The sequence below is a fragment of the Lathyrus oleraceus genome, chromosome 1, assembly GCF_024323335.1.
Source record: "Lathyrus oleraceus cultivar Zhongwan6 chromosome 1, CAAS_Psat_ZW6_1.0, whole genome shotgun sequence".
Classification (NCBI taxonomy): Eukaryota; Viridiplantae; Streptophyta; class Magnoliopsida; order Fabales; family Fabaceae; genus Lathyrus; species Lathyrus oleraceus.
Genome location: NC_066579.1, coordinates 284,066,653 through 284,138,741, shown reverse-complemented (window position 1 = coordinate 284,138,741; position 72,089 = coordinate 284,066,653). Strand labels below are relative to the sequence as shown.

Genomic DNA, 72,089 nt, shown 5'->3' with positions numbered 1-72,089 from the left:
GTTCATCTTAACCGATGACAGGTTTCCTTCTCTTCTCGGTCTTCTGCCCAGTAACCGATAGTTGTAAATCATGCTTTTCTCCCCTTGCAAGGTTTATCCTTGATATGTTCACTTTAACCGGTGACGAATATCCTCCTTTGTGGTCTTTTATCCAGTAACTGATAGATGTAATCCCTATTTTTTCCCTCGGAGTCTATACATGATATGTTCATCTTAACCGGTGATGGATATTTCTCTTTGATGGTATTTTATCCAGCATTCGATAGATATAATCCCTACCTTTTGTTCAGGTGGTTTATCCTTGATATGTTCTTCTTAACCGATGACGGGTATCCTCCTTAACATCCCCCTGGAAAGTCTATCCTTGATATGTTCATACTAACCGGTGACGGATTTTCTTTCCTTTGAGTCTATCCTTTATATGTTGACTTTAATCAGTAACGGATATTATCTTCTTTGTGGTCTTCTGCCCAGTAACTGGTAGTTGTAAATCCTATTTCCAGCCTTTCCCCAGCAAGTCTATTCTTACTCAGTAACCGGTAATGAATATGTCTCCTGGCGGACCTCAGTGAGTCGTCCTTGATATGTTTACCCTAACCGGTGACGGATGTCCTCTCTGTAGGATTTTTATTATCCCCGTACCAGTAACCGGTAGTGGATAATAGATTTCTCCTCCTCTTGTGTTGAAGTTTATTTCTTCCCTAGTTGAGTTGAGTGTGTATTTCCTTAGTGAAATCTCTTTTCCTGCATGAGTCGAGTATTTCAATTTTATGTTGATCTACCTGTTTCCCCTGCAGGCATCCTTTGTTTCCCCGGCTGAGTCTTTCCATTTTCATGGAATTCCTCTAGTCCCCCAGTTGTTTTAAGTCATAGCTTGGCCTGTGCACAACCCTTTTCCCCCAGAGTCTCTGTCTCCCCAGTGAATTTTCCTTAGGGAATTGCATTATACTCCTGTGGACTTTCAGTCTCTCCGGATTACTTTCCTTTGTGGCAACATTTCCCCACAAAGATTTATTTTAACATTCATATCACAAGCATCATGAGGTCTCTTAGGGACCAAAATTTGTTTCTATATGTTGTTATTTAAGCTCATTCTACTGAGTCGATACGAAGATTTTAACCTTCACCTCCTCAGTTAGAATGTCCTTAAATAGGGGCAGCTGTAAGACCCTAATTTTGACCCTAAGATCCCTCATGCTACCTCATCATATGCATTAGCATTGGGATCATACCTTGGCATCCTCCTTACCCCTCTTTCATTGGGATTGTTTTGGGAGAGATCACCAAGCACCATGTGATTGTATCATACTTGTTTTTTTGTCCTTTACTAACCAAAATACCAAATATATGTCTTTGCATTTTCCTAAATCTTTTGTAGGTAGGGCATGATCACCTTGATCTATCAAGTTCACATCTAAGGTTTAAGACCCTCATTGCTAAGAGCACAACCAAGGAATGATCCACAAAGGTTCTAGGCATCATATATGAATCCCCATGATCTCTACATGTTATTTTGATCAAGCATTCTTGAAGAGTTTAGAGTTGATTTGTCTTGGAAACCCTAGTTCATCTGGATATCTTGAGTAACTTCTTCAACAAGCTTCTTCACTAATTGATCAAATTCCTCAAGGGATACTTCAAAATTCATCACCTTATGCATATATGATCTACCATGAGCCTAAAATGGCAAGAGGATTGCAAGTTAGCAAGTGGATGGATGGTGGTTGACCAGATGAATTCATCTAATCAAAACCGGGCCCCCCTAGACCCTATCTCCTACAACTTTCATCATATGAAAATTATTCGAAGAGAAATGTTACTCTAAATTACATTCCAAACAAATTTCATGTTTGAGTCTAGAGCTAATTTTGCTTGGAAAGTCATTTTTTATGTTGAAAGATTATATGTCATTTTGTCTAAACCCTAATTTGAAAGTCAACTTCCCAATACCATAACTTGCTCAATTTTTATGAGATGAAAGATTTCCAAGTTGCACAATCAAATTCGAGATGTCTACTTCAACTTTTATGTTTGAGTGAGAGCTAAATAAACGTTTATGAGCATTTGATATGAGGATACATTATAGGTCATTTTGGACCAATACCATTGAACAAGTGATTTTCCTCAACTTCAAAAATGCATAACTCACTCACTCTAAATTCAAATGATGCCAAATTGGTGACCATTTTGAAGGCCTTGGAAAGAGATACAACTTTGATGAAGACACTTTTCTCATTTGGAGCTCACATAAGAAGTTAAGCAAGGTGGAATAATTGAATATGTGACTTGACACTTTGAAAAATTTTCAGCATGTTGAAATTTCCAAACTTCCACCTCAAAATTAACCATGATACAAGTTCCAAATGGAAAAGTGTTCAACGTAAGAGTTGTTCCTATTGATCTAATCTTTCTAAAGAGTCCTAATTCATTCATTTTGGGATAAGTTTGATAGGTCTGCGCATGGTATACAAAGACCTGTATCAGTTGGCAAGATCAATACTTCAGATGTCCAAATGACTTTGCCTTGCCATTCAAGCTTCATGCAGACCTCATTTCAGTTGATTTTGGACCTAATTGGATTGCTTCATGAGACTGTACATGCCCATGCAAGCATGTGCATTGCATTACCAAATTTGGACAATTTTTCAAGTGTGCAAATAACACTTCCTTTGGCTATAAATAGAGGTCCCCTGCATCAATTCAGAGGACCCTTGTGCGCCACCTTTGACCCCAATCTTCCAAACCCTCTCAATTCAAATGAAAACCTGAGAAATTTCATTTAAAATTTGAGTTTGAATCTCAATATTTGGAGATTAAAAAACTCCAGGATCCAAAGCTTTGCATTGTTCTTAAGCCACTTCCACAAGCTCCATAAGCAAGATCACGCACGAATTGAAGCAAGAGAGATCCATTTCTGCATAGCATTGAAGGTAATTTTCTAGATTTTTCTTCTCTTCGATTCTCTCTTAATACTCATCAATTCTCTTGGATCCTTGGTTGTCTGAAGTCCTACCAATGTAGACAAGAAGATTGAGTTACTTTGAGGTCAAATCGAAGCAACTCAGTTGACACACCTCAAAATTCAACTCCACGTATCTCTCTATATATTTGGAGTTAGTTAAAATTGAGGCGATATTCGTGATCTACACCATTTTATATTTAAGATCTTGTCCTTTGATTTTCATTAATTCATATTAATTTTAATATTGATCCAAAAAATATGAGAGTTTCACCAAAAAAAATTCAAATAAAATCCTCTTTCATTTTCTGAATTAAATTATTTTTTGGATCATTATTAATATTTTTCATGATTTAATTGATTTTGTGAATATTCTTAATTGTTTAAAAATACTTTTAAGTCTCCAAAAATTCTGAATTTTTTTCTTCAAGGTCCTTTGACCTTGTTTGACCTATGATAAATCTCATGGCCATTTCTTTGGTATTTTGATGAGGTTTTAGGAAATTGACCAACCATATTTAATTTAATGTATTTTTAATATTTTTAATTGTTTAAATGCCAAATTAATTGTGTAGAGCCATTTCAATTGACTTTGTGAGTTTAACTTGTGTTGTTGGGCCTTGGTCGAGGTTGATTTGACTTTGTTAGGTTAAGATCATTGGATTTAGGGGATTGATGGAATGCACATTCCATCTCCCAAAATGAATGAAGGATCTTAACTTGGTAAAAGTCTTCCTTTGTCCAATTTGAGTTTGATCCATTTCCCTTCCCTCTTCATCTCATTCCCCTTCTTTATGCATTCATGTCATGGACCTATAATATCTCAATATCCTAAGGCTAGTTGATTGCAAAATCAACATAAGTATGGATGAGATTAGGTTCCCTACTTTGCATATTCTTTTTGTGTGTGGTATATTTCATGAGCATAGTTCACCATGTTATTTCTCTAACGTGCATTAACACCAAATTCTATTGCCAGACCTCAAATAGTTGTGACTTCTATATAAGTCCAATTATGATTGCTTAACATAGCGCTAAATTTTGATCCAAAAGGCATAGCATTCTAGTTAGTGAGATTGTAAGTCTCCACTCTTTCATTGTATTGTGTGGAAACTTGGCCCTTTTTCCTTCCTTTGGAAGATGTCTTGGATCAAGGATTCATGCTTGTGATAAGTGGGTTGAGTGTTCTCCAAAGAATGACTTAAACAAATGCAAAGCAAAAGCAATACTAACTTCTAACTCATTAGAAACTAACATTTATTTCCAAGTTCTTTACTTTCAATGCAATTTAATTTTTTAAGCCTTATTCATTTGCCATTATTCATACCATTCTTATTGTTTATGTTAATGTCATTTTCACTTTGTCAACTTGGACCATTTTGTGTGATATATTCTGATTGTGTATATTGTGTTTGTTTGTGTGGTCTTTGACCGTTAATGTACATAATAAGAACAAAAAACCCTAAAAAATATCTTGTGTGGACTGTTGGTTTGATCTGAGACAATTGGACTTAGAATTTAGGCAACACTCCCTATGAAAAGGACTTGGCCAATGCCAACTTCCATGTAACCAAGTGCTTGTTATTTGAAACTTCATCTGATACATCATTGAAGATCCATTTAAGTTCATCTGCAACATGATCATTATGAAGCTATTATTTTGAACCTGTGATTTGTGCCATCTTGGAATTCATCTGATGCATGGGAAACTTTGAGGAAGATCATGAAGTTTCTAAGCTCGGATGTGGCTATCTTTATTTGATGCCTTGCTATTCAAGTTGACATTTTGTGCATTGTTTGTTTCTTGATTCTAAAAGTCCAAGGGAATTTGGGTTTCTATATGACATTCTTGTCTATTGGATTGCAACACATTGGTCAGACTTTTCAACTCTTAACTTTTAATTTTTACTTAGGATTAGTCTCTTCGTCTCCTCCCCACTTATTTAATTTCAAAATCTCTCCCTCCTTTAAAAAATATTCTTTGCTTGTGTTTGTAGATTTTCAAACTTTGACCACTTTTGCAAACTAGAAACTTTGGCCTTAAGCCATTGCACTTTAAAACTTCTTTTCTTAATCAAACTTATAAATAGACTTAAATATACTTGACTTAAAAATTTCAAAAGCCAAAAAGAACTAACTCATTTAAACCATTTTTAGGCCTTTGTGCCTTTCAAACTTAATTTTTTGTTAAAACCCAATGTACCCACTTTGAAATTGATACCACGAACTACGAGGTTTTGATCCCTCATTTTTATGTTGATATGTAGGCACAAGCCTGAAGGTCTTGTTAAACCCAAAAATATAATTAACAAGTTCTTTTCTCATCCCCACATTCTATTTGTGTGCAAACATCATTTGTACAAAAACACTTATGCACGCAAAGAAGGGCTCCCAAGGAGTACCTAGGACACTTTGGGTGCTAACACATTCCCTCTGTGTAACCAACCCCCTTACCTATAATCTCTGGCACTTTATTAGTTTTGATTTGAAAACTTCTTGTTTTTTTGGGTTTTGTTTGTAGTTTTCCCTTTTCCCTTGGAAACAATAAAAGCGTGATGGCGACTCTTGTTATTTGATGTCTTGCTTATCCATAGCTTGATGATCATGAATTTACCGCTACATATTGGCTTGGGATGCTAAGCGTCTGCGTCAGTATATGTTGAATCATACCACTTGTTTGATATCCAAAATGGATCCAATCAAGTATATATTTGAGAAGCCTGCTTTAACTGGGAGGATTTCCCGTTGGCAGATGTTGTTATCAGAGTATGATATTGAATACCGATCTCAAAAAGCGATCAAAGGTAGTGTCTGGCTGACCATTTGGCTCACCAACCAATTGAAGATTACCAGTCAATGAAGTATGACTTTCCTGATGAAGAGATCTTGTACTTGAAAATGAAAGATTGTGATGAACCATTGCTTGAAGAAGGGCCAGAACCCGGTTCTCGTAGGGGCATGGCATTTGATGGAGCTTTTAATTAGTACAGTAATGGCATTGGGGTAGTGATTATTACTCCTCAAGGCACGCATTTTCCATTTACATCTAGGTTTCAATTTCAAGTGTACAAACAATATGGCAGAGTATGAAGCTTGCATTATGGGGCTTGAAGAGGCCATTGATCTCAGAATCAAGTATTTGGACGTCTATGGAGATTCAACTTTGGTCGTGAATCAGATCAAAGGTGAATGGGAGACGAATCAACCCGGTTTAATACCATATAGAGACTATGCGAGGAGGATTTCAACTTTCTTTACAAAGGTTGAATTTCATCATATCCCTCGAGATGAAAACCGGATGGCAGATGCTCTTGCAACATTGGCGTCAATGATTATAGTGAAGTATTGGAATGAAGTTTCCAATTTAATTGTGATGCGTCTTAATAGGCCAGCTCATGTGTTTGTTGTTGAAGGAGTCAAGGATGAGAAGTCGTGGTATTACGACATCAAGTGTTTTCTCCAAAGTCAGATTTACCCGTCTGGGGCATCTTTGAAAGATAAGAAGACTTTGAGAAGATTAGCTGGCAAATTCTACCTAAATGGTGATGTGTTATATAAGAGAAACTTCGATATGGTTTTACGCAAATGCATGGATAGACACGAAGCAGACCTATTGATGACTGAAGTCCATGAAGGTTCCTTTGGTACTCATTCCAATGGACATGCAATGGCAAAGAAGATGTTGCGAGCAGGTTACTATTGGTTGACAATGAAATCTGACTGTTGCAAGTTTGTGAAGAAGTTCCACAAGTGTCAAATATATGCAGATAGGATTCATGTTCCTCCAACACTATTGAACCTCATTTCCTCTCTGTGGCCTTTCTCCATGCGGGGAATTGATATGATTGGCATGATTGAGCCTAAAGCCTCAAATGGACATCGTTTCATTTTGGTGGCAATTGACTACTTCACAAAATGGGTTGAAGCGACGTCGTATGAAAATGTAACCAAACAAGTTGTTGTTAGGTTTATCAAGAATCAGATTATATGTCGTTATGGTGTGCCAGTAAGATCATTACTGATAATGGATCGAACTTGAATAATAATATGGTGGAAGCTCTTTGCAAAGACTTCAAGATAGCACATCATATTCTTCTCCCTATAGACCTAAGATGAATGGGGTTGTTGAAGCTGCAAATAAGAACATCAAGAAGATTACTCATAAGATGGTTGTAACATATAAGGATTGGCATGAGATGCTCCCATTTTCTTTGCACGGGTATCGTACATCCATTCGCACTTCAACAGGGGAAACCCCTTTATCTCTGGTATATGGTATGGAAGTTGTGCTCCCGGTAGAGGTTGAGATCCCTTCATTGCATGTGCTCATGGAAGCCAAGCTTACTGAGGCTGAATGGTGTCAGACCAGGTATGATCAGCTGAATTTGATTGAAGAGAAAAGATTAACTGCCATGTGTCATGGTCAGTTATATCAGCAGAGGATGAAGAAGGCATTTGATAAGAAGGTCAGACCTCGTGTGTTCAGAGAAGTTGACCTTGTGCTCAAGAAGATTTTATCTTTCAAACCAGATTCTAGGGGAAAATGGAGTCCTAATTATGAAGGCTCATATGTTATTAAGAGAGGCTTTTCAGGTGGTGCTTTGATCCTTACAACTATGGATGGTGAAGAGTTCACTCGTCCTGTGAACGCAGATGCAGTCAAGAAATACTTCGCCTAAAAAAGAAAAGAACAGCTTGCTAAGTTGAAAACCCGAAAGGGCGGCTTAGGCAAAAATGAGCATCTCGGTGGATCGAAAACCTGAAAGGGCGATCCAGGCAAAATTTAGAAACATAAAACAGAAAGAATTATCCCGATAAATTGAGTACCCCACCTTGGGGAAATTTATGCAAAAATTAGGGAATATAGCAAGTAACTGCATCCTGCTGATCTTCAGTTTTAAAGGCGTTCTTGAGCACAATGGTCGGTTTTGATTCTGATCCCCGATAGCAGTCAAGAGCACAACAGATATCAAGAGTTGGTAGAAGGATTAGTGATCATTGTATTCAATGTAACCCTTTTCCATGTAAATTACCATTTTCAACTTTGTAAAGATCTATGGAGTCTTGTCTTTTACGGACTGCCATTCCATTAAATAAAGTTGATCTTTTATCCAATTGTTTCTACTCTTATTTAATTCAGCAAAATAGTTTTAAATTTTATTATGATCATTTTTTAAAATTAAAACTTTAATCAAAATCATGTTTTCTTAAACATATAAAAGCAATCGATTTCATTTAAAAAGAGGAATATCAACAGCTGTTTGAAAGCAGTAAGCCCTAAATGTGGAGCATTATTGGTTCTCCCCAAGTAGTAGGCGCGATTTCTCTTTCATCCTTGGAAGCATTGTTCAGTACCTAATGTTTGTTGATTTCTCCAGACAGTTATTTCTCCGTCATCCCCAGCTGAGTTGGTTGATTATTCCCCAACCAAATTTATATTTGGTCTCCAGCAATTCGCATGGTTCCGGCAGACCTTTGGTTTCCTCACCAGTCTCCATCAGATTTGCTCCTAGTCAGAGTTCCCTCCTGATTTCTGAGCAGTTATTTGTGTTTATCCCCTGCATTGGTTGTCTCCCATTTGACATGGTGTTGACCTAAAATTCCCCTCAGAGTTGACAACATTTTTCCTCAACAGATCTCCTCCTTCCCCAGCTAGGGTTAAGCCTTTAGGATGTTGATCTCTCTTTTCTCCAGCAGTTGTTCCATCTTTTGTGAATTGCCCGAGAATTGTATCGATGATTCAAATCTGCGACATTTTTGTATCCTTTGTGATTGTTTTGTCAACATAATCATCATATATACATATACATATACATATACACTCATATAATTTCATTGTTGCATCATTGCGCTTTAAGACTCATTCCTGTAATTCTTATTCTTTGTTATGGTGGCACTTTATCCACATACAAGTTTGGTGTCTGTCCTCCTTCAATTGTAGAGTGTCGGCCCCTTAAGCAGAAAGACTTTAACCTTTCTCCTTTCCCCACTGAGCTATTTCCTCGTGGATAATGATTGCTTCAACTTCCTCCCAAGTTGATTATCTGGATGGAACCGCTCCCCTTGAGTTATATCCTCATTGGATTGAATCTTGATTGACTGTTTCTTTCTAGATCTTACCTAGGTAGATATTTTTGGTCCCCTGAGAATTTATTACCCAGTAATTGGTAGTATTCTCCTTAGTTGGCAGTTTGTTACTTCTTGCCCAATACCCGACAAAAATAACCCTTTTTATCCCCAACGAATTCGTTTTCATGTTTCCCCAAGAAGTATATCCTTGATATGTTCATCCTAACCGATGACGGATATTTTCTTACCTTGCTTTGAGTTTACCCTTGATACGTTCATCCTAATTGATGACGAATATTCTCCCCTTTGGTATTCTACTCAGTAAAAAGGTAGTTGTAATCCCTATTTTTATTCCCCAAAGAGTTAATCCTAGATATGTTCATCCTAATTGATGACGGGTTTCCTCCTCTTCTCGGTCTTCTGACCAGTAACCGATAGATGTAAATCCTACTTTTCTCCCCTTGCAGAGTTTATCCTTGATATGTTCACTTTAACAGTGATGAATATCCTTTTTTGTGGTCGTCTATCCAGTAACTGATAAATGTAATCCCTATTTTTTCCCTCGGAGTCTATCCTTGATATATTCATCTTAACCGATGACAGATATTTCTCTTTGATGTTATTCTATCAAGCATTTGATAGATGTAATTCCTACTTTTTATTCAGGTGGTTTATCCTTGATATGTTCATCCTAACCGATGACGGGTATCCTCCTTAACATCCCCAGGCAAGTCTATCCTTGATATGTTCATCCTAACCGGTGACGGATTTTCTTTCCTTTGAGTCTATCCTTGATATGTCCACTTTAATCAGTGATGGATATTCTCTCCTCTGTGGTCTTCTGCCCAGTAACCGGTAGTTGTAAATCCTATTTTAATCTTTTCCCTAGCAAGTTTATTCTTACTCAGTAACCAGTAATGAATAGGTCTCTTGGCGGCCCTCAGTCAGTCATCCTTGATATGTTTACCCTAACCGGTGACAGATGTCCTCTTTGTCATATTTTTATTATCCCCGTACCCAGTAACCGGTAATGGATGATAGATTTCTGCACCTCCGGTGTTGAATTTTGTTTCTTCCCCAGTTGAGTTGAGGGCGTATTTCCTTAGTCAAATCGCATTTCCTGCATGGTTTTAGTATTTCAGTTTTATGATGATCTATCTGTTTCCCCTGCATACGTCCTTTGTTTCCCCGGCTGAGTCTTTCCATTTTCATAGAATTCCTCTAGTCCCCCAGTTGTTTTAAGTCGTAGCCTGGCCTGCGCACAACCCTTTCCCCTAGAGTCTTTGTCTCCCCAATGAATTTTCCTTAGGGAAATGCATTATACTCCCGTGGACTTTCAGTCTCTCCGGATTCTTTTCCTTTGTGGCAACATTTCCCCACACAGATTTATTTTAACATTCATATCATATGCATCATGAGGTCTCTTAGGGACCAAAATCTGTTTCTATATGTTGTTATTTAAGCCCATTCTATTGAGTCGATACGAAGATTTTAACCTTTACCACCTCAATAAGAATGTCCTAAAATAGGGGCAGCTGTAAGATCCCAATTTTGACCCTAAGATCCCTCATGCCATCTCATCATATGCATTAGCATTGAGATCATACCTTGGCATCCTCCTTACCCCTCTTTCATTGGGTTTGTTTTGGGAGAGATCACCAAGCACCATGTGATTTTATCATACTTTATATTTTTTCCTTTACTAACCAAAATACCAAAAATATGTCTTTGTATTTGTCTAACTCTTTTGTAGATAGGGCATGATCACCATTGATCTATCAAGTTCACATCTAGGGTTTTAAACCCTCATTACTAAAATCTCAACCAAGAAATGATCCACAATGGTTCTAAGCATCATATACTAGTCCCAATGATCTCTACATGTTATTTTGATCAAGAATTCTTCAAGAGTTTGGAGTTGGTTTGCCTTGGAAACCCTAGTTAATCTGGGTATCTTGAGTAACTTCTTCAACAAGCTTCTTCACCCATTGATCAAATATCTTAAGGGACACTTAAAATTTCATCATATTATGCATATATGATCTCCCATGAGCCTAAAAGGTCAAGATAATTGCAAGTTAGCAAGTTGGTTGATGGTGGTTGGCCATATGAATTCATCTGATAAAACTGGGTCTCCCTAGACCCTATCTCCTACAATTTTCATCATATAAAAATTATTCCAAGATAAACGTTACTCTAAATGACATTCCAAACAACTTTCATGTTGAGGTCTAGAGCTAGTTTTTCTTAGAAAGTCATTGTTTATGTTGAAAGATTATAGGTCATTTTGTCTAAACACTAATTTGAAAGTCAACTTCCCAAGGCCATAACTTGCCCAATTTTTATGATATGAAATATTTCCAAGTTTCACAATCAAATTAAAGGTGTCTACTTAAACTTTGATGTTTGGAAGAAGAGCTAAATCAACTTTTATGAGCATGTGATATGAGGTTAGATTATAGGTCATTTTGGATCAATACCATTGAACAAGTGATTTTCCTCAACTTCAAATATGCATAACTCTTTCATCCCAAATCCAAATGATGTCAAATTGGTAACCATTTTGAAAGTTTTAGAAAGGGATACAACTTTGATAAGGACACTTTTCTCATTTGGAGCTCACATAAAAAGTTATCCAAGGTGGAATAATTGAACATATGGCTTGACACTTAGAAAATATTTTGACATGTTTAAATTTCCATACTTCCACCTCAAAATTCACCATGATACAAGCTTCAAATGGAAAAGTGTTCAACATAAAAGTTGTTCCCCTTGATCTAACATTTCCAAAGAGCCCAATTTCATCCATTTTGGACAAGGTTTGAGAGGTATGCACATGGCTTGAACATGGTTGTATCAGTTGGCAAGAATCATGCTTCAAGCGTCAAAACATCTTTGCCTTGCATCACAATTCTCATTCAAACTTCATTTCACTTACATTTGGACCCAATTGAGTTGCTTCATGAGCCTGTACATGCCCATGCAAGCGTGCACTTCACATTGCCAATTTTGGAAGCATTTTCAAGTGTGCAAATATCACTTACATTTGCTATAAATAGAAGTCCCTTGCATCAGATTTTGAGAACCTTGCGCACCAGTTTTGCCTCCAACCATTGAAACCCTCACAATTCAAAGGAAAACCTAAAAAATTTCACTTGAAATTTGAGTTTGAATCTCACTGTTTGGAGATTCAAGAACTCCAAGATCCAAAGCCTTGTACCATTCCTAATCTACTTCTGCAAGCTCCATAAGCAAGATCAAGCACGAATTGAAGCAAAAGAGATCCAGTTCTGCACAACATTGAAGGTATTTTTCCAGATTTTTCTTTTCTTCGATTCTCCCTCAATTCTCATCAATTCTCTTGGATCCTTGGTTGTCTGAAGTCCTACCAATATAGGCAAGAAGATTAAGTTGCTTTTGAGGTCAAATTGAAGCAACTCAGTTCATACACCTCAAAATTCAACTCCACGTATCTCTCAATATACTTTGAGTTAGGTCAAATTGAGGTGATATTTGTGATCTATGCTATTTTTTCTTTAAGATCATGTCCTCCTTTTTCATTTATGTGATGGTGATGACGGAACCAGTCCGGCCAGGGTCATCGGAGAAGATGACCGACACTTTGCTCCGGCGATGCGTTGGATGTGCTCTGAGCCATTGGATCAATTCAAATCGTTTTAATCTTGAACGTTTCTATGATAACTCAATATCCTAAGGCTAGTTGATTAGAAAATCAACATAAGTATGGATGAGATTAGGTCCCCCACTTTGCATATTCTTTTTGTGTGTGGTATGTTACATGAGCATAGTTCATCATACTATGTCTCTAACATGCATTAACCTCAAAATTATATTGCCCCACCTCAAATAGTTGTGACTTCTACATAAGTCCAATTACGATTGCTTAACATAGCGCTAAATTTTGACACAAAAAGGCATAACATTCTAGTTAGTGAGATTGTAAGTCTCCTCTCTTTCATGGTATTGTGTGGAAACTTGGACTTTTTTCCTTCCTTTGGAAGATGTCTTGGTTCAAGGATCCATGCTTGTGATAAGTGGGTTGAGTGTTCTCCAAAGAATGACTTAGACAAAAGCAAAGCAAAAGCAATACTAACTTCTAATTCATTAACAACTAACATTTAATTTCAAGTCATTTAATTTTAATGCATTTTAATTTTTAAGCCTTATTTCATTTTCCATTATTCATACCATTCAAATTGTTTATGTTAATGTCAGTTTTACTTTGTCCACTTGGACCATATTTTGTGATTGTGTATATTGTGATTGTTTGTGTGGTCTTTTGACCTTAATGCACATAATAAGAACAAAAACCCTAAAAGATATGTTGTATGGATTGTTAGTTTGATCTGAGACTATTGGACTTAGAACTTAGACAACACTCCCTATGCAAAGGACTTGGCCAATGCCAACTTTCATGAGACCAAGTGCTTGTGAATTAAAACTTCATCTGATACATCATTGAAGATCCATTTGAGTTCATCTGCAACATGATCATTGTGAAGCTGTTATTTTGAACATGTGACTTATGCCATCTTTGAAGTCATCTACTACATGGGAAATTTTGAAGAAGATCATGGAATTGCTAAGCTTGGATGTGACTATCTTTATTTGATGCCTTGCTCTTCAACTTGCTATTTGTGTATTGATTGCTGTGTGATTCTAAAGTCCAAGGAAAATTTAGGTTTCTATATGACATTCTTTTCTATTGGATTGCAGCCCATTGATCAGATCTTTTCAACTCTCAAATTCTAAATTTATGCTTAGGATTAGTCTCTTCATCTCCTCCCCATTTCTTTAATTTCAAAATCTCTCCCTCGTTTTAAAATCTTCTTTGCTTGTGTCTGTTTTCTAAACTTTAACCTTATTGCAAACTAGAAACTTTGGCCTCATGCCATTGCATTTTTAAAAATCTTTTCTTAATCAAACTTGTAAATAAATTTTACTATGCTTGACTTAAAATTTCAAAAGCCAAAAAGAACTAACACTCATCCCACCCATTTTAGGCCCTTGTGCCTTTCAAACTTAAATTCTTGTTAAAAGCAATGCATCCACTTTGAAATTGATACCACGAACTACGAGGTTTTGATCCCTCATTTTTATGTGGGTATGTAGGCACAAGTTCGAAGGTCTTGTCAAACAAAAATATAATTAATGAATTCTTTTCTCATCCCTTCATTCTATTTGTTTGCAAACATCATTTGCACAAAAACACATATGCACACAAGAAAGGCCTCCCTATGAGTACCTATGACACTTTAGGTGCTAACACCTTCCCTTTGTGTAACCCACCCCCTTACCTATAATCTCTGGCATTTTATTAGTTTTGATTTGAAAACTTCTTATTTTTGGGTTTTGTTCATACTTTTTCCTTTTCCATTGGAAACAATAAAAGCGCGGTGGCGACTCTGGTTTTATTACGTATAGCTCATCCATAGCTTGATGGTCATGAATTTAATGTTACACTACCCTATTGTAGTGAGGGAAAAACTTGGACAACTTTTCAAATTTGGCAGCATAGTCTGCAACAGTCATGTTACCCTACTTCAGCTCCAGAAATTCAATCTCTTTCTTACTACGCACATCGTCTGGTAGCTATTTTTCCAAAAATGTAGTCCTGAACACATCCCAAGTTATTTCAGTACCAGCTGCCTCATTCCTTTATTGAGTATTATCCCACAAGTATTCAACCTCCTCTGATAGCATATAGGTACCGCAAAGAACCTTATGAGCATCCGCGCAGGCCATTACTCTGAAGATTTTCTTGATGTTTCATAACCACACCCGATCGCCTTTTGGATTATACTTTACTTTGAAGGTTAGAGGCTTGTTCCTCAGGAACCTGTCTACACCATGATCTCCACCTTCAACTTGTTGATTCTGTTGCGCTTGTCCAATCACACTGGCCAAGGACTCCAATGCATCAATAATAGTATGGTCTTTTCTTCCAGCCACTTTTTCGAATATCAACAAACGAATATTATAAGAAACATTGTATCGACAATGTTAATACACTTGTCGCACACTAGGAAATAAATAACAATTAACAAAACCTGATCGGACAAACCGACCTACTCTGATACCACTATGTAATACACTAACTCTCCACACATAATTTAACGATTAAATTAATTAATAAGCACTTCACATATAAGGTGTCACACTTACTCAAACAAAACCCTGCTCATCTATAACACATATGATTTTAAAACTAAAACATTTAACACTTGTCATCGCATGCTCACCTTCACTTAGGGTATCATCGTAGCAGAAGTCATCAATTAAACATGCAATATAAACTCATATATGTCTCAAATCAATTACTTCAATAAAATTGAAAGCCAATTAAGGTAAAGCTTCCGTACAACAACAAAAACATCAAACATTGAGAGCATGATATTCAACTCTGTAAATAACTTCCACAAACGGAAATATAAATGAAATAGAAATATCTTTCTCCCCGCCTGGTGTTATAGAATCAGAAAACGCAATCTAAACTCAAAACATAAATAGTAGAAGAAGAATATCATGCCATCTTATCGCACTAAACAACTGCTCATTACCTGCTAATTTGTACTCCGAAAAAGGAGCACAAGCCAAAAAGACAACAAGGGGTGAGAATACATCTTACAAGTGTTAAAGATAAAAAATCAACAATAGGATGATAAAAACGGAATAACAAATTCAAATTATATTCATTAAAAATGGAGTAACAAATTCAATTCATATTCGTTACATTTAATTATAAACATCTACAATATAATAATGCAATGCTAATGCTCAAACTCCATCACCCAAAATGCACGTGGTATCGGTTTTTGGATATCAAAGGTTTGTTACTGATTAATCAATGATTGTTGGTCCCTCATCTGAACCAACGATTCTACCAATGAATATGAGACCCACCCTTGGTTCCTCACTGAACTAACAATTCCACCAATGAATCTAAGGCCACTGGACCGAAGTCCTACCTAATGATATGCAAATAACATAACGATTCATATTATTCATCTCAAACATCAAAAGCAATCATAAAAAACCACCATCAATATTATCATAAAAAATTTATCATCAAAATGGTTCCTCGTTCGAACCTCATTTTTACAAATCTAGGTCATCATTGTAACCTTTAGGGTTACTAATCACAACAAAAGACTCCTCATATAATTGAGTAATATTATGTCATTACCCTAAAATTCAACAACTCAAAATTCACCATTCACCATAAACACTATTAACTCAATGACTATTCCCCTGAAACACTATTCACTCGAAACACTATTCACATGAAACACTATTCACTAGAAATAGTATTCACCTGAAACATTATTCACTTGATTTTTGAAAAAGTCTATTTTCTCTAATTTTTGAAAAGTTAAATTTTCTGTCAATTCAGAAAAAGTGATTTTCATAAAATTGATTTTCCTGCCTAATTTGGGGGAAAATGCTTATTTTATCAAAATACATTATTTTATTATTAATAGTAAATTGTATCCTCATTTCAACTCAACCCCCGCACGCAACAGGTACGACTACCATAGGGGATCATCTCAAATCACCTTAGGTAAGAGCATAATTACAACAATTCAAAAAAATAAAGCAGTGAGCAAAACAGTAAAACACAAAATATTATACAATACCTTAGGAATGATCCCAAATCCTTTTAGGTAAGAGCATCATTACAATAATTCAAAAAATATAAACTTCCCATTAAAGGGCGCTGATGGGAGGGTAAAGACTCTCCTCATCCTAGCTTCCAAATTATTCACCTAAAAGTATGGTAATCCCCCCTTACCTCAACGAAGCTTTCTGTTCTTCATGTGCCTCCCTCTCCATGTTATGTATTCCCTTGGACTCTATCAATCTCTTTTCCCAATTTTTCCCCGTTCCAATTCACTTCTTACACGTTACTATATATTCCAAATTAACTCACAATTATATTCTAAACTAACATAAAAAACTAACGTTTGATACTTATTATTATTATTATTATTATTATTATTATTATTATTATTATTATTATTATTATTATTATTATTGAAGTAGGAGATACTAAGAGACATTTAGGTTAAACCGTGTATTTTGAAAAGTACTACAGAGACTTTATTATATATAGAGAGATTACAACTAATTACATGATATAGTCGAAATGGGACTATTCTATATACAAATATTCTTAACACTATATTTACAAATATCAACATTCCCCCTCAAGCTTGAGTGTATAAATCAAATGCACCAAGCTTGTTACATATATAATTAGTTTTGGGGCTTCGCAGAGATTTTGTAAACACGTCTACCATTTGATCATTAGAGTTGACAAAGCTTGTGATAATGTCACCTGACTCGATCTTCTCTCTAACAAAGTGACAGTCTATCTCAATATGTTTGGTCCTCTCATAGAAGACTAGATTTGAAGCAATTGCAAGGCAGCTTGATTATCACAAATAAGTGTCATTGGTCTTGCTTCTTCAATTTAAAGTTTCCTGAGCAACTGTTTTAACTAAACAAGTTAACATGTTGTCATTTCCATGGCTCTATACTCTGCCTCGACGCTTGATCTTGCAACTACGTTTTATTTCTTACTTTTCCAAGATATAAGGTTTCCTCCAACAGGTACACAATACCCAGCGGTGGATCGTCTATCAATGGGTGACCCTACCCAATCAGCATCAGAGTATTCAATTATATGAGTATGTCATTTATCTTCATACACTAGACCTTTTCCTGGATCACATTTGATGTATCTTAGAATCCGGATAACATCATCCATGTGTTCCTGACAAGGGGAATTTAAGAACTGACTTACCATGCTAATTTCAAAATAAATGTCTGGACGAAAGACTGTGAGATAATTCAACTTTCCAACCAATCTCATATACCTTCCTGAGTCAGATAGAGGCTCCCCCTGATTGGGCAGTATTTTGACACTTGGATCCATAGGAGTATCAACTGGTTTAACATTCAACAAACTTGTTTCTTCCAAAATATCCATAGCATATTTCCGCTGAGAAACCACCAAACCATCTTTAGATTGGGCTACCTCAATACCCAAGAAATAAAGGAGTTTACCAAGATCTTTTGTCTGAAATTGATTCGAGAGATGTTGTTTTAACTGGAGTATGCCCTGCTGATCACTACCAGTTATGACAATATCATCTACGTACACAATAGGATAAATAGACCTTTGGGCTGAGTGACGATAAAAACTGAATGGTCAGCTTCACTATGGACCATACCAAACTGTTATACTATAACTCTGAATTTTCCGAACCAAGCTCTCGGAGATTTCTTAAGACCATAAAGAGACCTGTGTAACCTACACACCAAATTCAATGACTCCCCATGAGCAACAAATCCAGGTGGTTGCTCCATATATACTTCCTTTTCATGATCACCATGTAAAAAAGCATTTTTGGTGTCAAGTTGATGAAGAGGCCAATGTCGAATGGCTGCAATGGCTAGAAGAAGTCTAACAGATGCCATCTTCGCTACAGGCGAGAAGGTTTCACTATAATCCAATCCAAAAATCTGAGTGTATCCTTTGGCTGTCAAGCGAGCTTTAAATCGATCAATCCTACCATCTGGACCAACCTTCACTGTATAAAGCCAACGATAACCTACTAAAGATTTCCTAGGGGGTAGAGGAACCAGTTCCCAGGTACCACTGCTTTCAAGAGCACACATTTCATCAATCATTGCTTGCCTCCACTTAGGGTGAGATAATGCTTCACATGGAGTTTTAGAAATAGAAACAGAAGACAAAGAAGACAAACAAGTATACTACAATGGGGAAAGACGATGATAACATAAATCAATCTAATGTGAAGAAGTATTTCGTGTGTGATGTATACCTTTTCGAAGGGAAATCAGAAGATTGGACTCAGGTTGCAGGATCAGATCCGGTGATGGCGGAGGCGTCAGAGGAGAGCCTGCAATGACCTCAGGGACAGGGACGATAAGCGTTGGGTGACGATATTGATATGTTTGAAGTGGTCGAGAAGTGGGGGGTCAGGAACCATAAGCTGATGGGGGATAATGGCAGGTGGGATATTAATAATTGTCGAAAAAGGTGTGAGAGTACTTTCTTGTAGAGGTTTCGAAGATACTTGGCTGGACTCAAAATATGGAATAGACTCGAAGAAGGTAACATCGGTCAATATGAGGTATCATTGTAGAGTATGAGAATAACAACGATAACCCTTTTGGGAACGATGATAACTAAGAAAGACACACTTTAGTGACCGAGCTGCTAGTTTATCAAGACCAGGGGAGATATTATGTACAAAACACGTAGATCTGAATACTCGAGGAGGAATTGGGTGGAGAGGAGAGTTTGAAAACAGTGTTGAATGAGGGATTTTATTATTAAGGACATATGAGGGCATGTGATTTATGAGGTAACATATCGTAAGCATTGCATCCCCCCAAAAACGAAGAGGAACATTACCATGGAAAAGTAGGGACCGAGTGGTTTCCACAAGACTTCGACTTTTGCGTTCGGCTACCCCGTTTTGTTGGGGTGTATGAGGGCAAGATGTTTGGTGCATAATACCATTGGATGACATCAAAGTTTGAAATTGTTGGGATAAATATTCACGTTCATTGTCACTTCTTAAGGTACAAATAGACAAACCAAATTGGGTTCTTATTTCTCGATAAAATTATTTAAAAATAGAAAACAATTCAGACCTGTTCTTCATTAAAAATAGCCATGTGCAATCTGAAAAGTCATTAATAAAAGTTACAAAATATCTAGACTCAAAAGTAGACACGACACGTGAGGGACCCCAAACATCGGAGTGAACTAAAGCAAAAGGGGATGCAACCCGTTTATTGACTCGATCGAAAAAGTGACTACAAGTATGTTTCATTAACTGACAAGACTCACAATGTAAAGTGGATAATTTAGATAGACTAGGAACAAACTTTTGTAGCTTGGGAAGACCTGAATGACCTAACTTCGCATGTATAATGAGTGGAGAATCTGTGGTGTAGCATGTGGTAGATGACATAGAGAAGTAGTGGAGGCCTTCAGACTCACATCCGATGTTAATCGTCTGTCCCAAACTCCGATCCTGCAGAGTAACATTACTATTAGTAAAGGTGATAGAACAATTAAGGGAACGAGTTAAATGATTGACTGACAGTAAATTAAATGGGCAATTAGGTACATATAGGACATAAGTCACAAAGAGAGATGGTAGAATTTGAACAGTACCAATCCCTTGGGATCAGGTTGGAGAACCATTTGCGGTAGTTATACTCGGTAAGAAACCAGAGGTAGAGATGGAAGAGAAAAGACCTTTATTATCGGTAACATGATCAGACACACCAGAATTGAGGACCCAAGAACCAAGAGGAGATGATTGAGAGAAGCAAACATATGAATTACCAGTGTGTGCAACCGAAGCCGTGAAACCAGAGGTTTGATTAGTCTGACACCACCTGAGAAAATCCTCGTAGCTTGGCATAGGGCTCTGAAGAGAAGGTGAAGTTTGGATAGTGTATGGGTTATCAATTAGAGCTGCATGTACCTGACGTGGAGGTTTGCCATGTAACTTCCAGCAACTGTCGATAATATGTCCAAGTCGGTTATAATGGTCACACTTGAGATGAAGTTTGGAGTTGGATGAGCCTCATCGAAGTCAATTCTGATTGTTGCCAAGAGATGCAAGGGCGACAGTGTTACCTGGTGACAGAGCAACAATAGATGGAGGGGAAACCAGACCAAATGCATGAGGTGTAGCCAAGCGCAATAGTTGTTCACTAACTGCATCATAATTAGGAAGAATAGTACCTGATAAAATCTGGTTACGAATGGACTCGATTTCTGGTGGTAGTCCTTTAAGTGCCATGACCATGAAAAACTTACTATGTTGTTCAGAATGAGATGTTGCATCTTTTGCATAAGGCATTAAGGTTGCGTAACTCGCTTTCAAGGCATCAAGCTTACTCAGATATGCTTGTATATCCATATTTTGCAACTTCAGTGTGTCGAGTTTAAGGATGACACTGTATAGAAAATGAACGTCGTTGGATAAGACTTTCTTAGCCTTTTCCTAAACCTCATTTCAAGTGGAGAAGACTTGATAATGCGTTTGGAGGTTAGGGGCAATGGAAAATCATAACACAATACATAGAGAGGCATCATTTTTCTTCCGCTTAGCGAGTTTTACGGCGGCAACATCAACCAATTTTGTGGTTAGGTGATCTTCATATCCCTGACCATGAAACCACATATCGACAGCACGAGCCCATATGTTATAGTTGGCTGATCTGGTTAGTTTTTCACATGGGATAAGTGGAACTTTAGTAAACGAGACGGAATCAGCATCTCTCATGGTTTAAAGAAATAAAATCGGGGTTGTTTGAACTGAAGCACAAATTTTCGAGAGTTGAAATGAAAAACGGAGACCGGATCTGTAACTGATGGAGGGAACCAAGTGGGGCGGCCGTGAAAAATGTTCGGATCGGGCGACAAGGTGATTTTACCTAAGAATTTTGAGAAGTGAGAGGCAAACCGGAGTGATGACACGATTTGCAAAAAAAAAATCTCACTGGAAGACAGTGGGTCAGCCGGGTAAAGCACAACAAAGAGTTATCTCTTAGTAGACTCTAGATATTGAATTAGGAGAGACTAAGAGACATTTAGGTTAAATCGTGTGTTTGAAAAACACTACAAAGACTTTATTATATATAGAGAGATTACAACTAATTACATGATATAGTCGATGTGAGACTATTCTATATACAAATATTCTAACATTATATTTACAAATATCAACAATTATTACTATTAAATCCCAAATCTCATTGTAACATTTCACTTCCAACTTACTCCCACACCCTCAAATGTTAACGTTAAAACTTTTATCGGTAATATACGTTCCTTTTTATTATTAATAAAATAATTCCAATTAAATAATTATTTCAAATTAAATAAAATCTTAATTAAAACATTAATCGTACAAGTTATTCTAAATAATTATTTTAAAATAGTCCAATTAAATAAATATTTTTATTAAATAAATATTTAATTAAAAAATTATAATTAATTTCTAAAACTCTAATTATTTCTATTATTACTATATATCTTAAAATTAACTAATTACCATCAATCATTTAAATAATTCTAATTTTTAAACCCCACACTCTCAAACTTAATCATTTCAGTAATTAGCAAAGTATCGAAATGCCCTACACTCCCAAAACACCGAAAAGCATTAAATAATCACACAACACCCAATATAATTATTCTAATAATTTAAATAAAATAGTAATATAAATTCTGAGTGTTACATTTTTCAGACTATTTTCAATTAATGCAATTTCACGCTTTATGTATTTCAATTCCAGCATGATTTGAATTAATAAAGTGTGTTGTTATCCTTTTCTAAATGTCTATGTGATCATATGTACATATATTTAAATTTTTTTAATGCATCTTTTATCGCCTTTTTTATTTTGATAAATGGGAAGAAGTATACTTTCAAGGAGAGTAGAGTATATTTTCTACTTAATGAGGATGAGTTTAACCACTCTAAATATATATCCTTTTGCTTCTTTTACCACCTCCCTGAGAGATGCATTGTCATCATAAAAAAAAGACATAATGTAGAATCATCTTTTGCATGTTATTTAAAGAAGTGATCAAAGCCAAAAGATGACAATAAATATTTGTCTTTGATAATGTGATTTTGATGATGACAACAAAAAGGAAAACTTGTATGACAACTTGAAGATGCAACCTTTGAGTCAAGCAAGTCTGACAAGCAATTAAAGATACCAGCATATGAATTAGAGTTTAATGATCACTGCAAACATCTTTTAATGATGGCATTCAACTTGAAGATACCTCAAGCCTTATCTCCAATAAGATTCAAGCAAGTGCTTATAAGATTGACTTATTTGCCAAGTCTTGAAGCTTCAAAGTGTGAAAGAAAGGAAATGTAAAAGTTGTCCCAGTCGTGTCTGAGTGAACTATGTTTTATAAAAACACAAGGGAATTCTTGTAAAGTAGTATGGCTAAATAAAGCATACAATGAAATTTTTTTAAGCCTTTATTTCTTAAAGAAAACATCCCTAAAATGTTTTGGATTTGTTCCAATTGAATCAGGAACTATCCGAATAATTTTGGACAAGTTTTTGAAAATCCAATCAATTGACACTTATACCCAATCAATTAGGTCAGTGCAAGTGACATCCATAAACAATTGGGATAGTGTATTAATGAAGGGAAACGTCTTTGTATCCAATATTTTCTTTTTGAGATTTGGCAAACAATTACTGATACATTCAAATCGATTGGTCTAAGGTTCTAATCGATTAAAGCATTTATTTTGGCCAATGTATCTTTTTTTTTGCCAACCTATAACCTATAAATAAAAGCGTATCCACTCACATTTTCACATCCATAAAATGTGAGCTCTCTATCTCACTCTCTCTCTTTAAAAATATGTCTTCACTTTATCTTGCTTTAATTTAGGCGTAGCGTTTTGAGAAAGTCTTTGTGTTTGGTGAGAAAGTTTGTATTCTGAAAAGAGTGTTATTGCAAATTAACCAATGAGTGTTTTTTCTCTTGGTTGAATAATTTATTCTTAAGGGGGTGTTTATTTGGGTTCAAAAGCTAAACTCATTAAAATCTTTATTTGGGCATTAGATTCTTAAGTCGTTGTTTCCGTTTGTAAGCTCGGCTAGTATAAAAGTTTAGTTGGGTTTGAGATTAGCGCATTTTAAAATCTCAACTTGGTTCATAGTTAGCCTGTTCTAAACCTCGGTCTAGTTTGTAAGGTTATCCAATGTAAAAGCTTACTTCGGTTCAAGATCGACCTGATTTAAAATCTCAACTTAGTTCGTGGTCATCATGTTGAAAATTTTGTTTTGCTTTGGAGGATAGACTATTCAAAACTCTAGTTTGGTTCGAGATAAACCCATATAAAATCTCGGTTTAACTTGGGGACTAACCACTTCAAGTTCGTCTTTAGAAGGAAGACTAACCGCTTCTCTCCATAAGTTTGTATTTGGAAGGAAGACTAACCGCTTCACTCTGCAAGTTTGTGTTTAGAAGGAGGACTAACTACTTATCTCTGCAAGTTTGTATTTGGAAAGAAGATTAACCACGTATCTTCATTGTTCGCTGTTTTGTTGGAAGTTAACTTGAAACTTCATTGTTCCTTGTATAAGAGGGTTTAAGAGTTTAACTTACTAAAAGCTCTTAAGCATTACAGGGCACTCTCAAGATCAAGTATTGGGGACAACATTAGGTCTTCTTGGCCAAACCAATATGATTGTCTAGTGTCATTTCTCTTACTCTTAAGTCTTTATTTTTTGCATATTTATTTTCCAATGCTATTTCTAAAAAAGCATCTTCATAAAATGATTTTAAACTCTAAAAGTGATAACCAAAAGTTTTCAAACTATCATTTTTCATTTTTTTAGTTGACAAAAAACTATTGTTTTTCTAAAATCTACAATTCACCCTTGTCTTGTGTGTGGAGTCTCATTTCTAACACCAAGGCCCAAGAAAGGATTGGGAAGTCCCAATCTTAATCTTATTCACTGTATAAATACTTCATTTTCGCACTAAAGTAGATATGAGATTCATTTCTCTATAATTTTACTCAACCTTAAGTGATTCACCAACTGACTTGAACGTGCGAGTGTTAATCTTGTATAAAAATGATGAAGTGAAAACAGAAATACAATAGTCACACATTTCTAAATGTTTAAAATGTGAGAAAAATGATGTAGAAATCACCCTAAAGGACCAAGTTGTTACAAAAAACTTAAAAGACCAACTTGTTACAAAAAAATAACTTAAAGGACCTCTGGTGTAATTTTGCCAAATACGAATTATGTTTTTTACTTGTGAAAGTCTTATGAGATTATTATTGAATAATTATATAATCATACCTAAAATGGTTGAAAAATTTACCAAATATAATCTCCTGGTCTCGATAAACTATCAGCTCGATCACTAAAGTGTGTCTTTCTTGATTATCATTGATCCTAAAAAGGTTATCGTTGTTATTCACATACTCTACAATGATACCTCATATCGGCCGATGTTACCTTTTTCGAGTATGTTCCATATTTCGTGTCCAATCACGTAACTCCAGAATTCATTCAAGAAAGTACTCTCACACCTTTTCCGACAGTTATTAATGTCCCGCCTACCATTACCCTCCATCAGTCTATGGCTCCTGACCCCCCCCCCCCCAACATATCAGCATCGTCATCCAACGCATGTCGTCTCTGTCTCTGAGATCACTGCACACTCTCCTCCGACGCCTCCGTCATCACCGGATCGGATCCTACAACCTGAGTCTGATCTTCCGATTGCCTTTCAAAAAGGTATACGTAAAACACGAAATCCTTCTCCATATTATATTGATTTATGTTATCATTGTCTTTCCCCTTTTCAGTATACTTGTTTGTCTTCTTTGTCTTCTCTTTCTATTCCTAAAACTCCAGGTGAAGCATTATCTCACCTTGAGTGGAGACAAGCAATGATTGATGAAATGTGTGCCCTTCAAAGCAGTGGTACCTAGGAACTAGTTCCTCTACCCCCTGGGAAATCTTTAATAGGTTGTCGTTGGCTTTATACAGTGAATGTTGGTCCAGATGGTAAGATTGATCAATTTAAAGCTCGCTTGGTAGCCAAAGGATACACTCAGATTTTTAGATTGAATTATAGTGATACCTTCTTGTTTGTAGCCAAGATGGCATCTGTTAGACTTCTTCTAGCCATTTCATCCATTCGACATTATCCTCTTCATCAACTTGACATCAAAAATGTTGTTTTACATGGTGATCTTGAAGAGGAAGTATATATGGAGCAACCACCTGGATTTGTTGCTCAGGGGGGGGGGGGTAATTGAATATGGTGTGTAGGTTACACAAGTCTATTTATGGTCTTAAGCAATCTCAGAGAGCTTGGTTCAACAGATTCAGCACTGTAGTACAACAGTTTAGTATGGTCTGTAGTGACGCTGACCATTCTGTTTTTTATCGTGACTCAGCCCAAGGGTGTATTTATCTTATTGTATATGTAGATGATATTGTCATAACTGGTAGTGATCAACAAGGTATACTCCAGTTAAAACAACATCTCTCGAATCAATTTTAGACAAAAGATCTTCGTAAACTCCGCTATTTCTTGGGTATTGAGGTAGCCCAATCTAAAGATGGTTTGGTGATTTCTCGGCGGAAATGTGCTATGGATATTTTTGAAGAAACATGTTTGTTGAATGCTAAACCAGTTGATACTCTAATGGATCCAAGTGTCAAACTACTATCGAATCAGGGGGAGCCTCTATCTGACTCGGGAAGGTATAGGAGATTGGTTGGAAAGTTGAATTATCTCACAGTCACTAGTCCAGACATTTCTTTTGCAGTTAGTGTGATAAGTCAATTCCTAAATTCCCCTTGTCATGGATGTTGTTACCCGGATTATGAGATACATCAAATGTGCTCCAAGAAAAGGTATAGTGTATGAAGATACAAGACATACTCAAATAATTGCATACTTTGATGCTAATTAGGTAGGGTCACCCATTGGTAGACGATCCACCTCTGGATATTGTGTACTTGTTGGAGGAAACCTTATATCCTGGAAAAGCAACAAACAAAATTTAGTTGCAAGATCAGGCTTTGAGGAAGAGTATAGGGTCATGGCAATAGCAACATGAGAAATTATTTGGTTAAAACAGTTGCTCAAGGAACTTCAAATTTAAGAAGCAAGACCAATGACACTTATTTGTGATAATCAAGCTGCATTGCACATTGCTTCAAATTCAATCTTCCATGAGAGGACCAAACATATTAAGATAGAATGCCACTTTGTCAGAGAGAAGACCGAGTCAAGTGACATATTGTCACAAGCTTTGTAAACTCTAGTGATCAATTGTCAGACGCGTTTACAAAATCTCTGCGAAACTCTAAAACTGATTATATATGTAACAAGCTTGGATCATTTGACTTATATGCTCAAGCTTTAGGGGGGTGTTGATAGTTGTAAATCTATATTGTTAAGAATATTTGTATATAGAATAGTCTCACATCGACTATATAATGTAATTAGTTGTAATCTCTCTCTATATAATAAAGTCTCCGTAGTGATTTTCAAAACACATGATTTATTCAAATGTGTTTGGGTCTCTTGTATTTCAATAATGAGCAGCCTTACCAATTTGTTCTATTATCTCAAAGAAACCATAGAACCGAGGACTCAACTTCTCATTCGGTCTGCTTGCTAAAGACTTGAACCTATATGGTTGCGCCTTCAAAAACACCTTATCACCAACCTTGAATTCCACATCTCTCTGCTTCTTGTCTGACCACTGTTTCATACTTGTTTCATACTGTTATGAGCCTTGCATAATTGTTCCTTAAACTCCGTAATGATAGTATCCCGCTCCCATAATAACAGATCCATTCATGTACCCGAGCTCTATCTTTGTCATGCTTCCCTTCCATACATTGCTCTAAAAGGGCTCATACCAATAATATACATTATGGGATGAATTAAACCAAAACTCTCCCCATGAAAGCCACTCTATCCAACTCTTGGGATATCCACCTAAGAAACACCTCAAGTAAGTCTCTAAGGTACGATTAATCACTCCAGTCTCGCTTTGGGATGATAAGTGGAAGTGAACTTTAGTTTGGACCCTGCCATTTTAAAAACTTCCTTCCAAAATATACTCATAAACACCCTATCCCTATCAAATATGATTGACGAAGGAAATCCATGCAAACGAAACACTTCTTTAGTTGTATAAGGGTAACACAGTGGCATGAGCAGCTTTCGTCAACCGGTCCACTACCACTAAAATAGTATCCTTCCCTTTAGTCTTAAAAAGCCCCCAAATGAAATCCATGGTCATTCTTAACCATGGAAATGGCCTGCATATTCACCACCCTTGATAGCGCATCAACCACTCTATTGTCATAACTCTATTGAAGCCTTATGCAGTGGAAATGTGCAATTAAGCAGCGATTTTGCCTTATATAATGTATTGTTCCTGCCCAAGTTTGTTGTAAATCTGATTTCAGTAGAGAATATATTGTTCCTGCCGTAGAAAATGTATTGGTTTGGTTAATCTTTAAAAAGAATAACTATGCAATGTAATTAATCTTTGGATTGAATTTCAGGGCACAAGAACGTTATCGTCTGTCTCGGTTTCTTGATTCATTCAACTCTGCAAAGGTATCACCCTAATCATAGCTGTATTGTACCTTGTTCTCATAATTTCTTGAGTCATGGTTTATAGTTTCGCCAGTTATGTACCTCTTCTTTTTACTTTCTTACCTTCCTACTTCAATTCAAATGTTTTCCTTCTCCCTATACTTTAATCACTTCATTAATAGCCTTTCATTTCCTTTATTGTATTATATATATCCAGAATAATTTAACACTGTTAAATTTATTTTGCAACCTCTGATAAATATCAAGTGCTGCTAAAATACTATGGTTAATTTAGATATACAACTAAAACATTCATAAACAACAACATCAAGAAAAGAAAAACGAACATATCATCGAGGAAGCAATTCGGTTATTGACAATTCATTGGCTGTCAAAGCTGTGGATGTACTAATAGACTGAGTAGAACTTGATTCTTGTGGAATGCCTTTTGCATCCATTTGACCATGGAACAAAAATGTAGGTTCTTGCGGATTTGGTAATTCAATGAAGTCGTTGTTAAGATACGAAACTACTGTCGCAATTGTTGGTCTTGCATCTGGGAACTGCTGAGCACATAATAAACCAATCTGAATACATTTTGTCACTTCAGTTTCAGAATAAGTTCCTTTCATTTTTGGGTCTAATATGTTGAATGGTGTTTCATCCCTCCATTGTCTCCAAACCTGTAAAAATTTGTTACCACTTTGCATTTCAATCCATCTAAGTAAACATTGAATATATATTGCTTATAAACATAAATGAAATGCAATTTTTTTATAGATAACTCACATAGCTCAGGAGACTATCACCAACAATTGATTCATAAGACCTTACATTCTTCTTTCCTGTCATAATTTCTAAAACCATGACTCCAAAACTATAAACATCAGATTTCTCAGAAAATTGTCCCAGCATTGCATATTCCGGAGACATATAACCTCTATAAAAAACAAAAACATTAATGAAAATCAGCATGAGCTTAGTTAAGGAAAGGAAACCAACAAAAAAAATGATGATATTTTAAAGCTTACAATGTTCCGACGATCCTATTTGTACTTGCTTCGTCTTGGTTTAGTTCAAAAATTCTAGCAAGGCCAAAGTCTGATATTTTTGGAATCATATTTTCGTCTAGTAAAATGTTACTAGGTTTGAGGTCACGATGAATAACTTTGAGTCGAGAATGTACATGTAAGTAGATAATTCCTTGAGCTATTCCTCTTATAATATTGTAACGTTCGGGCCAACTTAAGAACTTTGGTTGTTGAACGTCTGCAAAAATATTCAAGTGAGAAATGTTAGAATGTTATATATGATAATTATTAAGGAGTTTAATGTAGTTAAGTTTCTAACCAAATAAGAAGTGATCAAGGCCCTTGTTCGGCACGTATTCGTAAATAAGTATTTTCTCTTGTTCTTCGAGGCAAAAACCGATGAACGTGACTAAATTTCTATGTTGAAGCTTGGCAATCAACAATACTTCATTCTTGAACTCTTTTCCACCTTGCGTCGAGCTTTTTGAGAGTCTTTTTACGGCTATTTGTCGTCCATCCAAAAGTGTGCCCTGAAAATATAGTTCATCATTTATAGAAAAATTGAGAACTACATAATAAATTTGACCACATTTACCCACCTTGTAAACTTCTCCAAATCCACCTTTGCCAATGAAATTTTCATTTGCAAAGTTGTTGGTTGCTGCTTCAATTACATCTAAGCCATATTGTAATGGCTCTAAAGTTGCACTTTCATCACCAACTGGATCAAAATGATTGAATTGTTAAACCATGTTTTCAAACTTTTGAAAGAAAAGTTTTGATACTGTTTCCTTTTTTACAATACATACAGTTTTCATTGAGAATAGACCTAAAACTCCTTTTTGCTTTTCTTTTTATCAAATAGAAGCCAACAAAGAAGAGTATCACTGGAAGAACTGAGAACAAAACAATCAAGGTAATTGTTCGTGGCCGGTTTGTTCTTTTCTCTGCATAGAACAATCAAACACATCTCATTCAAATGGAGCAGTAATAATAGTTCATATAATTGCTATTTTTTTATTTAGTAATAACTATGTTAGAATTTTAGACTGCTAATTATTTATACTGCCAGTATATTATATTTTAAAGATTATTAGAATATGAGGGCCTCACCTGATGAAGAATTAGTAAGTTTTGGTTTGGTAACATTGTCATTGTCTCTATAAAATTGGAACAATTCAAACCTCAAATTGCAGCTAGGATATAAAACTCTTCCACCAACACTTCCCAAATAAGGCCAAGGAATTCCATTTCCAATAATATCTCCCAAACAACCCTTGCAATCATCACTTGACAAATCATGTGTACATTGACCAAGTGTATAAAGTGTTTGTAAATCATTCAGTTCCAATGACTTTGTTCCAAACTTCGCATCACTATCTCCTGCCACAATTGCCACATTTGATAAAGTAGTTGATATTACAAAATTGAACAAGTTTCTCTCTTTGTTGGGACTAGAATCACTAGTAACATTCAGCTCATAGTACACATGAGTTTTGTCTACTAAAGAGAAGAAATTCCAATTCGAATACCGAATCATGCATTGACTATACCAAATGACACCCTCTTGAAAAAAGTTACAGTCTTTGGTCATTCTTTGAGTTGCATTTTTCACACATATCTCACATAAGGAAAATGGAACATCGCCACGGCACATGAAGAGTCCGAAAGTTGTATTTTCCACATGAGCTTTATAAAATAGACTTTTTGTGGCATTAGAAGACAAGTAAGAAAAAAGGGTTGTCAAGTGAACTTTGAAAGTGCTGTTAACCGTGAAGGTTTTGTTACTTGAACAATTGTGTGAAAGGTAAAAAGGGTCTCCTGAAACTATTGAATCAGCAGCATCTGAGTTTTTTGTTTGGGGAAGTAGAATTTGTTGTGATGAAGGATTTGGTGAACCAATATTTTTGATATAAAAAGGGTAAAATTCATACCTAATATTACAACTTGGATTTAGAACTCTTCCTCCAACTCTATCTTCACAACACCCTGGAAGATCCTCTATTAATCCACTTAGACAAATTCTACAATCATGTGGTGACAAATTTGGTGTGCATTGAACTAAACAATAAAGGGTCTGAAATTTTGATATTGTTATTTCATTTGTTGCAAATTTTTTAACACTGTTACCAAAAGCCGCTTCATTTGCAGTTTTGTTCATTGTAGAAAACAATAAACTCATGAAACTTTTTGTGTTTGGGACTTTGTCGGTGTTGAACAAGTTAAAACTAGGTGCTGTTCTTGCCACAGTTGAGAAGATAAAGGCTGTGGAATACCAAACCATGCATTCATTATACCAAACAATACCTTCTTTTGACAAAGAACACTCTGAGGTAAGTCTTTGTGTTGCATTTACTATACATTGTTGACAGAGTTGAGAAGGAACATCATCTCTGCATAAGTACATGCCATAGATTGTGTCAGAAGGGTTGTTTCCATTGAATGTTGTGTTGTAGAATTTTGTGTTGGTTTTGGTTGTGGCAATGGATGATAAGGAAGAGAGAAGAGTGGTGAGGTTAATTTGGAAAGAAGTATTGGCTAATGTGCTGTTACTTGAGCAATATTGGTTTAGGAAAAAAGGGTCATCCCATGAATTTGTAGATGTGAAAGTAGTGAGGAAGATAATAAAGGTGAAGATGAGAAGAATGTTATGGGTATTAGCCATGGATATGGATATGAATAGAGTTTTTGAGAGCACTCACAATTACCAATCTACAATGGACATGTTAATGGATGTGTTAATATTAGAGGGATTGGTGCAAACGAGTCAATGATGATGTAAGTCAAAGATAAAATATTGAATTGATAAATTCATGTGGAAAGCTTGGCTTGGAATAAAGTGAATGCTTAATGGGCCAATCTTTGACAATATTGTATGCATACATACAAACATTGAAGATATTTTCATATAATGTCAATACTTGTGAGAAAATATGAATATTGGTACCCCATTAGACTATGAAAACTAAACTTAAACTTTAAAAAAAAATAATAGCTAATGATATATAAAAATAGGACATGATTTTTAAGGATAATTTATATCGATGACAGCATTGTTGAAGATTGCTGTAGTAAATGATTATATTTGACTTTTTAGTAAAGGTAGTAGTTTTTTTTTACGCCTCATAACCGTTATTTGGTTTAGTTCAATATTCAAACATCAGCTTGATGACAAGTTTTTAACAGTTGTGATGACAAGTCTTTAACAGCTGTGCCATTTAGGTGAAAGCTTAAAAATTTATGCCACGCTATTAAGGTGACGGGTTGGTGGGCGGCAAGTTTATCCGTCAATTTTTTTATTTTTTAAATAGATTAATAGGTTTATTTTTTCATTTTAATTAAATTTTTTATTTATCTTTTAGAATAATTTTTTATAAAGCATCTTTTAAACAAATTTTACTTCAAAAATTATTGCATATATTCACAAATAAATATATAAAATAGAACTAGCAACAAGAGTTACAGAATTATAGTTCAAGTATTAACTTTCAACCAATCAAAATAAATATTTTGAGTACTTGATAACTAGACTGACGGACTAACCTGCCTCTTTTTTGGCGGGCTTAAGGCGAGGTGGACTGAACGGATAGGCAAACACAAAATCTCAACTCAACCCATCATTTTTTGACGGGTGCGCGGGCCACAACCCACTTTGACACCCTTAGTCTGGCCTACCCAAAGTGATCAAATAAGACAACGACATATAGTTTTCTATCATTTCGGGATACATATGAAGTTCATCTTAGTAGTCCACTCATAGGTCAACAGACACAAAATTAGCAAATAAGGTTTGATCACTCACTATTTTCACTATGTTTTCATTGCTTATTCGACAAGAAACCAAGGATTTTGAGATACTGTGCACGCATTATGGTACCTTAAAAGTCAATTTTCATTTCCATAAGATATTTGAGCATTTTTATTAATTTTCAATTTTATTTTATGTTTTCGCGATTTTATGCGTTGGTTGTCTGTGTTTATGTCCTCCAGGTTCAGGTAGAAGATCCGAGGGATTCGAGGCGGCACAGTGAGAAGTTCCAGCATTCGAGAAAAAATGAGTTTCCAATTCATGAGACCTGACACGGCCACCCGTGTCACCTGACACAGGCCGTGTTAGGAGGAAGGCCAAGAAAGTACAAGCAATGCCCAAGATAGTGGCCTGACACGACTGCCTGTGTCAGCCTGACACAGCTGTGTCAGGTCACCTAGGACATGTCAGCAAGGAAACAACAAGGCAGAGAGCTGACACGGCTTCCCGTGTCAGCCTGACACGGTCGTGTCATCCTGACACGGTCGTGTCAGCCTGACACGGTCGTGTCAGCCCAAAACGCTAATTTTCTAGTTTTTGGGCTTTTTCATCAGGCCTGAGCTGCAGGGAAGTTTTGGAGATTTCCACCTTATGCCAAGGGATTTTCACTATATTATGAGAGTTTCTACAAGAGAAAATATCATCTGGGAACGAGGCGAACACATAATTGTCAAACGATAAAGGATTACAGAGATCAAGGAATTCGGAGAGCGGAAGGTTTTCATAAGCGAAAGCGATTAAAGATCCAAGTCATCCAATTACTTATAATGTGTATTTTTTATCTTGAATTTTTTTTTAACAATATGAGTAGTTAAACCCCTTAATGCTATGGGGTGTCCATGATTTAGAGTTGTAATGACTATGAATTTACGATTGCATTTATAATATTGTTTTTACAGTAATCTTTTGATGTGTTTAATGCTTTCTCTTTAGGACCAATCGAGATTGTTGTATGGTTATAATTAGGCTGGACCTCCATTGGTAAGTTTTTTATTAAATTACTCTGTAGTAGATATCACCTAGGAGTATGGATACCCTATATGAATCAGAGTATTCTTGATATAATAAAGCTTAACTTCATCCTAATTGCCTATGGACATAAAAATTATGGTAGAACGATTAAAGGTTTTCTCACCAAAGACTTAGGAGAAAATACCCTTGAGAATTAGTAGTAATTGATATTTATTGATGCAATAGTGACTCAGAGTGGTTACATGGATAAATCATACACCTTCCCTGGCATTGTTCCTCTTACCTTGCAAACCCTTATTTTTCATTATTATTTTCCTTTGCCTTTGCTTTTATAATTTTGAATTTAAAAACCCCAATTATTATTTTTGTTTAATTGAACGATGAATTGAACTCAATATTAACTTGCAGTCGATGAATTGTTATTGCATTGATTTAAATTGATATGCATCATTATGTCGTGTTATTGAAAGAGGCATGTTCGCTAGTTTAGAAGGGGGATACTAGTGGCTTGTCCCAAGCTCAAAAGGGGGCTTGGAGCTCAAAAGGGAACCCTCAAGGGTTCAGAAGGGGCGCCCGATTCTTGAGAGAATTAAATGTTGAGTTGATACCACATGCATATAGAGTCGAGGTGTTTTCACATTGCATACAATTTGGCATTGTGAATTAGTGATTGTTGTGTAAATACATATCTATATTGAATTTGAGTTAACTGCTGATATGAGTTGATGCGAATGAGTAATTGATTGTGTGATTTGATTAGAGTGTTTTGTATAAGTTTATGTTATCGATGATTGTTTTGTGAATATATTACTTGTTGATGATTATTGTTGTTATTTAGACTACCCTTCATGATCTTTTGCACCACTAACATATTTGAGCTTATTCTCACCGCTTTGCCTTATGTTGTCTGCCATGGACATCTTGTAGATAATCAGGAGTAGAGTTTGGTTGTTGTGAGTGGAAGATAGCTTATTGGAGCTCGTCTTCATTTATTTTATCGTTGTCATTTTTATTCGGTTAAATGCTTTGATCTATAACACCGATAACAAGACATTTTTATTATGTTTTGAGTAACTGTTGGGTTATGTGGTTTAAAGTTTAATACTTTATTTAAGAAATTTGATTTTGAAGTTTTATTATGTTAATTCTGCTGCAACCGTTGAGTATTCCTGAGTGGAAGTGGGATAACATTTCCATGGATTTTGTGACGAGTTTTCCTAAGACTTCTAAAGGGGATGATTCAGTTTGGATTATAGTGGATAGATTGACTAAATCAGCTTATTTCATTCCGATTAAGATGAGTCATCCTTTGCAAAAGTTAGCTAAGTTGTATATTAAAATGAGGAAAGTACTTAGAGTTATCATGATAAAACGAGGAAAGTACTTGAATTTTAAGAGGGACATCATGTGTTTCTGAGGGTTACTCTGGTAATTGGTGTTGGTCGAGTTTTGAAATCTCAAAAGATTAGACCGTGTTTTATTAGTCCATATCATATTATGAAACGAGTAGGAGAAGTAGCCTACATAGTTGCTTTACCGCCATTTCTTTTGAATCTTTATGATGTCTTTCATATGTCTCAACTAAGGAAGTATATTCCTGATCCGCTTCATGTGATTCAAGTAAATGGTGTGCAAGTTAGAGAGAACTTAACCGTTGAGACATCTCCCTTGAGAGTAGAGGATAATTAAGTGAAGCACCTGAGAGGCAAGGAGATTGTGCTGATGAAGGTGGTGTGGGGAGGACCTGCTAGTGGAAGTATGACGTTGGAGCTGGAGAGCCAGATGAGAGAGTCGTATTCGACTCTGTTCACTTCAGGTAATTTTTTAGGGAGAAAATTCTATAAATGGGGGAAAGTTGCAACACCTTAAAATTTGATTAATTTATTTAATCGAATTATTCATGTTTTTACTTGACTATTTAGTATGTGGTGCACTTTTAATTAAATATATTATTAGTTGTATGTGTATGTGGTGTACGGTGGGGTATAGTGAGAGTATTGGTGGGTTGATAGAATGATTAAAAATGATTAGAAATAATTAGAATTAATAATTGTTTTTAATTAATTTAAATAAAATAGAAATAGAGGTTTTTGGGTGAAAACTAGGAACTAATGAGAAATAAGAGAAGAGGTGAGGATTATGAAAAGAGTTGGGCCAAAGTTTAATTAATCAATTGTTACGATTCATCATTTGATATGTGTGTTATAACATGTTTGATTGTTATGAGATTGTTATATGTTGTTAAATTCATGATATGATGTGTTTGGATGTTATAATATGAATTGGTTTGATGAGTGAGGGTTAGGGGGCGTGGAAGATGAAGTAAATATGCTAAAAACTGAAATTTTTGGAAAATTGACTGATGTTAATCGATTGACATCCTGTGTCAATCGATTGAACGCGTGAAAAATTAGAAAAATCTGAAAAATCAAATTCTGTCAACCGATTAATTCCCATATTCAATCGATTGTTCTTAGCCAAAATATGAAAAATTGGAAAGGTAAAATGTAATGAGGAATAATGTCAATCGATTGCCCCCGGATGTCAATCGATTGATGCTAGTTAAATTTTGAAAAATTATTGAGTTGAAACCTATTATTTTATCCGATCATTTTTGTCATAACTTTAGTTCCGTAAATCCAAATGAGATGCGGTTTGAAGCATTGGAAAGCTAACACATATGATTATACCATAGTGATATATTAAGAGGCTAGATGTGTAATGGAATTTGTGAAAACTAATTGTTTTACTTGTTATGTAATAGATGACAGTAACGAACGAATGTTTAATTGTTGTAAATGAGCGAATCAATGATGAAGCGATGTTAATATGATATAACATGATTGAGTGTTATGTGGATGTTTATTAGATGTGTGAATATATGATTTGAATGGCAAGTATATTTATGTGGGGATAATTTATTATTTGGTGATTAATTATGTATGTTTGATGTGATGATAAATAGTTCATAAGGGAGAAGTATTTGTATGCTTGTATGCATTGTTGTTATGATTGTTGGATAGTAATTCAAAAAGAGAGATTACTATTATGTGTCGATGCATGTAGTTTATGGTCAGAAGAGGGTTTATAAGCATTGTTATTGTTATTTTTTCATTGATTTTAATTTATATGCATCATTGTGTCATGTCGATGAAAGAGGCATGTTTGCTAGTTCAGAAGAGGGGACTAGTGGCTTATCCCAAGCTCGGAAGGGGGGCTTGGAGCTCAGAAGATGGGTTTATGGGTTCAGAAGGGGGGACCTTGTTCCTGAGAGAACCAAATATTGAATGTGTACCACATGCATATAGAGTCGAGGTGTTGTCACATTGCATACAAGTTGGCACTGTGAAGTGATGGTTATTGTGTGAATACATGTGAATACATATCTGCGTTGAATTTGAGTTAACTGCTGATATGAGTTGATGTGAATGAGTAATTGATTGTGTGAGTTGATTATAGTGTTTTGTATGAGTTTATGTTATAGATGATTATTGTGTTAATACATTACTTGTTGATGATTGCTGTTATTATTGTTTATGCTACCTTTCTCGATCTTTTGCGCCACTAACATATTTGAACTTATTCTCGCCCATTTTCCTTATGTTGTCCTCCATGGACATCTTAAAGATAATTTGAAGTAGAGTTTGGTTGTTGTGAGTGGAAGATAGCTTCTTGGAGCTCATCTTCATTTATTTTATCGTTATCATTTTTAGTCGGTTAAATGGTTTTATCTGTAATATCGGGAATGAAGCATTTTTATTATGTTTTGAGTAACTTCTGAATTATGTGTTTTAAAGTCTAATAATTTATTTTAGAAATTTGATTTTGAAGTTTTATTATGTTAATTCTGCTGCATGTTGTTAAATGTTTTCAAAAGTTTTTGGATGGTTGTCTTAGTGACACCTTAAATTATCGATTAAATCTTTTTATATAAGTTTCAGAGTTTAGGGTGTTATATTTGGTGTCCTAATCTCATGGTGCTTGAGAAAATAACATGTGGTGACATTATCTTCATGTGAGACTAAGTATATAGGAAGATCACATGCTGCTTATCAAGCAATCTTGATCAAATATGTGCTGGATGAGATGAAGGTTGAAGTAAAGAGACCACTGATGTTACAAATCGACAACTAGTCAACCATTAATCTTGTACAAAATCCAGTTTTGCATGGAAGGAGTAAGCACATTGAGACTATGTTTCACTTTCTGAGGGAGAAGGTAGATCCAGGTGAACTTGAGGTAAGACATTGCTCGAGTGAAGCACAAGTGACCTACGTTTTCACCAAAAAATTGGGGATCGACAGATTCTTGATTTTGAGATTGAAATTAGGAATATTTCAAATCGATTATGATTAGCTTGTGATTAGCTAATTGGATTATAAGGAGGTATGTTGTGATATAATCCAAATTTAGTTTGTTATGTTAATTAATTGGGATACATGCAATTATTTGTATATAAATACATGTATGTAGTTAGATTGCATAATATAATTTACTTTTTACTCTCCACATTTTCTCTAACACTATCATTCCTTCCTCACTTAAGTGTTTTAGCACTAACCGATGAAACATGCATAATCTTTAAGTCGACGTATATTATGCTCGAGTTAAATCACTATGTCCTTTCCAAAACCGTTGTACGTAAGGTATTTGTACTTTAGCAAGCATATGGATCATTCACTAATTCCATAAAAATTGCACAAACAAAACCTATTGCATCCTACTCGAGGGGGTTCTCACATTCTATTATACTTTTAGCGAATATAGATGTATTATTGATCATGTTAAAACTAGAAGTACTTGCATAATCAAGATGATGATATAGGTCAAGCTAGAATAGTACTTCCTCTTGTCTCAAATAGAAACAATAATTTTTTTCCAATCGTCTTAAATATAAATAAAAGTCATCTAGAATTATTACATTCAATGTAATTATTCTAAATATACCATAACTTTCTTTTACATTTTTATGTTTAGAATGATTTTCAAAACAAAAAATAGAGGTAAAATTAGAAAGGATGTAAGAATTAAGTGCACTCATATGTTTTTCTTAAAGGGTGAAATTTTGTATTTTAAATTATCTTATATATAAAATCGGAGGGAGTAATTGATAAGTTCATGAGGCCCCACGACGAGAAAAGCTTGGCTTAGAATAAAATGAATACTTATGGGCTCAATCTTTGACAAACTCATGTGTTGAAGGTTGTATATTTGAATATCACGTTTAAGAAAGAAAAAAATATTTCGATTCAATTTAATTGGTATTATATTTTGAAAACCTGAACCGATAACATGATATGATATTTATTTTTGTCTATAATCTTAAAATAGTTAATTAAATGTTTTTACTCTTTTAAAATTTTCAAGTTTTATTTTTATTAAAGAATTCACGCTTTTAATCTCTATAAAACTATTCTTCAAGGATTTTTAATTCGAGATGAAACAAAATAGGTTGAACTATCCTTCAACTTTTAAATTTTTAATGGTTGCTTATAACCAAAAACGTTATAAAATATAATAATAACAAAATAATATGATAAAAATGACATGTCAACATTCTTGTATTTGCTTAGTTTATCATTCATGATGTATAGTAAAAGAAATAATGGTAAGTTAATAAATATTAGAGACACACTAGTATTTGATGATAAATCTAATCTGAGAGATGAAACTAATTACAATTTTAATATTCTAAAGATAATAATGATAAAAAAGAAAGAGAAATTTGATACCAGTCTACACAAAATAAGATGTTTACTTTGAATTATAGATGAATACAAGTCAGTGATTAAGACAGTCCAAGCAAAAATAAGTAATTTGCCAAATGAAGTTTGTCGTGTGAGAAACATAAAAACAAAAGGCCAAACCATAAAGTCACAATGAATTGACTCATAGGGAGCTGATGGGTACACCAGTGAAATTCTAAGAAGCTCCTAGCCACACACACATAATGAAAAAAAGTATTAGTCGACATAGATATATTCTATATACACGTTTAAATAAATGCCTCAAATTAATGTATCTTAATTTTTAGGTAACTTCTAGAGTTAAGCATGTTAACTAAGTCCCTCATCATAATCCATATTTAATAACAGTTAGATTCAATAAGTCACACATAGTATCATAGACCAAACACATTAGATTATTTCATAAATCTTCCATATCCTTTGTTGAGTCTCCATGTCTCTTTTCCACCGTTTTCTTTAATCACTACCGCAACGACATTAGGACCGTTATATAATAACTCTGTCCCAACAAGTATTATTGGTTTCAATTCTTTAGTTCTCCATCTTGTAATTTGGATAGAGAGGACTAAAAAGAGATGAAGTGAGATCAATCAAAACTATAAGTACCTAACTCAATTGTTAGGTCAAGGGATTGATTATTCACTTATCAAAAGCAAAAGACCCTTGTGGGATTGATCGCAATCAGGGTCATCCCTATTGTACTTACTGTAAGAATAATTGCGTTCCATCGTAGAGTCCAGTAAAACAAACTTGAACCACACCATTTCTTAAAATCCTTTCGAGTAAACCCACAAACATTTCTCAATGGTAGGCAAAAGAATTGTGTCTATTTATTGCGATGATGAGGTGTTGGCAGGAATGCATGCCGTTATAGAGGATCTACATCACATAAATTAAACCATGCAACCTAGCGTTGAGAACATCCAACAACAACAATGGGATGACGATGAACCAAGAGGACACCCTCTATGTCAAGATCTAGGGCGCCCCTAGTTCTAGACAATTTCAAGACATCCTCGTTAAGTAACATTAGACGAAAAGAGTGACCCATAGGAGCATGTTACCTCAATAATACATAGATGACGATAATATATGTGACATACTCTCTCAAGTGAAACATCCTTAGCGGATCACTCAAGAAGGCATCCTTCCGTTGGTAGATGAACATCTAAGTCACATGTTCTCCGTTACCTATTACCAAGACTTTTTCAGAAAGTTGATCCACCAATTTTCTACAAGCAAACACTCTAAGGTGTTTACGAGACATTCTGAGTCTTTACGAGAATAGCTAACAAGATTTAATGAGGTCATCACCAAGGTGATTAACTCTAACTAGGAGATGTTTGTGGGAGCTTTTCAAAATGGGATCAAAGCTAGCAACTTCAACGAGTCACTCACACATAAACCCAATAACTCAATGGAGGAAAGCATGGTAATGGAGGAATGTTACGTTAAAGGCGAGGAAAGCAATGTCGAGAAGAGAATCAAAGACGCAAATCACTGCAATAACAGATGATCTAAGTCCTCTAGCGAATGCATAAACAAATTCCCACAACCGGGTTAAGGGGACTTTAAAATATGTCAAAAGACTCGCAAATAATTACACGCCGCTAAACATTTGGCGATAACGGATATGGAGAGAAATGTCCACTCCAAGGCGCGTAATATAGCGATAAGGCAAGATCACACCCTTCTAGTAAGGGCATACCTATGAATCCTCAACTAAGAAGAAAAAAGGAGTCAGGAGAAACGAATATAGGTGATCCCCCTCGTCATACACTCAACATTATCGTGGGAGGTATTGCCAAAGAGAGCGAATTGAGTTGCTCTTAAGAAAGGTGTGCTTGCCAAGTTATGCAGGTTATGGTTCCTCCTCAAAAGCCTCAATCGACCCCTACTTCTGAGATCACCTTTTCACATTAAGACATACCTAGAATCGTTCCTCACAAAGATAATCCCATGATCATTAGTGTGAAAATATTTAACTAGTATGTTATACAATTCCTCATAAATCCTGGTTGTTTTGCTAACATCCTCTACTAAGATGCCTTTAAAAGAATGCAAATCGATCCAAATCATTTTCAGTCATTTAAACGTTCTTTGGTAAGTTTTTCAGGCGAATAAGTATAGGTCCAAGGTTATATCTCCATCAGAATAAGGGAAAAATAAAAATAGATAGAGTTCTCAGAGAGGATTATGACCCTCATGTCTACGTATCCTTATAGTGCAATAAGGAATTCAGAGCTCCATAGTTCATAGAAATAATGGTGGGAGGCAAAAAGAAAAGTGATAACAAATATGGTTTGAACCAAAGGATAATGTGGTTTGACTCCAAAAAGGGGTGAAATCTGAACCCAAGAGTAAAAATGACATTAACCAATGTGTGGGTAGCCTGAAGCATTCACCACTATATGGTACAACCGGAAACAAAGAGAATTAAATGTTTGGTTTCATATTCAAACAACTCTTGGTTCATAAGCAGATACAAGATGGAGCTCAAATAGATAGTGTATTTTCCTCAAAGAGAAAGGTATATCACATGAAGTGAATTAAGGTAAAAGGTTTTGAATGAACATAGTGATTAATGGTCCATTGAGATGAATGGAATGATAGAGTAACCCAGGTAGAAATAATTGAAAGATTGAGTAGCAGTGACTGAACGGTATGGTTTGGAACCAAATGTAAGGGTGTATTGGAATCCATAAGAGAAGTGGTATTTGTACCATAGAGGGAAACATGCATATTGGCCAAAAAAATGGATAAAATGTTTTTGCACAAGACAAATAACTTTTGATACAAATGCGGATTGTCAATTAAATCGTCCTAAAAGGATATATATATATATATATATATAATATATATATATATATATATATATATATATATATATATATATATATATATATATATATATATGGAATTCCAAATAACTGTATTTGGTTTCAAAGAAACGGTATGTCACTGGGATGAACGGTTATGATCAAAGGTAAATTATGAATCATAAAAGACATGGATAGTGCCCTACGGAAGAGGAAGGAATAATTAGGATTGTGCTCGCTAAGGATTCAAATCCTTGTGCCTACGTATTCTCATTGTGCAATGAGAAAGTCAGGGCATCTCTAGTTCTCAGAACTATGAAAACAAAGAGATAGATTTTGAAAATGATGAAAAGTATAACTTGTACCAACAGAATGGCGGCATGGGAAACCATAAAGGTAAATGAACTTTGAACCAAAGAGTAAACATACATATTGGCCAAAAAAGAAGGAATAAAGTGTTTGACATTAAGGCAAACATCTCCTGGTTCACAAGGTGGACTTTGATTAAATCGTCCTAAAAGGATATATATATATATATATATATATATATATATAATATATATATATATATATATATATTATATTAATATATATATATATATATAATATATTATATATTATATATATATATATATATATATATATATGTATATATATATATATATATGTATATGTATATATATATATATATATATATATATATATATGTATATATATATATATATGTATATATATATTATATATATATATATATATATATATATATATATATATATATAATATATGGCCCATAAGAAAGTGTTGTTTGGTACAAGAAATAGTATATCATTATAGGGAACAAAAAATTTGAAATCAAAGAAGAATGATATATTGAATCCATGAAGGAATAAACTCTGAACCAAAGAGTAAAAGAGGTACAGACTAAGATGTGGAGGAACATAGGCATCCTCATTGTATTGTCATAACCAGAAACAAAGCGAGTTAACTGTTTGGTTCCATAGCAAACATCTCTTGGTTCAAAGGAATGCATTGGTTATTGGTCAAAAAGTATACATGGAATCCAAAGGGATAAAGTATTTGGTTCCAAAAAGATGGTATTGATTGGTGAATGAAGAATGAAGAATAGGGTAGAAATAAATATGGTATCTTGCATAGAATATGAATCCGCATGCCTACGTATTCTCATCGTGTAATGAGAAAGTCAGAGCTTCGTAGTTCGGCTCATTACGACCGGAACAAAGACAACAAGAGACTAGGGAAAGAGAAATGATAAATGATAATGAAAGATGAATAAAACTTGGCAGTCATTGGATATGAAGCACACTAAAGTCTATGAGTAAAGGTGAATACGATAAGCAACTGGGTCATTCGTCCTGTACCTAAATATATTTAGAATGTGTTAATGGAATTCTCCACTCTTATTCATTCTTTACTACTTAAGGCTCATGACGTGTGATTCTCATCATAACTTTCAAGTTGTTGGAGAAGAATCCTTATTTCTCCTTATGATGATGAAGACTTTATCAATCATTAGATTCGAATTACACTAAAGACTATGAACAAAGGTGAATACCTTGAGCAACTGCGTCATTCGTCCCGCATCTAAGGATACCCTAGACAAGGATATGAATGCTCCACTTTCATCATTCTTTGTTACTTAAGGCTCATGGCATACAACTTGAATCATGATTGATAAGTTTCTAAGAGAGACTTGAAAATCCTATGATTTGAATTGTGCTAAAGTCTATGAATAGAGGTGAATACGATGAGCAATTAGGTCATTCGTCCCGTACCCAAAGATATTCAGAATTAGTTAATAGAATTCTCCAATCTTATTCATTCCCTATTTCTTAAGGCTCATGTCATACAATTTTAATCTTTATTTACAAGCTCTTGAAGAAACGCCTTTGATAAGCTTTGTATAATCCACTTCTCGATTGGTCTAGGATGCCTTGCATGAAAGTCTGAACTTGAGGTCTCACTACTAGAATAAGTCATTTTCGCCTCCTAGTTTAGAGTCGGCCACCGACACAGACACTATTAGTGTCGGCTAAGCCTACACTAACGGACTCTATCTAGGTACATCTTTTAAGACAAGTTATTTTTTTTATCAGTGTCGGCAAAACCGACACTACTTGTTATGTTACCTTTGAAGAATGTTTGATTAATTTATTTAGAGTCGGTGAGACCGACTCTATCTAGTAGCATTATTTTTTAATTAGTATTTATTTACTTAGAGTCCGCTTAGCCGACGCTATTCTTATAACATATACATTTTCCATTTATTTATCTATAATATATATATATATAATATATATATATATATATATATATATATAATATATATATATATATATATATATAATATTATATATATATATATTTAAGGTTTAAGTATTTTATTTATTAATTAGAGTCCGCTTGGCGGACTCTATGGAATTTTCTATTTCGGACCAAAAATTGCGCGACAGCTTATTTCCCTCTTTCCTTTTCCCTCGTCATTTTTCACTCTCCCTCCATTTCATTTCACAAAACGAAAACCCTAATTCCATGCTAAATCGTGAATCCGTTTTTTCCCAATTTCGTGAACCGATTCGTGAATCCCTAATACGTGAATCCATTGAAGAATCCCTAATTCAAAATCCCTCGTTAAAGGGTTTTTGAATCATCAAAGGTAATGCATATTCATCTCAAGTGACTTCCATGGAGTTTTGGTTTAATGAGTATGAGATAGTCATATGTTTTATGTTTTCTGAATGTAGGTTTTCCAGAACTATCGGCTTTGTGGATGCTGGAATCAACTTTTCTTTGCAAGTTTAGTATTGTTTCCAAATATGTTTAAAGTCTCCTTTAAGTCTGAAACTACAAAAATCAAATTATTTGCTAATTGGTTTTCTGATTGTAGGTTTTCAAGAATGCTCATCTTACTTAGTGGAGGCAGTAAGCAGTTGTTGAATGCAAGTTAATTTGGAACCGAAGCACTATATCATCCGGGATTTTGCAAAGACAACTCTTTCTCAAGGTTAGTCATCCCTATGTTAATTTGGAACCAGACTGAACTGTTAGTGTTTGCAATAGTTAGTGTTTGCATCAGTTAGTATTTCTCAAGGTTGAGAATTATTTATGAATTGATTTTGTGGTTATGAGGAGGCTATAAAATTTCCTAAGTTCTGCTTAATTATTTCTTATGGGGTCAAACTAAAAGAGCTGAAAAAATTTGTGCTGGTTTAGATTTGTTTTTGTGGAACCAAGGTTTCTGGTATGTTGATGATATTGATGCATGTTTTCATCCTTCCTCTTATCTTGAATGTCCTTCATGTGGTTCTCTTGATGATGTTGCCTCCGAGTAATTTCCAGTTGTTGCATTGTGTATTGATGATGCGGCTGCTTGAGTGCTTTATAGATGAACTCATATCTGTAGTTTAGTTTCCCTTTTGTTGCTTGATGTATGTCCTCTAATGCTCTAGATTGTCCTGTTCTTGATGAGATATTTGTTGTTGAGCCTTCCTTGCTTCAGGCTGAAGGTGATGTTTTCATTGTGCCACCTGATTTGGCTGTTGTGCTTCTTGAATTATCTGTTGTGCCTGCATTCCATAACTGATTTCTGATGTGAGTTGCAGTGCCAGTATCAGCCATTTGTAACAATCTGTGTGTCTGCTATATATTTGTGACCTGATTATTAGTGCTTGTTTTCTAACTGTTGTTGATGTGTCTTAGTTAGTGCTTTGCTTGCTTCTAGTGACTGCAATTGAGAAGTGTTCCTTTGTTCTGTCTTGTGTTGTTGTCCTGTTGTGCATTCCACGAATTCGCGATATAGGGTTCGAAGAGGTTAGAATGGTGATTTATGTTAGAACGTTCGAAGAAGCCGCAAAGTTATGAGAGAGTGAGGTTATAGTCATTTTTCAATTCTGTTTGCAGGTGATTTGCTTGAGAAGTTTGTTGGGAAAAGTTGTTAGGTAACGGTTTAGAATTTGTTGTGAAATTCGGTTAGTTGATTTTGGTCATGAGAGAATGATGGTTCTGTTAGTTGGTTCCGTTAGTTGTGAAGAGTGAAGGTTCAGTTCTGTTATAGGTTGGGAAGAGGAGTTTTGAAGTTTGTTATTTTCGGAGCGGTTGTTGAAGAAACCTGGAAGTTAGAAGTTGGTTAGTGAGGTTCAGTTTCTATTAACAAAGTTAGTTATTAGTGAAAGTGGAATTCTGTTATGAACTTCTTAGCTAATTAAGTGTTAGGAAATTAATTAGTTGAATGTGTTATTACTTATTAGTAATGTCAGCTGTGAACTATTGTTGAAAGTCTAATAGTTTGCTTCTGTTAATGTTAATGTTGAGTTGTTATGACTTAAATGAAACCATGATATGCTTTTATTGTGGACTGCTATTAGCGAACTGTTTGGTGATTACTGAATTTCTGTTAGGATGGAGTTAAGTTTCTGTTAGATTTCTTACTTGAGTTAAGTCTGCTATCAGTTAGTAGGTTGTTTTGAATTCTGTTATGACTGTTAATGTTTGTTAAATTTCGGTTAAGTGAAAATTGTGAGAGTTAATTAGTTAGGAAAACAGAATTGAAAAATGACTATAACCTCACTCTCTCATAACTTTGCGGCTTCTTCGAACGTTCTAACATAAATCACCATTCTAACCTCTTCGAACCCTATATCGCGAATTCGTGGAATTGTGAACCCTACAAATTTTTGAACTTTATTTTGATTTCGAACACGCATTGGCTATGTTGTGTTTTTCTCTTTTCGGTTTCCCTTGGATTGCGAATTGGTTATGTTGTAAATGAAATTCTAGCATCGGGATATAACCTTTCACCTTTGTGGCATTTGATTCGCATAGATTTTGTTTATATTTCGAATTAAGTTCTATTCTGTTGTTGTGATCACTGTCCCAGTGTTGTGTTTTTTTTCTGGTTTCGAGGCGGTTGCTTTGTGTATCGGCTACCTTATGCGTTTTGGTTGCGTATGTTTGTAGGTAGAAGTTTTGTTTTGGTTTGTATGTTGATTTGTGTTGGCATGGTAATAATTTGGTACTACTGTACATGACAGTCTATATAGTGACTACATACTGCAAGTTGTTAGTTATTTCCATTAACATGTAGTTTTGGTTCGGTTTACATTAAAAAATAAACTAAGAATTAAGGCTTACATTGTTTTAGTTAGATTTCAGGAAGTGAGTACAATAGCTTATTGGATTTGTTAAAATATACAGCAGTTTAATAGATTTATAAATCTGTGCAGCAATTTTGTCTACGGTCTGAAATAATAATGTACAATAGTATTAAAATTTGGTATGTTCGTCATGTTTAATTTTTGAACCACTGAAAATAAAATAAAAATCCCTTGGAATGCATGTATTCTATTCTCTCCTAATACCCATTAGGAAGTTATCTGATTTTCTCCTAATACCCATTAGGAACTTATCAGCCATTCATTTTTGTCTAATATATGTTTTAATTTTCAGTGGTTGACGAGTTAATTGTTTGCCTTATAGAAAATGGATCGTACTTGGATGTACGATAGAGTATATTCCAATAGACACGGATTGAAAGAAGAGTATGTTCGCGGGGTTAAAGACTTCGTAAAGAGGGCTTTGAAACAACCTATTTGTAAATCTGAGGGAGGGATAAGGTGTCCGTGTATAAATTGCAAGTGTCTCAAGATAAGAACACCAACTAATGTTAGACTTCACTTGTATCGAGATGGATTTCAACCAGACTATTGGATTTGGACTCAACATGGAGAAGTAGAGCTCAATGTTAATACAAGGAATGATTCAAATAGTAGTGAGCATGTGCATCATGATGACCAAATTGAGGCAATGAATCAGATGGTGTATGATGCTTTTAGGCCTTATGGAGTATTCTCTCACGTGAATGATAACATAGAAGTTGAGGAATATACGGAGGATGAGTTTCCCAACGAAGATGCCAAACGATTTTATGACAAGTTGATATCTTTCAACAAGCCCATTTATGAGGGAGCTACCCAATCAATATTATCAATATCTACTCAACTTCTTGAAATTAGGTCTAATTGGCATGTACCACAAAAAGGTTTAGATTTTGTTGCACAAATGCTTAAAAGTGTATGTCTAGTTCAAAAATGCTTGCCCGAGAACTATTACCAAGCAACACAGTTGGTATCTAAGTTAGGGCTAAAGGTTGAGAAGATTGATTGTTGTAAGAATGGTTGTATGTTATATTACAAGGATGATAGCAATCTATCAGAGTGCAAATTTTGTAATGCTCCTAGGTTCATTCCTCGCAAGACTGGCATGGAAAAGTACAAAGATATCCCAGTGAAGAGAATGTTCTACTTCCCAATCATTCCCAGATTACAAAGATTGTATGCATCAACTGAGTCGGCAAGTGAAATGAGATGGCATCACATGAACAAAAATAGTTCCAACATCCTTCGCCACCCGTCAGATGGAAAAGCATGGAAACATTTTGATAGTGTATATCCTGACTTTTCTAGGGAACCCAGAAATGTAAGGTTGGGTCTGTGTTCAGATGGTTTTACTCCTTACATTCAAGCGTCTGCTTCTCCATACTCATGTTGGCCAATAATAGTTACTCCGTATAATCTCCCCCCTGAAATGTGCATGACCAAACCATACTTGTTTTTGGCATGCCTCATACCCGGACCTAAAAACCCTAAATTAAAGATAGATGTCTACTTGCAACCATTGATTGATGATCTACAACGATTGTGGTCCAATGGAATATTGACCTATGATATATCTACAAAACAAAACTTCATCATGAAAGCCTGCTTGATGTGGACAATTAATGATTTTCCAGCCTATGGTATGTTATCTGGATGGGGAACACAAGGTAAATTGGCATGCCCTCATTGTATGGAACACACTGATGCTTTCACCTTGAAAAGTGGCCATAAGAATTCCTGGTTTGACTGTCATCGTCGTTTCTTGCCATCTAATCACTCCTTCAGAAGGAGTAAAAGAAGTTTCCTAAAAAATAGGGTTGTGACCAATGAGCCACCTCCCATTTCCACAGGGAAAGATATATGGGCGGTAATAAGTAATTTTCCAAAAGTTACTGAAATTGGATGGGAGGCGAAATGGAAAGAATTCGAAGGGTATGGAGTGGATCACAATTGGAAAAAGCGAAGTATTTTTTGGATCTCCCATATTGGAAGGATAACTTGTTAAGGCATAACCTCGATGTGATGCACATAGAAAAAAACGTCTTCGATAATATATTTAATACTGTCATGAATGTTAAGGATAAAACAAAGGATAATGAAAAGGCAAGAGAAGACTTGGCTAAATTATGCTTTCGCGGGGACTTGGAGCTCCAACCCTTAGAAAACGGAAAGAATGGTAAACCAAAGGCTAGTTACACTCTAACCAAATCTGAAGCCAAGTTGGTTTGTAAATGGCTTAAGGAATTGAGAATGCCAAATGGCTATGCTTCAAACCTCAGTAGGTGTGCCAATGTAGAAAAGGGTACGGTGCATGGGATGAAGAGCCATGATTGTCATGTTTTCATGGAATGTTTACTCCCAATTGCATTCCATTCATTGCCAGATTTGGTTTGGAAACCATTAACTGAGCTAAGTCGATTCTTTAAAGATCTTTGTTGCAATACATTGAGGATGGACGACTTAATTAAGTTGGATGAGAATATTCCAATTATCATATGCAAGTTGGAAAGGATTTTTCCACCAGGTTTCTTTGACTCAATGGAGCATCTTCCAATCCATCTTGCCAAAGAAGCAATTCTAGGTGGTCCAGTACAGTACCGATGGATGTATCCATTCGAAAGGTAATTGTTGTGGTTGATTTTATTAAGTTATTGCATGTTTATCATAAATTAATAAACGTGGAATGATTGAATGTGCAGATTTATGGGAGTCTCAAAGAGGGCAGTGACAAATAAGGCTAGAGTTGAAGGTTCCATATGCAGTGATTATATACATCGCGAGACAAATTACTTTTGCTCTCATTATTTCAACTCTTTCCGTTTGTTGCCAACCATAAATCTTAGTAACAAACCTCATTTAGACAATGATGACATTCTACCTACAATGTCCATTCTACAAAGTGGCGGTCGACCAAGTGGGAAGTCACGAAAATATTTTCTATCTGATAAGGAATGGAAGTCTTCACATGTGCATGTCTTGATAAATTGTGATGAGGTTAAACCATATCTTGAGTAAGTGTGCATCATAATATATTCAATCAAATTATTGATGCATATCATAATAGATATTTACTTATGAATCGTGTGATTTATTTCAGCATATTCTTAGAGAACCACTCTCTAGATATAGAAGATTCATCTGGGCGCATACATATAGAGTTTCCCATATGGCTGAAGAAATATGTAAATGAGGAGACAAATGGAGTTACTAACCAAGATATAATTGCCTTGTCTCGCAGTCCTGCATCAATGGCCATATCATGGAACATGTATTTTATCAATGGGTACAAGTTTCATACTGAAGAATGGAGCAAAGGTAGAAAAACTAGCAATTGTGGTGTGCACGTGAAAGGTCTTGCAGAAGGAGGAAATACTGATTTTTATGGAATAATCAAACATATCTTTGAGCTAGATTACTTTGGTCTGAAGCATAAGATTCCAGTTTTTTATTGTGAATGGTTTGATCCAACAAGGAATACGGGCACAAAGGTTCACCCACAATATAAAACTGTGGATATTAAGATGGATAAACGTTATCGTCCTTATGATCCTTTCATCCTTGCGCAAAATGCAAGACAAGTGTATTATGTCCCATATCCAGAAATGTGTAGAGATATGCGTGGATGGTGTGCGGCAATCACCACAAAACCAAGGGGTCGCGTAGAGATTGACAACATAGAGGATGAAGTACCTTATCAATCTGATGGGATGTTACCGGCGCTACCCAATGTAGAAATTGAAGCAATATCTTGTTTGCGTGACATGTCACAATTAGATGTGTTTGAAGAGATTTTTGATTGCTCTACTAGTGAAGCAGATAGAGGGCATTGATGAAGATAAATTAAGTCGCTGTGCATTTATCTTTTCCCTGTAGAGAACTTTTTCTTTGTTTACCCCTCCTTTGTTAGCAGCATTCCTTTGTATTTGAAATGGCTCCATTTCTAATATCCAATAATTTGGCTATGTAGTGAATCACTATAGTTCTTCCCTGTGCTATCATGCAGTATAATACTTTCTAAAGGTCAAATACAGTTTTCTACACCTTGCAATATCATTTTACATGTTTTTGCATTAGATCGTTGCATGCTTTATCATGAAATTGTTGTTAATCTTTTAGTTATTATTACTTTAGGACCACAATAGAGTATGCATATCTTTCTCTTAACTTTTTTTATTGATTGATTAATATGAGTCCTGTTTTTATAAAGTTTGGAGATGTATGAGAATATCGTACAACAACAATGAATGTTTTGTTTTCTAGTAGAACTAGAATTCACTTTATATGTTTTATGAAATTTTTTTATTTAGCAAGCAGCCGCCTCCCTTTATCTGTCTTCTGGCATATAATAAAAAATCCACATCTTCTCTGTTGAAACTAGGGGGCATTTTGGATTCTCCATTAAGAATCCGTACTGTAAATTGCTCAAATTGTTTCCTGTAGAGTAGTGTTGTGTTATCAAATATCCGTAACTGCGGCGCTATGGTAGGTATACGTGGCAGTTTTCGGACTCGCCACAGTATGGAGAGGTTTTTGCTGTTGTTGATGTTTGGAGGGGTTTTTGCGTGTTATGATAATGTTTGGCAACTGCATTTGAATTATCAGAAACAACATTGTTTCTTTTCTTTTACTTTTAATTTTATCAGAAACTGCATTTGATAATGTTATGATAATGTTAAGAGTGTGAGACTGACTAATCCTTTTATTTTTATGACAACAGATGACTAAAAGAGGTGGAAAAGCTAAGGTATTAGCACCAGGAAAACTTCAAGAAGAACGAAATCGCATAATTAACAAGAAGCATATCGTTAGGAAACCTGCTCAAACAACATTGTCTATGCAGGATGCATCATCGGCACCAACACCAGCTCAGGCAGCACCGTCCGTGCAGGTTGCATCGTCGATGCCGACATCAGCTTCGAAAAAATCATCTGTGCAGGCTGCATCGTCGATGCCAACACCAGCTCAGGAAGCATCGTCCGTGCAGGTTGCATCATCAATGCCAACATCAGCTTCTAAAAAATCGTGTGTGCAGGCTGCATCGTTGATGCCAACACCAGCTCAGGCAGCATCGTCCGTGCAGGCTGCATCGTCGATGCCAACACCAGCTCAGGCAGCATCGTCTGTGCAGGCTGCATCGTCGATGCCAACACCAGCTCCAACTGTAGTACCTGTTCATGCCACTACCTCTGAGAAATTCAGTTTTATGCCTACTCCAACTTTAAGCCATCAAACAATGGCTGGCCCTCAAAGTATAAACCTTCAAACAATGGCTAGCCCTTCAAATTTGGCAGAGGAGGAAGATGTGGATGCTGATGAGGATGAGGCGGTGGGTCAAGAAACTATTACCCCTCTTGTGCCAACAATAGATGAGAATGGGAAAGTTATTATAAAACCATCTGGTACTGGGTAAGTCATATATATTCTCATAATTTAATAATTTAGTAGTTTTATTATTGTATTTTGTCTAAAATATATATAACCTGTTAAGAAAGTTGAGAATATTACTATCCATATGATTCTTAATAATTTAGTAGTTTTATTATTGTATTTTGTAGGCTAGTTCCTGCCAAAGAAGTTGCTGGTGCCATTAATTATGTGATACGCAAACAATTTTATAAACCTATACATCATTGGTCTGCACTCGATCCTGATACGAAAGCTGATTGGTTTAAGTTGTTTGGAGTAAGTATTTATTGACTTTTGTCACTTAAGTTGATCAAATTATATTTAAAAAAGTAACTAATTGGTTATTAATATTAATTATGTGATTTTAATTATTTTTAGGAGAAGGTTTCGTGGGATCCTTTCGATCATGCATTTGTCTATAGCGCATTTGAAAAAAAGGAAGAAAACGATTAAACGACATGTTGGGGAAGGCGAGGAGAAAAGGGACTCGACCTTCATGGATTGGTGATGATGCTTGGGTTGAACTTCAAACTTATTGGAAAAAGACCGAGTTTTTGGCTGTGTCTTCTCAAAACAAGACCAATCGAGCTTCCGCAAGAGGCGGAGCAGTCCACACCACAGGCCGTAAGGCTCATATTGATGTTGCACTTCAACTTGTAAGTAATAAAATCCTAACAAATTATTATTATTATGAAGATTCTTTATATCTTGACAGTTTTACTCGTATTCTGTATTGATTATTGGATTATTTGATTTTTGTAGTCACGTGAACTTCAAAGGGATCTGCGTCCCGATGAGTTATTTTTAAAAACACACAAGAGGAAAAATGGTGAATGGGTTGACAGTCGTGCTGCATCTACTTATGTAAGTTCTCGTAAATTTTACTGCATCAATATTTGCATCCATGCTTTCAGAAGCAGACTTATTCAAATTAAACTCTCCAAAAAGGATCTAGTTATCCATTTTTATAGTCTAATGTAAGTTAGATATAATAGCACAAGTCCTATGTTTAACTATCAGTTTGAAATTCCTGCAATCAGTTTGCTGTGCTGTTTGATATTTGTTTGAAATTCCTGCATCAATATTTACTGTGCTGTTTGATATCAGTTTGAAATTCCTGCAATCAGTTTGAAATTCCTGCTTGTGTTATCTTGCTGTTAAATATTCCTTACTTTTTCAACCTACTGACAGTGACGTGCTAACAACTCAACATTACTCACTAATCCGACTCCTAACACTAACAGAAATCAACCATTCAATTAACCATGCTAACCACTAATTCGAACTATTTTTTTTACTTGCAGTCCAATTAAGGTTGGTATATAATTCTAATAGAGTTTCAAAATTGCTAACTCTATCCATGTAAACTAACTCTAACTTTTGTGATAATTCGTTCTATTAATCAACAAGGAGCATAGTTAGTAATATTTTTTATTAGTTTTTTTGTTTGGTTGTTACACTGTGAGTGAAGTTAGGAAAGAGTTGTTAAAATGCAATTAATTATAACTTCTGTTAGATGACAGTTGGAATGTTAATTCGGTTAGAGTTAATTTGTTAGATGTTTGGACAAGTTGAATTCTGCTAGGGAATCGATTCCATTGAAAATGAAATTCTGTCACATATATTACCTTCTAGATGCATGAGTTTACTAAGTCGATTTTGATCAAATGGAAACTAGCTTAATTGGTTCAGTCACATGAAAATGCTAGCAATCTTGTGGTGCAAATTGATTTGATTCATGATTTATGAAAACCTACTGTTAATTGATTATGCATTATTGTCACACTTATTTGAATATTAAATAGGATGGTTATTACTGTTGGCATTTTATTGAATTACGAAGTTATTGAATCAATTAGGAAATGAATGTGATTGAACAAATTTGGTTAAGTTGTTGTTGCTGCAGTTTTTTATGAAATTGAAACGCAGGTTGAAAAATCAATTAGGAAACTAACTATTACTAACTATGTAACTCAAACAAACTTAGCATTATAAATAGTTAACTGATTCAACCTTTTAACAACATTTAACAAATTCTAACAATTCTTAACAGAGCACTAACTTCTAACCAACATATCATCTCTAAATTCTTAACAGAGCACTAACTTAGCATTATAATGTTGTGTTATGCAGAAGACTTTTAAAGAGAAGTTTGATGCAGAACTTCAGCCAACTGAAGAAGGGAATGGAGAGGTTGTTCAAGTGTTAGATGGAGAGCGTGTAAATCAGCTATGGACAGAGGCTGCTGGGGGCCGTAACCGTGGTCGGGTTTATGGCGCTGCAGATTTAGCTATTAATCTAAAACGTGGATCAAAAAGTTTTACCCAACAATCTCAAACTCCTCAACACTCTATGTTTGGGATGTCATTAGAAGCTGAAAGAGCAGCTAGAATTAGAGCTGAACAAATTGCCGAGGCTGCAACGACCCAATTACAAGAGGCTAACGAAGCAATGCGAGCTGCTACCGAGGCTGCAAAAGCTGCTACCGAGACTGCACAAAGGATGGAGAGGGAGATGAATTCTTGGAAGGAATTTATGATGAAGAAATTTGACACTTCAACTTTTGTATCACATTCTCATCATTATGATGACGATTTGGATGATCAATCATTAGATGAAGATTGATCTTGTACTTTTAGTAGAACGAATTAATCTCGGATGTGATTACTTTTTGTGTATGTTTTTTGAAAGTTAATGTGGGTAGAACTTTTGTAGTTTCTTTCATGAATGTTTAAAATTGTTTCCAAATGTTTTACCATAAATATGATATTGTTCGGTTGATGGAGTGGATTGAAAAAATTTGTTCGAGTGAGGTTGTCATGTTGCAACCCGACTATAAACATCTTTATTGTCCTTTTTTGTTGACTTTAGAGTCGGTCTATGCAAGGCTAAATATTATTATAGACTTTTCTATGTTGACTTTAGAGTCGGTCTATGCAAGGCTAAATATTATTATAGACTTTTCTATGTTGACTTTAGAGTCGGTGCTACGGACGCTATCTGTTTTTTCTTGAGTTTTATAAATTGACCTCAATGCCAGTCGATCGATGCATAAAAAAAGTTGACTTTTTTTGTTGACTTTAGAGTCGGACAGGCCAACGCTAAACATAATATTGACTTTTCATGGTTTTGAAACAATATAGCGTCGGTCCCATTAGTGTCCGCGTTAGCCTCCGTTTCACCGAGGCTACGTAGCCTCGGTGTATCTTTAGCCGACGTTACACAGTAGCTTCGCAACTTTTATTCAAGGCCCGACACCGACGCTAAACCGACGCTAACCACATATTAGTGTCTGTTTTTTCACCTTTAGCGTCTGAAAGTGGCCGACGCTAATAACTGTTTTTCTAGTAGTGTCTTGAGATCCACAATATTTCAAAAATAGTCTTATCAAGTGATCAACGGACTTTTAATCACTTGAATAGACTGTGGGATTATACATGAATCAAAGGATTTAGTTAATCAAAATTTCTTTTGATCAACTTGAATCAAAGGGATTGAATTAAATTGAAAACTATGTATAACCTAATCTAGAGGTTAGATGAATTATACACATCCTAACTTAGGGATCTTGTAATGTTAAGATCAATTTAATCATCAAACAACAAATATTCACATGAAAACCCATTAAAATTAGCAATTATTCTAAATCAACTCCTAATCCTAAGGGAACATGAAATCTAAACTTAAAACCGTAGGGTTAGAATTGTCAAATCACATAGGGAAACAATTAGAGAATTAAAACTAGAATTAAAATCTAATTAAAACTAATTATTCTAATTATTTTCAATTGGAACAATTAATTCTAATTAAAAATTAAAATCCTAATCCTAATTAACTTTTAAAAACTAACATGTTAATCCACTTAATCCCAATTAATTTCCAATTAGCCTAATTAATCAACAAATAAAAAAGCTAAAACAATTTAATAAAAAAAATATAACAAAAACAATTAAAAGGATGGGCTTTAGCAGGGGGGTATGACCCTGAGCCCATGGATGCTTCAAAGCAAAAGCGCTTGGTCCTAGAGGCTACTGGCCCGACGGAATTCTACCAAGAAGTTTCAGTGTCAAGGCCTTGTAGCAATTAGGGGGTGCAGAAACTTATGGAGGGTGCAATGAGAAAAAAGAATGTGCATGAGGCTCGTTGCCAATCATCTGAGGCCAAGAGGGGGATCCAAATGGTTTTCAAACAAAACATGCGCGCCATACATTCAACACACTTCCTCCATCTCCGTCGAGCCAGAAATCACCTTCGGTGGCAGCGGAACTAATATCATCCATCTAATCACATCATCAGAAACGGACTTTCATCCTCGTCCTCAAAAGCAACTCAATTTCGTCCAATTCTCAATCATCAATCCAGAATTTATGAACAGAATGAGGAACCCTAGGATTTCTTCTCAAAATTACATTACGGTTGTTCGTGGATTCTCCATCAATGTTTGGGGCTAATTATCCCAAGAGTGTAAGCTATACAATGGTAACAAGATTGAGAGAAAACGAGACAAAAAGTATTACCTCTGAAGTAGAGTTTTGCCCCAGCAAAGTGTTGGAACAGAGAGGGAACTTGCGACGAGGAAAATCACTTGAATCCGGTACGCTTTTCACTTCTATCTTCTTCCTCTTTCTCCTCCTTCTATTCTTATTCTACTTTATGAGATTGAATCGAACTTTGAAGAATTTGCAAAGACAACTCTGAGTATATTGGTTGTGAAATTTTGAGTGTGAGTGTGAATGAGAAAAACATGGATTGAATTATGAGTGGAGCAAACCATTTATAGAGGCTGGATTTAACAGAGTTTGATCTCAGTTGAATCGTGATTGTGTAAGTTGGTTAGAGATCCCATTATGTTAGCTAATTTTGTTAGTCATGTTAGTTAGTGATTCACAAGTTAGTTATTAGGAGATGAGTTAGTTAACATTTGATGAAATGGCTTCGATTTGTGAGCTACAAAATTGAACTATTAGTTATGGATAGGGTTAGTTGGAAAATTATAACGGTCAAATGACTTGTTAAATGAATGTAGAATGAAATGTTAATTATTTCATTTAGCAATTGATGACACTAAAATTCACCGTATTTTCGACTCCGATTTCTCATGCATATCAGTTATTTTATTGTTATTTTGTTGTGTTATTACTATGTTTTTCTTTGTTTTCAGGTTTTTACTTTAATCGGAGCCCCGATCGAGGAAAGGAGTGAAAAAGTGCTAAAAACCCTAAAATTCAGCATTTTGTACTTGTGGCTTCCACCATGGCTGGCGCCATAGACCATGCCATGACGTGTCCCAGCTCAACTTCCCTCAACTGCCACGTTCCCCACTACTTCCACTAAGGCGCCTCAGATTGGCCTTATGGCGGGCGCCACAAGAGGAAAAGTTTTCCCTCCCATTTTCAAGTTGAAGGGCATCCTTGTCATTTCCATCTTTTTACTTGCTTATAAATAGAAACTCGAAATCACTTGTTTAGGCATCCAAACTTAGAACAGAGGCAAACTCAGAGCAACTTTGTTTCACTTAGGCATATATTTAGTATTTTAAAGTGGTAATCGCTTCGCATTGGGGTGTTACCACAATTGTGTAATCAAGTCTGTGATCGAGTCTGTAATCGAGTTTGGAGCAATTTGGAAGGAAGTTAATCCTGCCGCCATTTTCATTTCCACTTTGCAATTTATTCAACCCTCCAATTGGAGCAGGTTTTTATTACTTGTCTTTATCTATTTTATTTTCCCGCACTCGCTTTACTTTATTTATTTTCCCGCACTCGCTTTACTTTATTTATTTCCCGCACTCTCTTTACTTTATTTATTTCTCGCATTCGCTTTACTTTATTTATTTCTCGCACTCGCTTTACTTTTATTTACTTTCCGCACTCGCACTACTTTTATTTACTTTCCGCACTCGCACTACTTTTATTTAAATTAATGCACTTTTACTTTACCATGTCTAACTGAACCTATAAGGTTAGAATGTAAGGATCGTAATTAAACCGATAACCCGTACAATTGTTCGTAGAAACACTTAAGGGCTATTTTGACTTTCAACTTAAGTTTTCCCGCACTTAATTTCCGTTGGGTAAGATCGAAAGTCGTCCAACGTCTATTTAAACTTAATTGTTTTTAACTATTTCAAAAACAGCGAAAGCGCTTTGTTTAGTTTATTAGGAGTCTTAATTTAAGAAGAAAAGAGATTTTAAAATTACTTTCGGGCGCGTTTATAAGTTTAGAGTCTGGTTCGTGAGAACCTCTTTTGGTTAAGAAATCCAGGTTAAAATACTTTTCAACTTAGTCAAGATACTATATTTCTTAAAAATAGGTTTACTACTCTAACGCAATGCGCGTCTTTTTATAAGTGACAATAAGAGGGTTTGATTACGGAGTACAACTCGGTTCTGAATACGCAAAAGCGACAGTTCCTGTTAAATTAGTCCTTTTCAAAGTAAGAAACATTGCCCATAAGTAGTTCTATTAGCAAGTACTTGGATTATTAATTGATTATGTGAATTACATTCGACCATGTCTTTATTAATTGAGCTTTATTCAATACTTTACTTTTCATTGCACACTCTAAAAACACCTATTTTAATCACCTTGGATAAACACCATAACAACAGATAACGATAGATTGACACTTGGTCTCTGTGGATTCGACAATCTTTTATATTACTCTGACGCGTTCGTATACTTGCGAAAAGCACGCATCAAGTTTTTGGCGCCGTTTCCGGGGACCACTTTCATCAAATTTCATTTCCCTGTTGTTATATCGTTTAGACTTAGGTTTTTTCCTATCGGTCAATGCGAAGAACTCGCATCACCGGAAGTTTAAGCTTAATATACCCTCTGGCGGAACCTGAACGTTACGCTCGCGCACGTTTATTCTTTCATAGAATTAAGAGAGCTATGGCCGAAAATCAAAACCAAAGACCTCTTAAGGATTTCTGTCATACGGTGAACTGGACTTTATTGGATTTTTAATCGCAATGTCGCGGTTAGCAAGAGTCGCCACCGACTTTTCTTTTATCCCATAAGGAAAGGTGGAAAAGAACAGGAAAGACCTTAATTTTAAATTCTTAGGTTCGGGAGGTACTTTATACAAAGGGAAGGTGTTAGGCACCCTTCGTATCCATGGTTATCCATGGGCTCTTAATTGCTCAATCATTTATGTTTTCTTTGTTTGAAAAAAGTGGTTGAGAAATGTATGAAAAATGTTTTGAAAATGAGAATTTAACTTTGTAATGATTCTTGCATGAATGTATACAAAGTGGTTATCTCGTTTTAATTTAGAAAATAGTTTAGAAAAATATAACTCGGCAATGATCCTAGTGCGGATGTATGCTAAGTGGTGATTTTCCAAAAGATGTTTGAAAGGTGTGAGGTGAAAAGTATTTTTTTGGTTATGAATGAGCAATTAAGGTTATACCTGTCCGAGGTCTTTCGGGCATTTCCTATCCTTATGAGGGTAAAACTGTCCTTACTATTGAGAAGTAAGTAGTTTTATCCTGGGGATGTAGAAGGGTCATCGTAGGGTCATCGATAGGTCATTGAAGGCAACAGTTGTGAGGATACCTTAGCATTCGAAGGGACTTTCATCATTTAACCGTAGGCTATACCGAAGGGTCATCGAGGGACAAAATCGTATTTTTGAAGGCAACATCCGAGGGACCATGATTTATTTTATGATGATTTAATCGAAGGGTCTTTGCTAAGGGTATCCCTACATTCGCGGGACATGACCGTTATACCGTAATACCGTAAGGCAGCAAAGAGAGGTCCAAGATCACTTATTTAAAGGTCATATTTTAAAGTCAATTAAGTAATTAAGTCCATACTAAAATCAATGCATTAAAATTAATACATTAAAATTAATACATTAAAATTAAGACATTAAAATGAACACATTAAAATTAATTAGGCCACTTAGGGTGAATCTCCACAAGGGTATCCCACAAATAAAGTGGGAGACCTAAACAGCAATCTTTTCCCGGGACATATGAACCTTTGCAAAATTCAGCAAACGGGTTAGAATACCAAATCAGGGTGCAATCGAGAGTTGCACCAAAGTAATAGGTAAACAAAGCATGGTTATGATAAAACAGGTCAGATGGGCAAAGATCAAAATAGGACGAAGAACAGCGGCATCCATTACAACAATTCAAAGTATCCAGGCATACTTAAGTTACATGCAAAGCCTCAAATATATTTATGAATCTCAATTATGATATCACATGTGAATTAGGAACATAAAGCGATAATAGTAACGCAAACCTGTTTGCAATTGAGTCGCAACCTTGAATTGGCCGATCGGATAGAATTGAGCGGAGGTGACCTTGCTGCCGCCGTAAGATTAGATTCGGTAAAAGGGCACACAATAGTTTCCGTTGTAGAAACTATTGTGCGAAAAGAATTAACTAAATACCAAAAGGGAATCCGGAATTGCAAAAGAAATAGTGTAGCACTTGTAAAACACAATGCCTAAGCTGCTGGAAAAGAAGAAAAATGCAAAGGCGAAAACGGCAAAGGAAAAAGAATCTCGGAAAAAGCTCCCACTTTTAGGTTTTCAAGGTGGCTATTTATATTGTTGTCATTAGGTCATGCCTGCTGCCAAAAAAGGTCTTCAACGCGCGCGTGGATATAGGGCCCAACGGATCTTCAAGTCTCCAGTAGGGGAATGGTGTGACGTTCGTCACACCATGTGTGACGCCCGTCACAGGGGTGTGCGAGGCGTGACGCTCGTCACAGCCTCTGTGACGCTCGTCACAGATGCCACACCCGTGTTCTTGTACTTTGGGTTGGGCTTTGCTGTTTGGATCGTTTTCTTTCCTTTTTGCACCCCTTTTCCTCCGCTTCCAAATAAACCACTTTCATATTATCACTAGGTGAGCGTGTAGCGAGTAGGCCATTTTGGGTCATTCGCGAGCTGGGCCTTTGTTCCTTTAAGTGTCATAAAAATGAGTCGGAGTGCCCTGAAATGTCTTGAAATATTAATGGGCAAATTTTGGGGTATGACAGCTGCCCCTGTTCAATATTCTTGAACCGAGAGAGTAGAATGGTATGTGCACCATTCGTGGTCTGGAGGTGGAAGATTATTGAACACTAGAATGCCCCGAAAATTTGCGCTTGTCAATAGGTCTTGATGGAGATGGGCTTAAAGATGCCATCCAGGAAGTTTGATGATGGGAGCTTCAGACTGTGTCGTACGTTAGACGATATCTGAAGACATGGGTGTCATACCGGGTCATACACTAGACCGTATATATACTGCTGGGGAGTCAGAGTATGCTGTATACTGCTGGGGATAAGGGATCAGAATGAATCATACACTGGACCGTATCTGAATACCAGAGTGAGCTGTTCGTTAGGCAGATGACTTTGATGGGGATGAAAGATCAGAACGGATCGTACGCTAGATCGTTTCTGAGTTGCAGATAGAGCCGTCCGTTAGGCCGAATCTGCTTGAAGAGGGAGTAGCCGTATACTAGGCTACCATTCAGAAATGTACCTGTCCGAAGGTAGCATCTGAGCAAGGGAGTAGTCGTATACCAGACTACCATTCAGGAATGTACCTGTCCGAAGGTAGCACCTGAGCAAGGGAGTAGCCGTATACCAGACTACCATTCAGGAATGTACCTGTCCGAAGGTAGCACCTGAGCAAGGGAGTAGCCGTATACCAGGCTACCATTCAGGAATGTACCTGTCCGAAGGTAGCACCTGAGCAAGGGAGTAGTCGTATACTAGACTACCATTCAGGAATGTACCTGTCTGAAGGTAGCACCTGAGCAAGGGAGTAGCCGTATACCAGACTACCATTCAGGAATGTACCTGTCCGAAGGTAGCACCTGAGCAAGGGAGTAGTCGTATACTAGACTACCATTCAGGAATGTACCTGTCTGAAGGTAGCACCTGAGCAAGGGAGTAGTCGTATACTAGACTACCATTCAGGAATGTACCTGTCTGAAGGTAGCACCTGAGCAAGGGAGTAGCCGTATACCAGACTATCATTCAGGAATGTACCTGTCCGAAGGTAGCACCTGAGCAAGGGAGTAGCCGTATACCAGACTACCATTCAGGAATGTACCTGTCTGAAGGTAGCACCTGAGCAAGGGAGTAGCGGTATACCAGACTACCATTCAGGAATGTACCTGTCCGAAGGTAGCACCTGAGCAAGGGAGTAGTCGTATACTAGACTACCATTCAGGAATGTACCTGTCTGAAGGTAGCACCTGAGCAAGGGAGTAGTCGTATACTAGACTACCATTCAGGAATGTACCTGTCTGAAGGTAGCACCTGAGCAAGGGAGTAGTCGTAAACCAGACTACCATTCAGGAATGTACCTGTCCGAAGGTAGCACCTGAGCAAGGAAGTAATCGTATACCAGACTACCATTCAGGAATGTACCTGTCCGAAGGTAGCACCTGAGCAAGGGAGTAGCCGTATACCAGACTACCATTCAGGAATGTACCTGTCCGAAGGTAGCACCTGAGCAAGGGGAGTAGCCATATACCAGACTACCATTCAGGAATGTACCTGTCCGAAGGTAGCACCTGAGCAGGGAAGTAGTCGTATACCAGACTACCATTCAGGAATGTACCTGTCCGAAGGTAGCACCTGAGCAAGGAAGTAGTCGTATACCAGACTACCATTCAGGAATGTACCTGTCCGAAGGTAGCACCTGAGCAAGGGAGTAGTCGTATACCAGACTACCATTCAGGAATGTACCTGTCCGAAGGTAGCACCTGAGCAGGGAAGTAGCCGTATACCAGACTACCATTCAGGAATGTACCTGTCCGAAGGTAGCACCTGAGCAAGGGAGTAGCCGTATACCAGACTACCATTCAGGAATGTACCTGTCTGAAGGTAGCACCTGAGCAAGGGAGTAGCCGTATACCAGACTACCATTCAGGAATGTACCTGTCCGAAGGTAGCACCTGAGCAAGGGAGTAGTCGTATACTAGACTACCATTCAGGAATGTACCTGTCTGAAGGTAGCACCTGAGCAAGGGAGTAGTCGTATACTAGACTACCATTCAGGAATGTACCTGTCTGAAGGTAGCACCTGAGCAAGGGAGTAGCCGTATACCAGACTATCATTCAGGAATGTACCTGTCCGAAGGTAGCACCTGAGCAAGGGAGTAGCCGTATACCAGACTACCATTCAGAAATGTACCTGTCCGAAGGTAGCATCTGAGAAGATGAAGGTTTAACTTGGTCGTACATTAAACCGTACTTGAGTTGTTGAAGATCAGAGTGGATCGTATGCTAGATCGTATCTGAGTTGTTGAAGGTCAGAATGGATCATACGTTAGATCGTATCTGAGTTGAAGGGGTCATATGTTGAGCTGAATCAGGATGAACCGTACGCTAGGCTATATCTGATAGTATTTGTATATGTTGTATTGGCGATAAATGTCTGGGATGGGCTTATAGAGGCCATCGTTAGGAGGATGTCTGACTGAATGTTGACATGGAGTATATCTGAAAGATGTATCTGAAGAAGAAAATAGTCGTACGCCAGACTACACCTCGGAATATACCGTACGCTTAGGCAGTATCTGAGGGATATAATTAAATCTTGAATGTAATTGATAAAGACGTCCGTCTGAATGGACCTTTGTTTTGATTGTGTCAAGAGGATACTTAACCTGCAAAATAACGTTAGCTTCATGCCATGTCATGATGCATGAGATGCAAATGTTGTATGCATGCGTGTGCTGTGAAATGATGTGATGAGTGAATTATGCGTCTGGAATAAATGCGAGCATTGTGTGCATGTATATGTTATGAAATGATGTAATGTATATGATGCGGAATGAAAATTGTATGTAGGTATGTGATGTGAAATGATGTAATGAATGCACTATGCGTCTGAAACGTTCTTCCAGGGGACTCTACTGGGGGAATAAATCTCAGTCTTCTGGTCGGAGATATTTGTATTGACGACCCTTTCTTAGCTGGGGGATACTTGATTTCCGTCTGACGATGGAACCACTCAACAGAGCCTGGCTGGGGATGGAAGCGATGACCTGTCTATCTGGTGGTGCCGACCTCTTCTGGGGAATAATTGGCGTTGCCGGGGAATAGAATTAGCAACGAATTCATTGGGAAGCAGGGTTAGACCTTATCCACGATCCTGAAGTCTCTTAGTAACTGCCATTACTATTCTAGGCATGTATTTTTGGTAAATATTGATCATATTCAAATGCATAAGTCAATTCAAATTAAATCAATGGACATTTACGCAAACAAAACAGAAAAAGTGAAAACAAAAGCATCTTTTTTTGGAGATAAAATTGTATTGATTTTGAAAGAGGGCCCATAAACAGGCAACTTGTGTAAGGGAGACAGAAATCCTAGTAAGAGGAAATTGCCGAAAACAAAGAGAAAGCTATGTGGAAGAAGTCCTATTGATTTTAAGCCTACTACTGTCGTTATGTCTTCGAGCATCTCATCCCTTGCTGTCGGATAGAAGTGATTGGCTTGGTCAGTCCCTCGAAACTTGGGTGAAGCTGACAGAGAACGGGGCATAGTCATACGCTTTAATCCCTAATTTTTGCCTGGACCGCCTTTTCAGGTTTTCAGTCCACCGGGATACCCTTTTTTGCTCAAGCCGCCTTTTCAGGTTTTCGACTTGCCGGGTGTACGTCTTTATATGTTTATCCCTAATTTTTGCCCGAACCCTTTTGGTTCGCCGGGATGCCCTTACTTTTGCCTAGGTACGTCGACCTAGCGGGTCTCTTTTATGCGTAGTATTTTTTTAACTCTGTCCGCGTTCACAGGATGCGGGAAATCTTCGCCGTCCATTGTAGCAAGCATCATGGCTCCACCAGAGAATACCTTCTTAACTACAAATGGCCCTTCGTATGTGGGAGTCCATTTGCCCCTGGGATCACCTTGTGGTAGAATGATATGCTTGATAACTAAGTCGCCGATTCGGTACACTCGTCTCTTGACCTTTTTGTTGAATGCCTGGGTCATGCGCTTCCGATATATCTGCCCATGACAAACAGCCGCAAGTCTCTTTCCATCAATCAAATTTATCTGATCGAGTCGAGTTTGAATCCATTCATCCTCATCTAAGCCTGCATCTTTCATAATTCTTAGAGAGGGAATCTGAACTTCCACTGGTAAGACGGCTTCCATTCCATAGACTAAAGAGAGCGGAGTTGCCCCCTGTCGAAGTACGCAACCACGAAGAGCAAGAGGTAACATCTCATGCCAGTCTTTGTACGTTATGTCATTTTTTGTATGATCTTCTTGATATTCTTATTAGCAGTCTCCACGGCGCCGTTCGTCTTTGGCCGGTACGGAGAAGAGTCATGGTGTTTTATTTTGAACTGCGTGTAGAGTTCCGTTTAGTACCATTATCAGTGATAACTCTCTCAGGAGACAGCAGGTTTCTCAAGTAGATATTTGATAGAATCCATCTTAGAAATCAATAAAGTGGTATGATTCAACATATACTGTCTTAGTCGGCGAGCAGCCTAGGCCAAAGCGCAGCAAGCTTTCTCGAGCTGTGAGTATCCTGTTTCACAGTCGGTACCTTTTGCTAAGGCAGTGTATGACATGCTCTTTTCGACCAGACTCGTCATGTTGCCCCAGCCCACCTTATTGAATTTTCTAACACGGCCAAATACATGATTAGAGGTCTTCCTTCAACTGGTAGCATTAGAATTGGAGGTTCTTGGAGATATTTCTTGATTTTGTCATTCATCATTCCATCTCTTGATTTTTATTTTTTTAGTAATTTGAAGATGGGTTTGCAGGTAGCAGTCAAGTGTGGAATGAATCGGGCAATGTAATTCAAGTGTCCCAAGAAACCTCTGACTTCTTTCTTGTCTATTTCAGTACCCATTGCAATTTCAATTGATTCCTCCTGCGGCTGTATGGTCTTTTCTTCTTGTAGTAACAGTCTGGCAAGTTCTCCAGGGACTTTACAACCTTCCTCACTTCCATCCTCGGCTTGGTAGATCGGATTTTCAAAGTCATAATGAACAGTAGTAGAACTATTATCAACAAGATCCAGAGTGGATATGGGTCGACAAATTGTTACGTGGGTGTGTGCAAGAAAACATAGCTCGTTTGAAAAATGACAGGAAAGATAAAGAGCGCAATATTTGAATGCAAAAAGTCCATTGATTTATTGAATATGAATATGCTTATGAAAATGACAAAACCCTTGAAAAATTAGCTATTATGCCCCGGGCCTAGACACAATGCTTTGAAACACTAAAATAGCAATAACAATTACTCCTGACTAGAGAAAATCGGGATAGTGTCTTCAGCCTTCCAATTATTGAGTCCATCATCAATTATTGGGAGAATCCAGCTATCCAAGTCACAACCGTTATCAGTATCCTCCACAGCATTGACAGTCTTGTCATGATTAGGCAGAGGGGCAGTGATGACATTAGGGGTCTCCGGAGGCTCGAACTCAATTTCCCCAGCGTCGATCATGTCCTGAATCTTATTCTTCAACAGCCAACAATCGTTTGTGTCATGCCCAGGGCTATCGGAGTGATATGCACACCTGGCATTGGGATTATAACGAGGCGAAGCAGTGTTGACATTTGCAGGAGGACCTCTGAGAGTGATTAAGTTTCCCTTTAGCATACTTTGCAGTGCTTGTGCTAAAGTCATATTGAGCTTGGTAAACTGCCTTCTTGGTCTGTCTGGTCCTTGCTGGAAGTTTTGAGCTGGCGGGGCGGCAATTGTAACTGCCCCAACAATATGGTCACGATTCTCCTTGTTATGCTTCCTTTCACAGTACACAGCATTTGATTCATTCTTTCCCTGATAGGACTTTTTGGTGCTTGCAGAAGTAGTTGCATGTATCTTTCCACTTCGAAGGCCGCTCTCCACCCGTTCACCTGTCAGTATAAGTTCAGTGAAACTTGATGAAGAACTCCCCAGTAGATGGCTGTAGAATGGGCCAGTCAGGGTACCCATGAACAGGTCTACTAATTCTCGGTCAGTCATAGGGGGTTTGACTCTGCCAGCCAAATCTCTCCACTTTTGAGCATATTCTTTGAAACTTTCTTTAGAGCCCATAGTCATATTTTGTAACTGTAGCCGGGTAGGTGCTAACTCAGAGTTGTACTGGTACTGCTTGTAGAAGGCTGTCGCTAAATCAGTCCAGGTGCGGATGTCAGAGCTCTCGAGCTGATAATACCATTCCAACTGTGTGCCAGACAGGCTCTCTTGGAAGAAATGGATCCACAGTTTCTTATCAGTAGTGTGCGGCTGAATCTTTCTCACATAAGCCCTTAGATGCATCTGAGGACAGGATGCACCATCGTACTTAGTGAAAATGGGGATTTTGAATTTGCGGGGAATGGTCACATCGGAGACCAGGCCCAAACTTTCGAAATCTAGACCAAGCGCCTTCTGACCCTCCATGGCTATCATGCGTTCTTCCAGCAACTTGTACTTATCATCTCTCGGAGAGTATTGTTCATTTTCATAGTTCTCATCGTCATCCTCAGGGTTGGAGAAATCAGCATTTTCTTCCTCTGAGTCATCCTCTGCCCCCTCTTCTGGACCATTCGGGATTCCAAATTTGATTCCCGTAGCCTGTCCTTTACGCCTTCTTCCCGGATTAATGAAACTCACAGCTTTCTTGTCTTTCTTTTTTTCGACCAAAAGAGCCTTGAGTTCCTCTTGCCCCTTGGATAAGCTTAGCATCATCTCCTTGAATTGAGCATTCTGAGTCTGGAGGTCCTTGACAGTTTGTTCGAGATCCATTTTTCTGTTTAAGAGGCAGACCGTGAGAATATGGTCCTTTAGAACACCTGTTATGCAATGTTATGTTATGCGATGCAATGCATGAAATGTTTTCAAGGACTTTTGGAATTTAACCTTGTATATACTACCAAAAAAGGAAACTCTTTTTTTTTTTTTTTTTTTTTTTTTTTTTTTTTTTTGTACAAAACAGAGCAAAGTTAAATCCCTAAGTCCTTGAAATGGTTAGTACAATGTTATGATGTTATGATGTTAAATAAATAACAAGCACAAGCAAGTCACATAACCATCATTCCTAGGTTTTAAGGCTTGCATGAGTTCCATAGGTAAGTACCCTCCCCACTGAAGTTTGGTTGGTTCAACCTGTCCTAGAATAGTAACCGGGTTCTAAAAGGATCTCAAATCATCGACCTTTCCTTAAGTCCACTTCAGTGCAACACCAAGTGGTTGACCGAAGCTTCCCTAAAGTCCAATCTCAAAGAGTGTAGTATCGAGTCTCAACCAACCCCAGTCGGAACCGAAGTCAGTTATCTCACTACTTTCTAATGGCCAGGATGAGTCAATTAGGGTTCTAAAGGTCTGGTTAATGCTTTGATGACACCACGCGGAAGCCAAATTTTTTCTCAAGTAACATGAGGAACATCAGGACAACCAAAGTGTCACATTAACCGTAGCCATCATTTTGACCATTCCAGTATACGCCGGATAGTCGCGATGATCTATTGCTACTTACCTAAGGTACACTAGATCCGGGTGTAGGATCTTTCACTCAAACAATCCCTTAAACGAAGGAACAATTCAAACATAAATGATTTTTTTTTTAAGATGGACCTCTCTTTATGTCCCCAGCAGAGTCGCCAGTTCTGTCATACGGTGAACTGGACTTTATTGGATTTTTAATCGCAATGTCGCGGTTAGCAAGAGTCGCCACCGACTTTTCTTTTATCCCATAAGGAAAGGTGGAAAAGAACAGGAAAGACCTTAATTTTAAATTCTTAGGTTCGGGAGGTACTTTATACAAAGGGAAGGTGTTAGGCACCCTTCGTATCCATGGTTATCCATGGGCTCTTAATTGCTCAATCATTTATGTTTTCTTTGTTTGAAAAAAGTGGTTGAGAAATGTATGAAAAATGTTTTGAAAATGAGAATTTAACTTTGTAATGATTCTTGCATGAATGTATACAAAGTGGTTATCTCGTTTTAATTTAGAAAATAGTTTAGAAAAATATAACTCGGCAATGATCCTAGTGCGGATGTATGCTAAGTGGTGATTTTCCAAAAAGATGTTTGAAAGGTGTGAGGTGAAAAGTATATTTTTTTGGTTATGAATGAGCAATTAAGGTTATACCTGTCCGAGGTCTTTCCGGGCATTTCCTATCCTTATGAGGGTAAAACTGTCCTTACTATTGAGAAGTAAGTAGTTTTATCCTGGGGATGTAGAAGGGTCATCGTAGGGTCATCGATAGGTCATTGAAGGCAACAGTTGTGAGGATACCTTAGCATTCGAAGGGACTTTCATCATTTAACCGTAGGCTATACCGAAGGGTCATCGAGGGACAAAATCGTATTTTTGAAGGCAACATCCGAGGGACCATGATTTATTTTATGATGATTTAATCGAAGGGTCTTTGCTAAGGGTATCCCTACATTCGCGGGACATGACCGTTATACCGTAATACCGTAAGGCAGCAAAGAGAGGTCCAAGATCACTTATTTAAAGGTCATATTTTAAAGTCAATTAAGTAATTAAGTCCATACTAAAATCAATGCATTAAAATTAATACATTAAAATTAATACATTAAAATTAAGACATTAAAATGAACACATTAAAATTAATTAGGCCACTTAGGGTGAATCTCCACAAGGGTATCCCACAAATAAAGTGGGAGACCTAAACAGCAATCTTTTCCCGGGACATATGAACCTTTGCAAAATTCAGCAAACGGGTTAGAATACCAAATCAGGGTGCAATCGAGAGTTGCACCAAAGTAATAGGTAAACAAAGCATGGTTATGATAAAACAGGTCAGATGGGCAAAGATCAAAATAGGACGAAGAACAGCGGCATCCATTACAACAATTCAAAGTATCCAGGCATACTTAAGTTACATGCAAAGCCTCAAATATATTTATGAATCTCAATTATGATATCACATGTGAATTAGGAACATAAAGCGATAATAGTAACGCAAACCTGTTTGCAATTGAGTCGCAACCTTGAATTGGCCGATCGGATAGAATTGAGCGGAGGTGACCTTGCTGCCGCCGTAAGATTAGATTCGGTAAAAGGGCACACAATAGTTTCCGTTGTAGAAACTATTGTGCGAAAAGAATTAACTAAATACCAAAAGGGAATCCGGAATTGCAAAAGAAATAGTGTAGCACTTGTAAAACACAATGCCTAAGCTGCTGGAAAAGAAGAAAAATGCAAAGGCGAAAACGGCAAAGGAAAAAGAATCTCGGAAAAAGCTCCCACTTTTAGGTTTTCAAGGTGGCTATTTATATTGTTGTCATTAGGTCATGCCTGCTGCCAAAAAAGGTCTTCAACGCGCGCGTGGATATAGGGCCCAACGGATCTTCAAGTCTCCGAAGCATTATCTGCGCCCAAAAAGTAGGGGAATGGTGTGACGTTCGTCACACCATGTGTGACGCCCGTCACAGGGGTGTGCGAGGCGTGACGCTCGTCACAGCCTTTGTGACGCTCGTCACAGATGCCACACCCGTGTTCTTGTACTTTGGGTTGGGCTTTGCTGTTTGGATCGTTTTCTTTCCTTTTTGCACCCCTTTTCCTCCGCTTCCAAATAAACCACTTTCATATTATCACTAGGTGAGCGTGTAGCGAGTAGGCCATTTTGGGTCATTCGCGAGCTGGGCCTTTGTTCCTTTAAGTGTCATAAAAATGAGTCGGAGTGCCCTGAAATGTCTTGAAATATTAATGGGCAAATTTTGGGGTATGACAATTTCGCTCAACCATCCAACGAAGAACCTAGTTCTAGTATAGTAAACCCAACCATCCCAACTAATAATTTTGAACTTAAACCATCCCTGTTGCAACTAGTGCAACAGAGACAATCCGCAGGTCTCGCTACTGAGAACCCAAACCAACATTTAAAAATCTTTCTTCAATTAGCAGACACTTTTGAAACCAATGGAGCTTCTCCTGAG

The 72,089-nt window shown here is 36.5% G+C and overlaps 3 protein-coding genes across 3 annotated transcripts; 2 read left to right on the top strand and 1 right to left on the bottom strand.

Moving 5' to 3' along the window:
• Positions 1-28,492: 28,492 nt before the first annotated feature.
• On the bottom strand, positions 28,493-31,977 carry LOC127130695 (cysteine-rich receptor-like protein kinase 6). The gene is made up of 7 exons (XM_051059666.1): positions 30,383-31,977; positions 30,079-30,216; positions 29,869-29,990; positions 29,589-29,799; positions 29,270-29,507; positions 29,028-29,178; positions 28,493-28,921 (listed from the first exon to the last, which is right to left on the bottom strand). Exons 1-7 carry the CDS (start codon positions 31,932-31,934, stop codon positions 28,589-28,591), a joined length of 2,745 nt encoding a protein of 914 aa, XP_050915623.1. The 5' UTR covers positions 31,935-31,977; the 3' UTR covers positions 28,493-28,588.
• Positions 31,978-45,320: 13,343 nt separating this feature from the next.
• LOC127103494 (uncharacterized) lies at positions 45,321-53,645 on the top strand. The gene is made up of 5 exons (XM_051040748.1): positions 45,321-45,429; positions 45,521-45,637; positions 52,504-53,192; positions 53,342-53,468; positions 53,571-53,645. Exons 3-5 carry the CDS (start codon positions 52,504-52,506, stop codon positions 53,643-53,645), a joined length of 891 nt encoding a protein of 296 aa, XP_050896705.1. The 5' UTR covers positions 45,321-45,429; positions 45,521-45,637.
• Positions 48,112-49,791, top strand: LOC127103501 (uncharacterized). Its single transcript, XM_051040757.1, has one exon. It carries the CDS (start codon positions 48,112-48,114, stop codon positions 49,789-49,791), a length of 1,680 nt encoding a protein of 559 aa, XP_050896714.1.
• Positions 53,646-72,089: the final 18,444 nt, after the last annotated feature.

Coding starts and splice junctions, on each gene's coding strand:
- LOC127103501 (XM_051040757.1), top strand. CDS start 48,112: ATGGATCGTACTTGGATGTACGATAGAGTATATTCCAATAGACACGGA.
- LOC127103494 (XM_051040748.1), top strand. CDS start 52,504: ATGACTAAAAGAGGTGGAAAAGCTAAGGTATTAGCACCAGGAAAACTT. Junction 53,193..53,341: donor ATAAAACCATCTGGTACTGG/GTAAGTCATATA, acceptor TGTATTTTGTAG/GCTAGTTCCTGCCAAAGAAG. Junction 53,469..53,570: donor ATTGGTTTAAGTTGTTTGGA/GTAAGTATTTAT, acceptor AATTATTTTTAG/GAGAAGGTTTCGTGGGATCC.
- LOC127130695 (XM_051059666.1), bottom strand. CDS start 31,934: ATGGCTAATACCCATAACATTCTTCTCATCTTCACCTTTATTATCTTC. Junction 29,179..29,269: donor AATAGGATCGTCGGAACATT/GTAAGCTTTAAA, acceptor TGTTTTTTATAG/AGGTTATATGTCTCCGGAAT. Junction 28,922..29,027: donor GTGATAGTCTCCTGAGCTAT/GTGAGTTATCTA, acceptor AAATTTTTACAG/GTTTGGAGACAATGGAGGGA.